The 72,089-nt window shown below is 32.3% G+C and overlaps 5 protein-coding genes and 1 non-coding gene across 6 annotated transcripts; 2 read left to right on the top strand and 4 right to left on the bottom strand.

The window, feature by feature from the left end:
- The first annotated feature begins 19,791 nt into the window (after positions 1-19,791).
- Positions 19,792-24,610, top strand: LOC131610351 (probable galactinol--sucrose galactosyltransferase 2). Its single transcript, XM_058882269.1, has 14 exons — positions 19,792-19,949; positions 20,071-20,282; positions 20,372-20,622; positions 20,905-20,995; positions 21,625-21,673; positions 21,776-21,867; positions 21,950-22,057; positions 22,190-22,318; positions 22,457-23,009; positions 23,111-23,178; positions 23,283-23,417; positions 23,500-23,717; positions 23,801-23,889; positions 23,992-24,610. The coding sequence occupies exons 2-14, from the start codon at positions 20,089-20,091 to the stop codon at positions 24,352-24,354; spliced, it is 2,340 nt and encodes a 779-aa protein (XP_058738252.1). The 5' UTR covers positions 19,792-19,949; positions 20,071-20,088; the 3' UTR covers positions 24,355-24,610.
- Positions 24,611-25,319: 709 nt separating this feature from the next.
- On the bottom strand, positions 25,320-25,391 carry TRNAT-CGU (transfer RNA threonine (anticodon CGU)). Its single transcript has one exon. It is a non-coding gene; the product is annotated as a tRNA-Thr (tRNA).
- Positions 25,392-33,215: 7,824 nt separating this feature from the next.
- LOC131614904 (uncharacterized) lies at positions 33,216-33,611 on the bottom strand. Its single transcript, XM_058886440.1, has one exon. It carries the CDS (start codon positions 33,609-33,611, stop codon positions 33,216-33,218), a length of 396 nt encoding a protein of 131 aa, XP_058742423.1.
- Positions 33,612-33,623: 12 nt separating this feature from the next.
- Positions 33,624-34,400, bottom strand: LOC131614903 (uncharacterized). The gene has a single exon (XM_058886439.1). It carries the CDS (start codon positions 34,398-34,400, stop codon positions 33,624-33,626), a length of 777 nt encoding a protein of 258 aa, XP_058742422.1.
- A 17,517-nt stretch (positions 34,401-51,917) lies between these two features.
- LOC131612644 (polygalacturonase-like) lies at positions 51,918-54,564 on the top strand. Its single transcript, XM_058884404.1, has 9 exons — positions 51,918-52,385; positions 52,519-52,647; positions 52,767-52,934; positions 53,031-53,051; positions 53,246-53,453; positions 53,551-53,632; positions 53,726-53,834; positions 53,946-54,065; positions 54,139-54,564. Exons 1-9 carry the CDS (start codon positions 52,095-52,097, stop codon positions 54,364-54,366), a joined length of 1,356 nt encoding a protein of 451 aa, XP_058740387.1. The 5' UTR covers positions 51,918-52,094; the 3' UTR covers positions 54,367-54,564.
- Positions 54,565-59,553: 4,989 nt separating this feature from the next.
- Positions 59,554-60,370, bottom strand: LOC131612643 (uncharacterized). The gene has a single exon (XM_058884403.1). It carries the CDS (start codon positions 60,187-60,189, stop codon positions 59,827-59,829), a length of 363 nt encoding a protein of 120 aa, XP_058740386.1. The 5' UTR covers positions 60,190-60,370; the 3' UTR covers positions 59,554-59,826.
- Positions 60,371-72,089: the final 11,719 nt, after the last annotated feature.

The raw sequence follows: 72,089 nt of genomic DNA, 5'->3' as shown, positions 1-72,089 counted from the left end.
AATTACCTATCAACATTGGAGTTAGTTTTTTTTAAGTCTGTCATCATGACAACCTTAGAGTTAGAAATCATAAGTGGAAGAAGGAAATTAAACAAAAGTAATAATCTAATTGGTATGGTAGTATATGTATTATAGTTCTATAAATTTGACTTTATAAATTATTACAAAACTCGTATATTTCAATAAATTTTGTGATAATCAATGTATTTAGTCTATAAATCAACAAAATATATTGACTATTCAACAAATCAAAAAAATGAATTATCTTTTACATAAAAGATCGGATATTGTAACATCCCTATTTACCTAAGTATGTTTATGAAGTACTAAGAGAGAATTATGGATTAATTATGCATTAGGAAGGAAAGTTAGCACACGCTTCGATCATAATTCTCTAAAGAAGCTGCAACTTGATCTTCTGAAACTTTGCTTCTGAGTTCTTCTTGATCTGAGTTAGAGATTTCTATATCTCCAAAATTCTCAAACTGCTTTGGCTTTTCAAGACCAAGCTTATCATCAAATCTGATATTGATTGATTCTTCAACTACCAGAGTTTCAGTATTGTATACTCTGTAGCCTTTTGAGCGTTCAGAATATCCAAGTAGAAAACACTTCTGAGCCTTAGAATCAAACTTATGCAGATGATCTTTAGTGTTCAGAATATAACATACGCATCCAAATGGATGGAAATATGAAATGGTGGGCTTTCTGTTCTTCCACAAACTAGCATGACCTAATCTTATGTGCCAGAACCATTTCTCCTCACTAACAGACAGAAGGCAAGTAACCTTTTGATTCTTAAGATCTGTAAGATCAATCTTACAAATGTTGTTCTTTCTCTTGCCTGTAAATAGGATTGAGCCATCCTTCTGACTAATAGCTTTACAAGACTTTTGGTTAAAGATTATGTCATAACCATTGTCACTTAATTGACTTATGGACAATAAGTTATGAGCTAATCCATCTACTAGCAGAACATTAGTTATAGAGGGAGAATTACCAATGCATATGGTTCCAGAGCCAATGATCTTGCCCTTATGGTTCCCTCCAAACTTTACTTCTCCAGCAAATTTCAGTTCCAAGTCTTGAAACATAGACCTTTTTCCCGTCATGTGTCGTGAGCACTCAGAATCCAGGTACCATGAAATGTTTTCCTTTGTCTTTTGAGCCTTGAAGGAGATCTGCAACATGAATTATCTTTTCCTTAGGTACCCACATTCTTTTGGGTCCTTTTGGTTTAGTCCTTCTCAAGTTCTGATTGAACTGGGATTTAACATGAGGTTTAACATAAGATTTTCTAAATTGTGTAGCAACCTGTTTTCTGGTGTGTGTTATGTGGAAACTCTTAGCATGAGATGTGTGCCTAATATCATGAGAGTGACCATACTTGAACTGATCATACAAAGGTTTTTATGTGATTTTCATCTCATCAACTGGTTCAAGTTTATATGGGGTTTCACCCTTATAGCCTATGCCAACTCTCTTGTTTCCACTAACTACATATATCATAGAGGCTAGCTGACTTCTGCCAATACCTCTAAATAGAAACTTTCCGAAACTCAAGTCATATTCCTTCAGAATGTTGTTCATACTTGGAATAGACTTTTCTGAACTAGAAGATGCTTCAACATCGTTAGATAGTTTTAAAACTTTTTCCTTAAGTTCAGAATTTTCTATTTCAAGTTTCTTAGTTTCAGATGCAAAGAGCTTTTTCAGCTTTTTGTATTTGATACTAAGTTGAGCCTTGATTTCCAGAAGTTCAGTTAGACTAGAAACTAACTCATCTCTAGAAAGTTCAGAAAATACCTCTTTAGAATCTGAGTCTAATGTAGATTCTAACTCTTCATCAACAGCAGCCACCAAATCTATGTTAGCCTGCTCATCTTCAGAGTCTGACTCTTGATCAAAAGAATCTGAGTCATCCCAAGTAGCCATCAGGCCTTTCTTCTTTTCAAATCTTTTCTTGGGCTTTTCCCTCTGAAGCTTTGGACATTCATTCTTGTAATGTCCAGGTTCCTTGCATTCATAGCACGTCACCTTCTTCTTGTCAGATCTTCTGTGACCAGAAGATTCTTCTTTTTCAGGCTTTTTGAAGTTCTTGAACTTTCTCTACTTGTGTTTCCAGAGTTGATTTACTCTTCCGAATATTAGAGACAGTTCATCATCTTCTTCTTCTTCTTCTGATTCTGACTCTTCAGAATCTTCTTCTTCAGCCTGAAAAGCGTTAGTGCATTTTTTATTATTAGATTTTAATGCAATAGATTTACCTTTATTTTGAGGCTCGTTTGCATCCAGCTCAATCTCATGACTCCTCAGGGAGCTGATGAGCTCTTCAAGAGACACTTCATTCAAGTTCTTAGCAATCTTGAATGCAGTCACCATGGGTCCCCATCTTCTGGGTAAGCTTCTGATGATCTTCTTCACATGATCAGCTTTGGTGTAGCCTTTGTCAAGCACTCTTAATCCTGCAGTCAAAGTCTGGAATCTTGAAAACATTACTTCAATGTTTTCATCTTCCTCCATCTTGAAAGCTTCATACTTCTGGATTAAATCAAGAGCCTTTGTCTCCTTGACTTGGGCATTACCTTCATGAGTCATCTTTAAGGATTCAAAGATATCATGAGCAATCTCTCTGTTTGTTATCTTCTCATACTCAGCATGAGAGATAGCATTTAGCAATATGGTTCTAGACTTTTGATGATTCTTGAAGTCTTTCTTTTTAGCATCACTCATGGCTTGCCTAGAAACCTTGACACCTTGAGCATTTACAGGATGTGTGTAACCATCTAGCACTAGATCCCATAAGTCACCATCTTGACAAAGAAAGTAAATTTCAAGTCTATCTTTCCAATACTCAAAGTTTTCACCATCAAAAACTGGTGGTCTATTATAGCCATTGAAACTATTGCTTCCATTACCAGTGTTATTTTGTTCAGGAGTAGGAGTAGATGAAGTTGTTTCAACCATTTTTACTGTGTTTTTCTCCCTGAATCTTTTGTCTAACACGATGTTAGCTGGAGATTTCGACTGAAAGATATGTTTCTCGAAGGGTTAAAGTTCGAAGAGACAAAAATGGCTTTCAATGGCCATTTCCGAGAATGTTATTTATGGTGAAGATACTTGAAATTGAAGCTGAATCGAGATAAGTTATCTTCAAGACTTAAGCATTTTTAAAAATACAAGAGTACTGAAGCTTGTAGTATTTCGTTGCATTCTCACTAAAGATCACGTTGCCAAATATTGAAAGAGGATTCAAGCGGGAGGATTTGAAATTCGAAATATTATGTATAACCCAACGAGGATAGATGGCGCCCCAAGGATTCGAAACGCATGCATGTGCGCAATGTGGCATTTCGTTAGCGTAGGACCGTTAAGGTCGAATTAGTATAAATAAGGGTCTTAGTATCAAGATCCGGTGTGTTCATTTTGTACAAATCACTCACAAATTACTCAAGTATCAAGTGTTAAGAGAAAGAGTTCGCTGAGAAATGTACGTATGACACCAACACATTAAATGCATTTGTATTTCTATTTCAGAATCAAAATATCTTTAAGTTTCTTTTACTTTTTCGCCAAGTTTCTCTTTTGATTTAAGTTTCTTTATTCTTTTCGCTAAGTTGTTACATTCTTGCACTTTACATTTCTGAAATTTACATTTCTTTACATTCTTGTTAAAGTTTTACTTACATTTATAACCAGTTTATGTTTCAGTTGTGTACTTTCTTTGTTAGTTTATTTCGCAAGTTATTTACACGTTCATACCATAACCAAGTTTCGAAGCAAAAGACCAACAAATATGAACCAAATTATCTTGAAAGACAACTTTTTGACTATCTCCTAGGATTAATCTAGTCTATCCTGCGAGTAACCAAAGTATATTTATAGTTTGGAAGACTATCGGTTATTTACCGGAAATCACCGTAAACACACGGTTAAGTGCTTGCACCTAGACCCGGCGCTCTGATGCCAATTGAAGGAGTGAAAAGCACTTAGAAAAGGGGGGGATTGAATAAGTGTGACTTCAAAAACTTGGAAGATAAAAACAATGAACACAATTATTTTTATCCTGGTTCGTTGTTAACGAAACTACTCCAGTCCACCCCTGACAAGGTGATTTACCTCTACTGAGGATTTAATCCACTAATCCAACTGATTACAATGGTTTTCCACTTAGATGCCCTCTAAGTCTTCTAGAGTCTACAGATCACAGCTTGATCACTCTAGGAATCCTTTTACAATCAATGTAAAATAAAGTTTACAAGAGTTTGAATGCTTCTAATAAAGTTGTAATCATAACTGTGATATTTCTCTTAAGTTCTAAACTTAACACTCACTAAATATTACAAGAGTTTGTGAGGTTGAAGATGAAGTTCGTAAGCTTTTGAGTTTGACATCGTTTCTGTATATTTTGCGCAAGTGTTGTATTCAGCTTCTGATCAGAACTTCTATTTACAGGCGCTGAGAGGAAATGACCGTTGGGAGCATTTAATGCTTTACGTGAATAGTACAACGCTACATTTAATGTTTCACACTTTTGTCAACTACCTCGAGCCTTGCTTTTGCTGCTTTTACTGACTTTGCCTTTTGTAGCTTCTAACGTTCCTTTTGTCAGTCATAGATTTGACGTTTAGCCTTTCATCTTGTACTTTCTTCTTGACTCAGATTTGTAGATAAAAAACGTTTGAATAATCAGAGTCAAACAGCTTTGGTGCAGAGCATCTTCTGTCTTCTGACTTTGAAGAGCTTTGAGCGTGATACCATCAGAGCCTCAGAGCTTGTACTTCTGACTTCTATTCTTCTTATGCTTTACAGTTCATGTTCTGATTCTGCATGACCATCTTCTGATGTCTTGCCAGAGCATGTTCTGACAAAGCCATCCAGAACCTTCTGATTCAGTGCTTCTGAGCGCTGATTTGTGCATACTCTTTATATACTTCCTGAAATGGAATATGTAAAGGATAAGAATACCACATTGTCTTATACAAAATTCATACTTAATATTATCATCAAAACAAAGAATATTGATCAGAACATTTCTTGTTCTAACATGGACGTTGTCATTGTGCTGAACCGGTGTTTCCTTTTGGCTTTGGCTTGAACTTGAACTGCGACTGATGCATTCTTGTCTCTATTTTTCTGTTTTGATGCAGGTTTGATGTGTTTGTTGATACACGAGGATCTTGATAATGTTTGGATGCATTTTATGGACTGAAGCGAAAACATGGTTTGAACGTGATTTAGCATATGTGCAGGGAATTTGCTTGAAGTGCAACTGGACTATTTGTTGTGTAGGATTCGATTTGCGAATACGTCAATGACCAATGTATGTATGAGCTGAAACCTGTGTATGAGGTACGAAATGCATGAATGCATTTATTTTGAACTGAGTTTTTAAATAATATGAATATGGATGTTATAGGGAGCTTGATCTTGAATTTGAATTGATGTGAATTGTATGTTTTTATGTGTATGCAGTAGGGTCTGAAGGTGGTTTTATGCAGGTAGTGATGGCTGCCAGTTCGGCTCGAAGTTGTGTCGGTTTGTGGTTCTTTGCAGCTGAAGCTTATGGTTTTTGTGGGACTGATGCCATTTCTGTCTTACCATTAGTTTAGGCTATATGTGTTAATATGAATGGTAGTAGCTAGTTAATGGAAATGGTTTGGTTTGTATGCTGTTGGCTGAACTTGGTTATTGCTTGCAAGGTCAGTGATTTGTTAGGGAACGTCCGAGCTCCGATTTTAGTAAGTGGCCAAGAATGAACCGAACAGACTTATTTCTTTCCCCTCTTTTTTTGTCAGGCTGCAGAGTGAGTTTTATTGTGCAGCAGATAAATCATTTGGATAATAGTTTGGTTAGGTTTATAAATTTGTGGTTGAATGTTTGATTGATGAGTATATGTATGAGAACATGGTTCTTATTTGAATTGCGATATTTTGGCATGGTTAATATGTGAAGCATGTCTGTTTTGGTAAAATTGGTATATGATAATGAGTGGCAGCCTGTTTTTATGCAGGTAGCAGCAGGTTAATGGTTGGAGTAAAGAGAAGAAGTCATGAAGAACAAAATGGGGTAAGATGACTTTTGAGAATTGACCAAGGATATCATTAGGATTATTAACTGAACTTTACTTTTGAAATGGTGTAATGTGGATCTTGGAATATATGAACCTTTGTTTGGATTTTTGTAATGAATGGATTTTGTGGAATTCGATATTTGAATTTTGAGTGAATAGCATTTGGAAGAATTTTGATGATGTATAGAACTTGGTTTTAAAATATGGTGTAATGGACCTGAATAAAGGATTGAATCTTTAATGAGTATGACTTTAAATTGTGATGACAAAATGTGAATTCTTTTCTCTCTAATTCACTTGATTTTGAAGTCCAACTATATATTTCCCTTTTTCAGCACTTGAAACAATGGAACGGTTAGGCCTCAAAAGCTCAAGTATGATTTTGGTCAAAAGTCAATTTTTCACTGTTGACTTTGACCAAATTCACATGATCTCATCCATATGGCTTAAGCCCAATCAATGATCATGCTTTCACCCTTTATAACACCTTGTAGCTTAAGTTATCATGTATGCCCTCTCTTGCACAAATGTTGCAACTAATGTCCTGCACTTTAAGTAAGTATGATGACCCTAAACAATGTGTGCATCACCTTATCATTCAAGCAACCAGATAAACCCCTTTTGTAGATGAAAGAGAGTTCTAATGAAACCTTAATGGAGATGATTCATTAATAGAAATCCCCTTTTGACCATTTATCAGAACTAGGGAACTAAACCCTAATTGTCAGCTCAAGGAATAATGCTTCTCACATCATGTCCCACTATAGAAACTCCACGTATGGTGCACAACTCGTGAGTGAAATCCAGTTGACTAACTTGTATGACAATTCACAAACATCTCATAAGAAATTTCAACCAAACTGTCGAGGAAAAGAGCCCATGCTAATAGTGGAATCAACTTTTACACAAATCAACCTCATTTGGGGTAGTCCTGCCAAACTCAAGCATAAAGGAGTGAAAGCCCTAATTCAGACTCTTTAATCCCATATTAGACTGATGATTAATGATGCATGATGCGTTAAATGACCTAATGGAGGTATGCAAATGAAACGCGAAGCTAAAGCCAGTTCGAAATTAAAGGGTGGGACAAATTTGGGGTACGACAACTGCCCCTATTTAATCGTCTTAAACCTAAAGGTGAGATTGGCGTTAGCTTTTCGAACATTCGAGGTAGAAGGAGATTAAATACTAAGACCATAAATTTTTCCTGAAAGTACGGTGAAGCGTTATTCTTATTTTTTTTGTTTTGATATTTGTTGGGGAAAGAGAAATTTTTGCCTTTTTTCGGTGGAACGGTTTATGGAGAATAATGGTTGATGATGATAACTTGTAACGTGGTTTTGAAAGGGTTTTCCAGGGCGAGAACTGGACTTTGAAATGGTTTTCCAGGGCGAGAACTGGACTTGAAAGGTTACCAGGGCGAGAACTGGTTTTTGACTTGGTTACCAGAGCGAGAACTGGCTTTGACTTGGTTACCAGGGCGAGAACTGGTTTTTGATTTGGTTACCAGGGCGAGAACTGGTTTTGAAAGGGTTACCAGGGCGAGAACTGGGCTTTGAAAGGATTACCAGGGCGAGAATTGGGTTTTGGAAGGATTACTAGGGCGAGAAATGGGTTTTGAGAGGATTACCAGGGCAAGAATTGGGTTTGAAAGGTTAGGCTTTATGAGGAATTCATCGGGAATGATAATTGGGAAACTTGTGGGGAAAACATTCTTTGTAGGGATGTATTGTTGTCTGGCTGAGTATTGATTCGGATTATCTGGCCTATACTTCGTATGCATGTTTGAGTTTTTTGTATGGCGTAATGATCCACTTTGATGGACATGCTACGCTTTTGAGGATGCAATGTTATATGCGATGAAAACTATATGCAAAGTGCCAAATAAAGGCATTAGTAATAGAGAAGCATGATCATTGGGGTCCGTTGCTTGTTGTCTTAAGATTCCAATACGAATCAGTGTTGGAACCCTACAGTACCAATTTGGAAATTGCGCTGAAGGTTGAAATGTAGCTTTGTTGGGGAGGAAGTGACTTCGTCTGACCTTCCCTACACCTTGAATTACTTGAGGATGGTGAGCTTGAGGAGATTCCCTTGATTCACCATGTTGAGGATGAGAAATCCAGATAAGGAGACCAGGTTGGGGAAGTGGAACAACCCACAGGAGAAATAAACTTCGGTGCTTGGGGAGAGACCAAATTTCCAAGAGAATAAACTCCTATGATCGGGGAGAGAGAATACAACTCAGAAGATTGTGCCCCAAGCTTCGTGAACTACGAAGGAATTTTCCCCAAAGGATCCTTGGAGAGATTTGTCGAATCTCGACGTAACTTCCCCAAATTGATCAAAGCTTAAAGAGATTTATCGACATGATTGCCCCAGATTGATTAAAACTTGAAGAGATTTATCGACGTGATTGCCCCAGGTTGATTAAAACTTGAAGAGATTTATCGACGTGATTGCCCCAGGTTGTGGGAGCTTGAATGGATTTCTCGGTTGATAGAGTCTTCACATAACTTGCCCCTTGGAGTAATCAGCCTTTGAAGTGAATGGCTCATGGAATCGATTAACTTTTTCTGCAGTTGTTCATTGTTTGATCTTCCTTGATGTCAAGTGTTTGTTCACAAGTAAAAGATATTTATTTCAATGCATTATTAATGACTTTTGCCTAATATACCATCTTCTATTTATTTATCTTTCTTCTTTCAATTCTTTTAATTTCACTTTCCAATATAATTATTGAAGGACATTTTTGTAAAGTCGTATAATTTTTTTAACTTTCTCATAAAATAATAATTACTCACTTCGTCTCACAATAAGTGACCTATCATATCATTTCACACATATTAAAAAAAGTAGGGTTAATAGTAGTTTACCCTTTGTAATATGAGCGTGTTTCGGTTTACCCCCCACCGTTGCCAAAAGGTAGGGAGGAAGAAAAGCAAAATTCGCTAACATTACAGGGGTGAATTACTATTAACCCAAAAAATATAAAAAAAAGTAAGAGATAATCAACTCTTTTTGTTTGTTAAAACCTTTAACTACTAAACAACTTTTATATCTTTAAATGGTGCCATTGTCCATGAATTTAACTTTGGAAAATTCATTTACATCTAATGGGCTATTTGTTAGGAGGGAGGGGGCTAATTCCCATGTGTTATTATCATTTAAATATTGAAGTTCATGTCTAATGGCTTATAGCCAAATTGGGTAAAAAATAGTCTTAGTATAATTAGGGGTGTTCAAAACTAAATCAACCCAATAGAGAATCGTAAATTAATCAAACCAAACCGAAACCGCAAAAAATCGCATTTGGTTCAGATTAGTTTGGGTTATCTTTTAACAAAATCGCACGATTCAGTTTGGTTTGCGGTTTGTATTTTGTAAACCGAACCAAACCGCATTATGATACAACCTAACTTTTACTTAACTCAATTTCAACCCAAACTTAAATCTATTATACCTTAGCATTATGATTACGAACAATTTTCTCATCCTTACACATACAATCTCAGTCCCGATCTTCTCAAATCTTTAATAACATTATCACTAGAGGAGTAAAAAAAGCCCAAAATTGTAAAGCCCTAACAATTAGGCCATATATAGCCCATTATTTTAGGCCTTTTACTAAATGAATATTTTTTTGGACCCATATTTCAAAGCTCCTTAATATTTTTGTTTTTTACGGGGCCTAAGTTAAGGCCCCAAAATATAATTTGTTTGAAAATTAAATGATTTTTTTCAAATAAATACAAAGTCGACTTTTTTAAAAAAATCGATTTTTTGTCGAAAAAAATAAAAATTCGACCTTTTCGAAAATTAAACCGATTTTATGTCGAAAACAAAAGTCGATTTTTTATGGTAAAAAAAGTTTTTTTTTGAAAATATAAAAAATCAATTTTTCCGAAAAATATAAAAAGTCGACTTTTAAAGAAAATTGATTTTTTGGCGAAAATACAAAAAGTTGACTTTTTCGACAATAATTTGTTTTTTATCGAAAATATAAAACATCAGCTTTTCTGAAAAATAACCGATTTTTTGTCGGAAAAATAAAAAGTCGATTTTTCCGAAAAAAAACTTTATTTTTGTCAAAAATATAAAACATCGACTTTTTTGAAAAAAAACCCGATTTTTTGTCGAAAATCTAAAAAGTCGGGTTTTTCGAGAAAAAAATCGTTTTTTTTGTCGAAAATATAAAAAAGTCAACTTTTTCGAGAAAAAAATTGATTTTTTGTCGAAAATATAAAAAGTCGACATTTCCGAAAAAATTTGATTTTTTTGTCGAAAATATGTAAAGTTGACTATTTCGAAAAAATAATTTTTGTCGAAAATATAAAAGTTGACTTTTCCGATAAAAAACCAATTTTTATCGAAAAAACCAATTTTTTCCCGAAAGTATAAAAAATTCGAAGCTTCCAAAATAAAAAAATCGATTTTTTTCAAAAATAAAAAAAATTATTTTTTTTTATTAAAAATTACATAAAAAACTAAAAAAGTTAATTTCTTATGGAAAAATATTTTGTTGTAAAGTGTGGGCCTTGAAGACTTATTTAAAATTTAGGGCCCTTTGTTTTAAGGCCCAATTTATTTTGGGGCTCATTTACTTTTAAAAATTTAAACCTCTTATATTGTAAGGGCCTTAAATATTAAGTCCTAGTCCTTTAAATTGAGAGCTCTAATTATCGCACCTTCTTTGCTACATACATCTTCTCTCTTCTTTTATAATCTCTACTATCTTATACTCTTTCTTTTTCGCCTTCTCACTTTTATGTAAATATTCTGTATTTCAGTTTCGTTTTTATCGCAAATCTTCTTCTCTAATCTCTCAACTTTTATTTCACCTTCACTGATCTCTCGTCTCTTCTACTTTTTTGTTTCATTATAATAATTTTTATATTGTTTATGCTATTATTTTATGTTTAATATTTCACTTTTGTCTAATTTAACTTTTACTTATTGAATAGAAAATTGTTGTCAAAATTTGACAAGTTTTGTTGTTATTTAACAGTGTATGAATGTCTAAATAAAAAATTATGTTATCATCTATATGTGTATGTATGGTTCAATAAAATATTTGTAAAAAAATGAATCAACTGAACCACATTAGTTTGATTTAGTTTGGTTTGGATTTTTTTAAAAGTCAATCGAACCAAACCAAACCGCACGATTTTTTCTCTTGCGGTTCGGATGATTTTTTTCGTCAAAACCGCCCAAATCGTACCGCAAACACTCTAAGTATAACTAGTAGGTTGAACAATAGAAAGATAATTTAAGGTTAAAACATTTTTGATTAGTTATTTGGGATTAGTTGATAAATTATTGTAAGAAAATGTATTTTTAATAGGATAAAGAATATTACATATAGTAGTTTCATTTGTTGAATGGGTATTCTATTACCTTTGATGAGGTACAATTATAATCTTATATGTAAGTAGGAGGTTTTGTCATTATACTAGATTAAAATTTTTGAATTAGGGGGAGAATGGTTAGTGTTGGTGTTTAGATTCAGGTACTTGGACTTGTTAGAGAGATAGTGTGATAGGGTTAGGAATATGTTTATTTTTGTGGGGTGAGTAGGTGAGGCAACCTTTTTCCTTTTTTTTTATTAAATAAAATATTCATTTATTCTAATCGATAGAGTATATTATTGCAATACAAATTAAAAATTGGCAAAAACAAAAAGGATGAATCTGCAAACAAACTCACAGCATCCATGTTAATAGCACAAAACGGTAAATTGCATATGCCTACGAATATAACTATGACTATATTGAAATGTCTGAAATATTTATGCCTCCAGATTTATAGCGTCAATGGCACCAAAGTCATAGATAGGATCTGCACTAGATCGAAACTCATCTTTCAACCTGAAACAAATGAACACTGCGCACAAAGACAGAAAAACCAAAATACACTACACAAAGACGGGAAATCAAAACAAACAACAACACACTAAAATGACGAAATCACAAAAAATACTAAATATATGTGAAAATCACTTATTTAACTAATAGAGAAACAAGAACGATTTGGAGGAGTGATTTTGGATCAAAATCGATCCTAAATCACCCCTCTCAGGATACAGAAGAAGAAGAAAAGTGACGACGGTTAGGGTTGGCTAATTTTAATAATTTAATTATTTGTAAAATTATCGTGTAGTAATGGAAATGAAAAGTACTCTGTATTTTTTCATTCATCAATTTCTTATCTTACACAGTACACATGTCTAATATATATAGGCTTTCATTTACAAGCCTATCTCTCCTGATTAGTATCAGTTACAAACTTTGTATAATATATGCTATACTGTTACACTACTCTATTACTCCCCCACAAACTCAAGGTGGGAGGAAGGAGACAACTTTGAGTTTGCCACGAAGAGATTGAAACGCCGCAGTGCCAAGCGGTTTTGTCAAGGTATCAGCAATTTGGGCATGGGCAGGAATATGTTTGATCACCAATTGTCGCGCAACAACCCTTTCTCTGACAAAATGGATATCCAGTTCAACATGTTTAGTGCGTGCGTGCAAGACTGGATTGTGTGATAAAAGTACGGCACTCATGTTGTCACATAGAAGAGTGGGGGGCAGAAATGACACCTGCAACTCAGTGAGTAAAGACTCGATCCATAAGAGTTCAGTCGTAGCATTTGCAAGGCCACGATATTCTGCCTCTGTGCTGGAACGTGACACTAAGGGCTGCTTTTTCGAACTCCATGTAACGAGATTTGGGCCAAAGTAAACACAGGAACCTGAGGTAAATCGACGATCGTCGGGATCACTAGCCCAATCGGAATCGCTGTAAGCACGAAGAGTGAACTTATGATCAATCGGAGCAGGATTAAGCAGTAATCCAAAGGAAATGGTACCACTTAGATACCGTAAGATTCGCTTAACAGCCTGCCAGTGAGTCTCAAGGGGAACAGCCATAAATTGGCACGCTTTATTAACAGAAAAGGCGATATCTGGCCTAGTGAGGGTCACATATTGCAACGCGCCTACAATAGAACGATACATTCCAGTGTCAGAGAGAACATCCGTTCCATGCTTGCTTAGCTTGGTCTGACTCAACATAGGAGTGGGGACTCCATTGGCTTTAGGCATGTGAGCTTTGGAGTAAGTCATGAATATATTTTGACTGAGTAAGAAGCAAAGAGCCATTTGAGTTGTACATGATTTCAATACCAAGAAAATAAGCAGGTCGACCTAGATGTTTCAGGGCAAATTTTTGGTGGAGCTTCTGAATAAGGTCATGTACCAGCTTAGAAGAGGAACCTGTGACCAGAATGACGCGTCTAAAGATGCTACAGCACTGATGGCTACTCATCACTCTTACGGAGCTACGCCAAAACTGAATGTACCGTCCGAGCTTGATTCTCATGCCTGGTTTGCGGACTCAGGTGCTTCGCATCATCTCACTCCTTATTCTCAGTTTTTACATAATAATAAAAAGTACACAGGGTCCAATAAAGTGTGTGTAGGTAATGGTCAATGCTTAGATATTCTTGCCATTGGTTCTTCACATAGTCAGTCCACAATCACCCCACACACCACACTTGTGTTCAAGGATATTCTACATGTGCCACACATCACTAGAAATCTTCTATCAGTATCTCAATTCTCTAAGGATAATGATGCTTATTTTGAATTTTATCCTGACCAATGCTACATTAAATCCCAGGCATCTAAAGCTATTATGTTCGAAGGTTCTCGTGATGCTCATGGGCTGTACAAGTTTTCATTCTTGCTCGCAAGGAAGTCCTCACCCTCTACATCGGGCAGCCTGCATTCCTCTTGTCCTGTTGTCAATAATGTTGTGCAAACTGGTACAAGCTCATCTCTCTCTTTGTGGCATCGCAGACTTGGGCATGCTCACTCTGAAGCAATTAAGTCTGTTTTACATACATGCAATATTTCCATACCGCAAAAGGATCGTCTGAATTTTTGTAGTTCTTGCTGTTTAGGAAAATCACACAAACACTTTGCACCTATGACTCACACCATAATGGAAATGAAAAGTACTCTGTATTTTTTCATTCATCAATTTCTTATCTTACACAGTACACATGTCTAATATATATATAGGTTTTCATTTACAAGCCTATCTCTCCTGATTAGTATCAGTTACAAACTTTGTATAATATATGCTATACTGTTACACTACTCTATTATGTAGGATGAAAAAATAGGTGAGGCAATCTTATATGGGGTAATCTTGGGGAATAAGATGATTTATAGGTGAAGGTATATTGTGAAGGAAAAAAAAAATTGCCTAAACAATACTCTCATTATATATAACATAAATGAGCATTGTTGAAAAACTTCTTAAGAAAATTGAATGTCGTTTTACCGATCATATTCGTAAAAATTGTCCAAATCTTGTTGGAACTTCTAATTAAGTAATTATATTTTTAATCTACTTTTATTAGTCAAATAATTTTTTGTGTGGCTATATGAAGTGCGAAACATATATTAAATAAAGAATACAATTATAACACAATATCACATAAAATAAACTTACATGAACATAAAATTTACATATTTTACAATGGCGGCATCTCATTAGACCAATGGTTTTTGGGAGGAGAATGTTGGAATATTGATATTAACTGACTTTTTGTGAGAGACATACTATTTATTCACATATAATTTTAAGATGATAGGTACGAATGAGTTCACTTACTTATAAAAGTCCAAATCACTACATTTTCATCTAATGTGAAATTATTTTCTATTTATTCACACTTATATTATGATTATTCTAACAATAACATGCTTAACATGCATAGCGAAACTTGACTAATTATAAAAATGTTGTTCGTTTTCTAGCATAAAATAAGATATTTTTAAAAATTAAAATAATTTGAAAATAAATAAAAAAAAACAGTTATTTGAGTATTTATAAAGATGCGAGTTTTAATCCATCTGTAGAGGAAGTATTATTTTGGTAATTTATAGAGATTTTATTGAATATTTTGAAGATATAAATTTGGTTTGGTAATTGAATAAGTGGAGTAAAGTGATAAAGAAATCTATTTTTCAATCACCGCCCCTCTACCAAATATTTCTGTAAATGTTGTTTGGACCTTGATATTTAATATTTATTATAATATTATAGAAATAAAGAAGATTGGGTGTTCAATAAAAGGCGATGTAACACTAGTGGTGCAACTGATGTTGGTGCATTGTTTTTCTCACTCATCTTCACGTACTAGTACATTGTATTTGCAACCAAATCTTGAAAAGTATATCATCATCAAAGATTATTTATTTCTATTAGTTTTGCAACTGTATATACTACTGTTCTTTTTCTTTTTGGGTTAAGTGGACTACACCATATCCTTGGTATATTTAGAGGTGTTTGCAGTATGATTTAGGCGATTTTGACGCTAAAAATCATCTGAATCACAATAGAAAAAATACATGTAGTTCGGTTTAGTTAAGTTGGTTCAGTTTTGAGTTGGTTCGATTTTTTACTATTGAGCCATAAACACATATAAAAGAAAATATAATTGTGTTTAATCATTCGTGCATCACTATAAAAAAATTGTAATTGTTAAAATAAATTTATGATTTGATAATGTATCTTACAATTTCATCTTAGGTCTAAAGAATGATATACATGAAATTGTATTCATAGATAAATATTATACAAAAAATACGATAAAATATATTTTGTTAAAATAGTATTTATAAATGAGTAATATTTTATGAGAAAAAGGAATATGCATTGATAGTGTAAAACATTTTACATTGTCAACCAATCACAACCATGTATCTAATTAAAACATAATTTTAATTTAGAAAAACTAATATGACATGGCAAGTGTAAGAATTTTGATTGGTTGTATGTGTAAAGTTGGTTTACATTGTCAGTGCACTACCTTTAAACTCATATTTTATTTTTTGATGATATATAAATTAATATATATATATATATATATATATATATATATATATATATATATATATATATATATATATATATATATATATATATATATATATATATAATATGATAAAATGTACACATAATATTAATTGATTTCTCAAAAAAAATTAAAAAAATTATATATTAAGGTTTTGTAACATAATACGGTTTAATTTTGTTTGATTCGATTTGAAAAATACAAACAACAAATTAAACCGAACCGCGCGGTTATATTATAAATGATCAAAACACATCTGAAGCAAATGCGGTTTTTTATAGTTTCAATTTGATTCAATTCAATTTTATGAATTTTTATTTGACCGGTTTAGTTTTGAACACCTGATGCATCTGTTATTGCCATGGGCGGAGCTACAGCCCAGTGAGCCTGTACACGCGCTCGGGCTCAATTCGTCATTTCGTTATATACTCTCCACTTAATAGTCGATTTTTAGACAACACCAGAGACAAATTAATAATTTTTAGATAAAATTAAGGACAAAATTAATAAAAACAGAGTGTCAAATTTTTGGACAAAATCAAGGACAAAAACCGTTCTCAGAGCTCCACTGTTGCCACCTCCCAACATGCTGCATGTTCTATCTAGCATATAATATGAGCAGCTTTAGTTTAGTGGCGAGCTTATCCAATAGTTTCGCGTGCCATTTCCTTTGCCCATGCCTAAACCAAAATAATACGAGTATTATTGTTTTGTGTTCTCGATAACAAATCTTAAGAGCACTCTTTAATATATTTAAATAAAGTATTTTTTTAAGAAATGTATAACATAATTTTGTATAAAGATTTCTCATTAATTTGTATCATAAAAACATATGTTAATGAATACAAAATTAAGTGAAAGTGGAGGATTTTAGTTGGTACATGCTGCAGATTGGCACGCTTCCGACATTTATCATATTTTCTAATGAATGTCGTATTATCCTACATTAAAGTTGGCGAGTAAGTAATAACTCGCTCTTAGCAATTTTTGGACTAGAGTTCAATCACCAATGTGACTGCCTCAAGGCCAGCCTCTATTCTCTAAGATATAGATTCCAATTCATATATCCACTATCTATTATATAATTCTTCTATATTTTATCAATTCTTTATTATCTTTTTTAAATATTTGTCTAGTATTTTTTTTTTCTTTTTGATGTATACTCCTTTGTTATTTGTATTTATTTTAAATATAATTGAGAGAAACATGAAGTAAAGAAACGCATAAGAGAGATAAAAGAATGAAGTAAGGAGATATACAATATAATAGAGAGAACGAAGAAAGAGAGGAGATAAAAGACATGATAGTTGAAAAATAAGGGATATATACACTAAAAATATGTTAGAGAGTGGTAAGTTCAACAAGTTGATTCTTGATTTTGAAAATATTGATGTGAAGGTCGATGATGAAGATCAAACGCTGTTATTGTTGTGCGATTTGCCTCGAACACATGCTCACTTAAAAGAAACTCTCTTGTATAGAAGAGAGTCTCTGACATTTGAAGAAGTTCAACCAGCCTTGTACTCTAAGGACTTGAATGAACAAAAGTAGCATAAAATTTTGACTGTTGGTGAAGGTTTGGCCGTTAAGGGAAAATTCTTGCAAAAGGAGGGTAAGTTCGACAAGAAGAAGGACAAAAGTCAGCAGAAGTTTTACTTCAACGATATCATTGTAAGAAGGGGGGTCACACAAGAAAGGTGTGTCATGAACGCCTGAAAGATCATGGAGGTAAGGATAATGTCAACACAACCATTGGTCAAGATGATTTCGAATCATATGATGTTCTTGTGGTTTCAAGCAGTGACTCGAGTAAGAAGTGGATTATGGATCCAGGTTGCACTTGGCAAATGACTCCAAACAAAGACTTGTTCGAGGAATTATGACTTCAAGATGGTGGATCTATATTGTTAGGAAGCAACAAAGCTTGCAAGATTGCAAGTGTTGGATCTATGAGATTCAAGCTCCATAACGAGTCACTAAGGTTGTTGACTGAAGTCAGGCATGTTACTGATTTAAAGAGAAATTTGATTTCTCTTGGTGGATTCGACAAGAAATGATACGTTTTCCAAGGAGAGAAAAGTATCCTAAGAGTCATGAAGGGGTCGAAAAAAGTCTTGAGAGACATAAAGATACAAGACTTGTATACCCTTGACGCTGAAGTTGTAAGTGGTTCGACAAATGTTGCATCCACAAAATCTTTGTCGAAGACAGAAATTTGGAATATGAGATTTGGCCATGTCAATGAAAGGGGTCAGGTCGAATTGGGAAAAAAAATCTGCTTGGTGGAGACAAAATCAAAAAGCTGAAGGTTTATGAATCATGTGTACTTGGAAAATCTTGCAAAATGAAGTTCAACAAAGGAAAACAAAAAACACATAGATCCCTTGATTGCATCCATGCTGATATTTGGGGGCCTGCAAGGTGTCCATCGCATTCAGAAGCAAGGTATTTTCTATCTATAGTATATGATTATTCCAAAAAATTATGGGTATTCTTCCAGAAAACTAAGGATGAAAATTTTGAGGATTTCAAAAGTTGGAAGAGTCTGGTCGAAAATCAAACTGGCAGAAAGGTCAAGAGGTTGAGAACCGATAATGGCCTTGAATTTTTCAGTGAGGTGATCGATATGTTTTTGAATTGCATCTGGTATTGCAAGGCACAAAACTACTGCAGGTACTCCACATCAAAATGGTTTTGCTGAAAGGTTTAATCAAACGATTTTGGAGAGAGTCAGATGCATGTTGAATAGTGGTGGGTTAAATAAGGTGTTTTGAGATGAGGTTGTTTTGAGAGTAACATATCTGATAACGAGATGTCCTTCGTCTGTGTTAGATATGAAGACATCTGAAGAAGTTTGGTCGTGACATCCACCAGTTCTTGATAAACCGAGAGTATTTGGCTGTATAGTCTATCCTTACATTAGGCAAGACAAGGTCGAACCTAGAGCTCTGAAATGCACGGTCATGGGATGTCTTGAAGGAGTCAAATATTATAGGCTATGGTGCCTAGAGCCATATCACAAGAGGAGTATCACCAGTCGAGATGTAGTTTTGAATGAAGTTGTAATGTCTTTTAAGAAAACTGATGATGTTGGTCGAAGTGCAGAAATATATGACGAAGAGATGGAAGAGGTAGAGATTTATATTGAGGCGGAGCATGTTGATACTGAATTACATATCCCATATGAAGTCAAAGAATAAGCAAAAGATGTTGAGGGAGTTGAGGAAACAGTCAATGACTACCTATTATCAAGAGATAGGTCGAGAAGAGTCATCATGCCACCTCAGAGACTAAAGTATGCAAATTTTATACCTATTCATCTTTCTAATGTAAGTAATAATTTTGTAAAACACTTCATAATTTTTTTTCATAACAATAATTATTATATTTATTTTTTTAATAGGTGATTAAATTAAAAACGACTTGTAATAAAAAAAAAAAAGGAAGAAGTATATTAGACAATTTGACTAGTACTATTATTACACATAAAATAATGCAGAATAATTTAGGTTTATCATTCCAACTTGGCAATTCCATGACATCATCATAATCACACGTCTCCCCAAAATTACCAATTTTTTGGACCGCTGCTGTGAAAGATAGCTGTCAGAAAATATAATACTACTACTAATTTACTCATTGATTGCTAATTTAGATGGATGGGGGTAGTACCCATCATTATAGACGCCGCCTTCCACGTGTAAGAATCATAAAACACATGAGTCCCACAAGTTGCTCGATATTTACCATGAAAACTGCTATAAATACCCATTTCTCAGCTTTCTCCACAATTCCACAATTCAAATTAGAAACAAAGTCTTAACATCATTGAAATCAAGCTCTGAGTTCGTAGTTTCGTGCTCGTGTTTCATAGAAGCAGCATTCCCTCTTGGAGTGCACTTCTCGTAACCGATCAATTTCTTCATCACATTCTCTAAGTTTTTCTCTGTAAGTTTGGCACTTTCTTTTTAAGTCGGTTTTATCTTTTTTATGGACGAAATTACCCTTGTGCTTTTTGAGTACTTTTGATTATGCTTTTTGATTGTTGTTTGCTGTAATAACAATGCAGTGATCAAGTTTTTGAAAGATGACGGTGACACCTAAAATTTCTGTTAACGACGGAAACTTGGTTGTTCATGGCAAGACCATACTTAAAGGAGTTCCAGAAAATGTTGTGCTTACTCCAGGTTCCGGCAACGGTCTTGTTACCGGAGGTGCTTTCATCGGCGCAACTGCTTCTAATACGAAAAGCCTCCATGTTTTTCCCATCGGAGTTTTAGAGTAAGTTGTTTACTTGTTCTTGTTTTCAAAAACCTCAGGTTAATTGTTGTAGAGTAAAATTTAATGAAACTATTGCACTTTACTTGCAGGGGGCTTCGATTTGTGTGTTGCTTCCGGTTCAAGTTATGGTGGATGACACAGAGAATGGGAAATTGTGGGAGGGATATTCCTCTGGAGACTCAGTTTATGCTTATAGAGAGCAAAGACAGTGAAGGGGAAGCGGATGAAGCAGAAAATTCTCCCATTATTTACACTGTTTTGCTTCCTCTATTGGAAGGTCCATTTCGATCTGTTCTACAAGGGAATGAGAAAAGCGAGATCGAGGTTTGCTTTGAGAGTGGTGAGTAACTAAGTAACTCTTTATCATGTGAAAAACGGTTTGGTTTGGTTTGGATTGGTGTAGAAGCATGAAATTTATAATTTAGTCGTGTTTAATGTTAATTCAGTTTCTTCCCGGTCTGCCAAAAATTGTGGGGTGGAGCGGTCGTTAGTGCAATTAGAATTGGGGCTGGATAATCCTCAATCAATTGAATCAAACAAATGGAGTTTATAGCTTTGGAGAAAATATATATAAGGTGGTATCCCAAACAAACTCCTTTTGGTATGTGATTTGGTTTTGCAGGTGATCATGCTGTTGAGACAAATCAAGGCCTTCACATGGTTTACATGCATGCTGGCACCAACCCTTTTGAAGTCATCAACCAAGCTGTCAAGTAAGACATTTCCTCCATTTCTTTTGACTTGTTAGTTAGGATATAGGATTGAGTTATTGATTTTATCTATTGGTATAAATATTTGTAGACTGTTTTGTAAGAGGTTATAACAACAACTTATGACATGTTTCATTAGCTGTTTTTAACATATTTTGATTAGCTCTTCGAGGTAGTTTACGAAAACAACTTATAGCTTACTTGAAAACTATTGAACTTTATTTTATTTTGTTATAGAGATAATGTAATGGTCTTGGATAGATCATTATGACCGAGGTTATCTATGTAGCCGATTCCACTTAGTAGGATAAAGTTTGGTTGTTGTGTTGTACGATATGGGTTAGGGCCCAGTCAACTAGCCCAAGAACAGAGCACTTGCACCAATAATAAGCGTTTATGTATAAGTGATTAACTTAATTGTTTACCCAAACATGGCTTTGTCTTGTGTTTTCCCCCTAAATTCCTGTACTATGGTCCCCTCAGTCGTTGGAACTGACAGAACATCGTGTTACATGGACTTGTTTGCGTTATAATAGTTAGAACATGTTCTTTATTTGGTGAATATTAGAATTAGAATTTGTATCTTGACGATTGTGGTTTAACTGATTCCTTTTTCTGTTTTATTTATTAAGGGCTGTGGAAAAGCACATGCAAACATTTCATCATCGTGAGAAGAAAAGAGTAAGACCCTCTTCCTTGAAGCATTACTAATGAATGTACAAGTTCGCAGAGTTAGTATCTTATGGATCTTTTAACCTTGTTCTGTTTGTTTTATTTATGCAGCTGCCATCTTTTCTTGACATGTTTGGTTGGTGCACATGGGATGCTTTCTATACTGATGTAACAGCAGAGGGTGTTGAACAAGGCCTGAAAAGGTAATTTTTGAGAGAATTGTATATTATGTTTGTAAATTTAACGATGAACTAATGGATGAAATTCGTTTTCTTGTAACTGCAGTCTATCAGAGGGAGGTACACCTCCGCGGTTTCTCATCATAGATGATGGCTGGCAACAGATTGAAAGTAAAGCAAAGGATCCTGGCTGTGTTGTGCAAGAAGGAGCACAGTAAGAATCTTGTGTTCTGTTATTCTCTTTTCTTATTTATTACTATACGGTTTCAAAATAGTTATTCTTTTGAAACTAATCTGAGTAAAGTACTTGCAATTGATATGTTGGAAATTGTTATTATTATTGCAGATTTGCTACTATGTTGACTGGTATTAAAGAGAATGCAAAATTTCAAAAGAATAAAAATGGAGAGCACAGCGAACCGACATCGGGTCTTAAACATCTTGTTGACGGAGTGAAGAAACATCACAATGTCAAGTATGGTCCTAGTTCCTTAAAATTTGTCGATATTTTATGCAGGGCATTCTCTTTTCTGTATTAGAGAAGTATTGTTCGATAAGTAGCTCAACGAGTTAACTATCCGAATTCTTAATTCGTTACTCTTTTGATGGACAGAAATGTTTATGTATGGCATGCACTAGCTGGTTATTGGGGTGGAGTGAAGCCAGCAGCAACTGGCATGGAACATTACGACACGGCTTTGGCATACCCGGTGCAATCGCCTGGAGTATTAGGAAACCAACCAGACATTGTCATGGACAGCTTGTCTGTACACGGCCTCGGTCTAGTACATCCAAAGAAGGTTTTCAATTTCTATAATGAGCTCCATGCCTATTTAGCTTCATGTGGAGTAGATGGAGTGAAGGTAGATGTGCAAAACATTATTGAAACCCTTGGTGCTGGACATGGTGGCCGAGTCTCACTTACCCGCAGCTATCATCATGCACTTGAGGCTTCCATTGCTCGTAACTTTTCCGACAATGGATGCATCGCGTGTATGTGTCACAACACTGATGGACTTTATAGTGCTAAGCAGACTGCTGTTGTGAGAGCCTCCGATGATTTTTACCCACGTGATCCTGCTTCCCACACAATCCATATTTCGTCTGTTGCATACAATTCACTTTTCCTTGGAGAGTTTATGCAACCAGATTGGGACATGTTCCATGTAAGTGAAACTGAATTGATCTTTAATTGTAATTCAGTTAGTACCTTCTTTTTTAGGTGTTAATTTTCTTCATTTTAACAAAAATATCTTTGTGATTTCAGAGTTTACATCCAGCAGCTGAGTATCACGCTGCAGCTCGTGCAATCGGTGGATGTCCGATTTATGTCAGGTGCAGAGTTATTGTCCAATTGCAAATCTCTTATTTATACTTATACATAAAATCAACATAGATTTAGCTGAGATATTTTTTCTCTCTTTATAATGATTTTACAGTGATAAGCCTGGCAACCACAATTTTGATCTTCTTAAGAAGCTGGTTCTCTCTGATGGTTCAGTTCTCCGTGCTCAATTACCAGGAAGGCCTACGCGCGACTCTCTATTTGTTGATCCGGCAAGAGATAGGACTAGGTTTGTTTTTACTTAACTTCGAATCTATGTTTCTTAGATGTAAATTGAGGACTTGTTTATTAACTTGAGTTGTAATTTTCAGTCTGCTCAAAATATGGAACATGAACAAATGTACTGGAGTTGTTGGTGTATTTAACTGCCAAGGTGCTGGGTGGTGCAAGGTAGAGAAGAAAACTCGCATCCACGATATATCTCCCGGCACACTTACTAGCTCTGTTTGTGCCTCTGATGTTGATCTTATCAATCAAGTAGCTGGTGCTGAATGGCACGGGGAGACTATTGTATATGCTTACAGATCAGGTACTATTAATTATTCACAATTAATTTAACATATGAATTCAAATAAGTCACAATCATGATTAAATACTCCTCTCCATTTTCAGGCGACGTGATTCGGCTACCGAAAGGTGTTTCAATTCCAGTGACACTAAAGGTTCTGGAGTTTGAACTTTTCCATTTCTGTCCAATCCAAGTAAGATTTCACCATCAACTTATACAATATTTCATTGGTTTCTGGATTTTATTTCTGCTTTTGATTTTGTTAAACTAACCAATGTAATGTTTCATTTGACAGGAAATTGCGCTCGGTATATCGTTTGCAGCAATAGGCCTAATGGATATGTTCAACACCGGAGGAGCTGTGGAAGAGGTCGAAATTCATAGAGAGACTGACAACAAACAAGAGCTATTTGCCAGAGAGGCTGTATCGGAACTGACAACTTCTCTAAGTCCTAACCGAAGGACAACAGCAACTATTACTTTGAAAGTTAGAGGAAGTGGAAAGTTTGGAGTTTACTCCTCGCAGCGTCCACTAAAGTGCGCCGTGGATGGGACTGAAACTGACTTCAACTATGACTCAGAAACTGGATTAACAATCTTCTTCATCCCAGTTCCTCAAGAGGAGCTGTATAAATGGTCAATTGAGATTCAAGTTTAAGTCATCAGCATTTGGTATTAAGTGAAATTTGTGTAGGGAGAAGGGTTTTGTCATAATAATAACTACACATTTGGTATCATGTAGCTATAGCTGAGAGATGGGGAGAATGGAGTTGAGGGTTGTTGTTGTAACTTGTAACTTATGTGGCTGAGAGAGTTTCACATCATGTCATTAGCAGGGGAGAGGAATGATGTCCTATTCCCATGGATGTAATATGTTTCGTTTCTATCAAATAAAATGTTTTCATGTTTGAAAAGTTTGAGTGTGTTGTTCCTATTTTATCATAAAATCGTAGTATAGTGCTAAGATTCCGAGGCTTGATTGAAATGGGGTTTGAATTGGAAAAAACATTTGACAAATAATTTGTATAGCTAATACACATTGCCTTTTCTTTTTGGACTGCTATGTGTTTATAAAAGATTGATAAGAGAGAAAATAAAAATATCCACAACACTTGGAGCCACAGAAGTGTAGATAGAGCCTATGCAGGGTCACATATAGCTGGAAATCTTTCAATAGAAAGAGAAATTTGAATATTATATACTTCATTTGTGACTACCCCATCCTTGTAATTGAGAGTTGCGTAGAACATTTTTACTAGATTCAAAAGCATCTCTCCTATCTTGCAGACAATAATCCTTAGATTCTCTTAAATGAAGGAGTTGAAGAATTCAAACTTATCAAAATAACTATCATCCTAATGAAATGGGATGAGTTTGGCAGTTGGCAAAGTGCTTATTGAAGATGTTTTCTTGATCTTGAGATGAGAATTCTTTGAAAATATAAACTTGAGCAAAAGAGCTACTGATAGTAAGAGTCTTATTGGGGTGCCATTTTTGGTGATAATGATAATGATAAACTCACACATGAAAAAAAAATTACAAATAAACAAGGAAAAAAAAAGAATGTTGCAAATAAAATTTATTGAAGTTTCAATGAAAAATATTAAAAAGAAAAAGACATTTAGCTCCCAGTGAGGATTGAACTCACGACCTTTCCCTTACGAAGGGAACGCACTACCACTATGCTATGGAAGCTCAATGATTTTTCTTTAATTTTTATATAATTTGTCCATTGGATTAATTTATAGGGTTAAATATAGGTCACTCCTATGATATAGCGAGTTTCAATTTTGCCCCCTTATAATGTCTAGATTATGTGTGTTTGCCCCTTGGTTTACTATTTTGGGGGTGTTCGTGGGTCGGTTTGATTCGATTTTAAGAGAATTTGATACCCAAACTGATTACAATTAAATGGATTGGTTTTGATTGGATTTGTAAATTTTTACAACAAAATCTGAACCGAACCCAGAAATAACGGGTTGATTTGGGTTGGATTGATCGGGTAGATAAAAAATGCAAAAATATTTTAAAAAAATAACTTATTTATAGAAATTAGTTTTTCCATAATAATATAAAAAATATAGTATTAACAGTGTTCAAATGTAAATATTAAAAAATATATAACATAAAAACTTTTGAATCTATAACTAGTCATTTGAGTTAGTACGGTGATGAATGTGTTTCATAGCTCTTTGCTCAATTACCACATTACACTAACAATTTTCTAATAACAAATTAAAATAGCATAACTTGTCAACATACGACATTTTACTTTTTTCTTATCAAAGTTGAATGCTTGATAGTAATTTTCATGATAATTAATAAAGGTTGGTTTGGGTTGGGCTTGCAGGTAGAAAATAAAAAATCTGATACCCGAACCAATTGTCATTGGATTTCATTGGTTTGGTTCAGTTCTTAGCCGAACTGAAAAAATGTCCAACCCAAACACTATGGTTTGATTCAAATTCTGGTTTGGTTCGGATTTACCTGAGCCAATGAACACCCCTAAACTGTTTCAACTAATAATGTTTTTTTAAGCCTACGTGAGTGTCTATACATAGCTTTTTTTTAAGGCTTAAATGCAGTTTTGACCCCCCAAAATTTTCAATTGCTTGATTTTTGTCCCCCATATTTCAATTACTTGATTTTGGTCCTCAAATTTTTTTAATGGCTTGATTTTGGCCCCCTAAGTTTTAGTTGATTGATTTTGGCCCCTCAAATTTGTCCACATTTACATTTGATAGTCCTCTAATGACATGTAAACTAAAATTTTCATTTTTTATTGTTTTTTTTTATAATTTTCTTCTTTATATTTCTATTTTTCTTCTTTTTAGAATAGTTAAGTTTTGAATGTAATATATTGAAAATCTTAAATATTTCATTCAACTTAGAATATACAGACAAGCATGCAATATCCCTTATAAAAAATTGAAATTTTATATGACTAATAAAATTGCTAGACTTTGGGACTTTATGCTTAACTATGAGGAAGTTATTGGCAAAAAAATTTGTCATTTTAATTAGGTAGTGGTCTATTTATTTTGTTAAAATAATTTACTATTAGGCATAAATTGAATGAAATATTTAAGATTTTTTAAATATTAAATTCAAAGTTTAACTATTAACAAGAGAAGAAAAATAGAATTGTAGAGAAAGAAAATTTAAAAAAAGAAAAGGAAAGAGAAAAAGCAAAAAAATAACATAAAAATCTAGTCTACATGTCATTAGAGGACTATCAAATGCAAAAGGGACAGATTTGAGGGGTCAAAATCAAGTAACTGGAACTTGGGGGGGGGGGGGGGGGGGGGGGGCAAAATCAGGCAATTACAAACCTTGGGGGACTAAAATCAAGCAATTGAAACATGACGGACCAAAATCAAGCAATTAAGAAATGAAAATTATACCTCGTACCCCTACCATTATCCCACTACCCTTACATTTTTTAAAATATTTCAATTCTATCCTTTTAATAATAAAATAATTTTATTATTTAATATTTACCATTTCACACCCCTATCAAAGTGCATCGGATAGCTTGCAATCAAGTTTCCCGATTTGTAATTTTTTTTCACCGGATAACTTGCAGTCAAGTTATCCGGTTTGTAATTTTTCGTCACCAGATAACTTGCAGTCAAGTTATCCGGTTTGCAATTTTTCTTCACCTGATAACTTGCAGTCAAGTTATCCGATTTGTCATTTTTCTTCACCGGATAACTTGCAGTCAAGTTATCCGGTTTGTAATATTGTAGATAACGATTTTATTTACTTTTGGCCACGGTTTTACCTTGTTGCCTAAACTTTTTTATTTTTTATTTTATTTACTTTTGGCCACGGTTGTTTCTTGTTGCCTAAACTTTTTATTTATTTTTTAATTTTCGGATTAGTTAAAAACTATGCACCATCATCATTTTCAAATGATTTTAGATTTTTTCCTAACAACCCTGTCATTTTTCCATCATATTTTGACTTCATCAAGATTAAATGTACTTTCTGTAACGTCCCAAACTACTTTCAAGATTACTGACTGACCCTGCAACGTGTGAGGAAAACGTGTGATGAAAAGACTCGTGTTGGTTTGTGGAGCACATCTCTAAGATTTGCTCGACCGTTCTTTGTACCGTTGCTACGAACTCGAGTGGGATTTTCTGTTTGAAACCTTCATATGTTCGCCACATCACCAAAACATCCTCGGTTCTTGAGCTCAAAGTTGATGTAAATGACGTTTCCTCCGTCGTCAATTGAAGGTGACTGATACTCGAGCTTCACAACCTTCCGTTTATCACAGTAAGGTAGGCGGTATTGGATTTCTTCGATGATATCTTCGAGCGAGGATTATTCTTGCACTTTGATCGTCCTCCCGGGTCTTCTACTTTCGGAGTAGGAGACATGTGCGACATACCAACGAATGTTGTACTCATATCGAGACATTTTTGTGTTTATTTGAAATACTCCCTCCGGACTTATTTATAAGCAACTATTCTTTTTTTAGGTTCATTGAATAATGAGTGTATCTGGTCTTTTATGTAGACTAGATACATTCATTATTCAATGAATCTAAAAAGAGAATCTTTGCTTATAAATCAGGCCGGAGTAGTACAACATTAGAAACCTCAAATTTATAGAAGACCTAAATGTATATGGACCACACATTCTCTGTAACAGAATGTTTTGTAGGTATATCCACAGAAGTTTCCCTGTTAAATTTCCAATTAAGAGCCTTCCGTAGATACATCTACAGAAGTTTCCCTGTTAGTTTTTTAACATAACAGAGTTAAATAGCAGTAGCAGTAGCAGTAGGAAAATAAAATACAAAATAAAGAGTACAATGTTATAATTGACAAAAATTGATTATATCGCAATGTTATAGAGTGCATATATTGCAATTTGAAACTATAAAATACATCAAAAGAACTGTCGCCGGCTAAATCTATTGGTGGTTCCAATTTTGACTTTTTCTTATTCGATTCTTTTTTCGATGTTCTTCAATCTTTCGAATTTGAGCATCCTATAAACAAAAATATCCGGCCACGTCTCGATATCTACGATATGATGAAGCATCCATTCCGGTGATGTAGGTGGTATGGGGCATCCCGATTTCAAGTAAAATTTCACAAAGTGACTTGCTTTTGAAAGCCATCCAATACACATGATGCGATCATTTGAATTTGGAGGCGGTGCAGTGCAGAGTGGGAAAAGGGTTTCAGAAAAACCATAATGTGCTTAGTCGATGCACACCATATCATATGTGCATGCAATAAGATGTTCCATAACTCGTGAAAAATATAATTCAACCCGGCCCGAGACATATTGTCGATCAATTGAGAATAAAGAATGTTGCCCCTAAATTGATGTTCCAACACCATAATTCTCCGAACAAATGTGGTTTATATCTCATTATGTTGGTTTTTAATCATCAGATTTATGGTGTCCCAATATCGACACAAGTCACCGTTGCTATTAGCCAACCAATTTTTCAAACTAGCATGGGTTTACTCAACTCTGTTTGTGGTCGTATTCTCAAGGTGTCAGACATTATCAGTCCATGCACACAAAACCTTCTCATTCACCTTATCAAGAATGGTGCTTTAAATATATTTCAATAAATCCGAATACTTTTCACACACTTTACGAAATTGAATGATGGAATCGACGTATAATTATTTTGTCGAAGAATTTATAATACGAGTCCATGCATCCATTATATGTTCAACAATCACACCGAGCTTCACCAATTTTCCACCTTCGGTCTCTACTTGTTTCGTCCCCACCGCGGGTTTAACCTTACTTCTCACATTACATGTTATGTGATATCGACAAAGTAATGCATTGGAAGAAGGAAATACCTTTGCCATCACATTCATTAAAGAGGTATCATGGTCTGTAACAATTGCTTTAGGCATCTCGACTTATTCCTTCAAAAGTGACCGACACACCTCTAATGCCCAAAAAAAAAATCCTATTTTTCACACTCCAAAAAAGCAAAACCAACGGATTATGTCTTCTCAATGGATGTAACACATACCATCTTAAATAACGAAAGTCGATACTTGTTGTTCTTGTAGGTAGAATCAAGAAGAAGCATTGTCGGGAAAGTGTTGAACAACTTTATCGAATCCGGATGAGTCCAAAAAATATCTCGGACCATAACCCCATCGTTGTAAGTTCTGTACCGCGACACGTATTTGTTATCATCCAACATCTTCAACAATTGTTTCATCTCACTTCTATCTCCCCTAATCTCTTTATTATTGTGGTACCAGATGTTATACACTTGCCTTATATTTGAAACGTTGTCGGGTTCCTTCTGTTTTAATGTGGCAAGTATATTTTTCGGTTGGACAAGATTTAAGGACATGTCATTCATACATGTCTTCTCTTATGGATTGAGCCGACAAACACTAGAATGACCTTGTAATTTTCCGCACATATCATGGTTATGCAAGCCACAAAAATCTCCATTTCTTGCTAGCCACCATGTAACCACTGATTTTTAATGGACACTCGCATTTTCTAGTACCCTTCATCTCTTTTAAACTTCCTTAGAGGAGGATGGTATTTCCTGCTTCTTTCACACAACATTGTTACGAAAGCGCTTCTTCTTATCGTACCATTATATGATCTTCCTATTACCGCACCATAACCAAGGTTATTTTCATTCCTACGAATCCATGTGAGCATGCTTTCTCGATCATCAAACTCTTGCTTGTATTTAAAGTCACCGCCGACATCTACCGCCTTGACGACTACCCCTTCAACATTTGGAGAAACATCGACTAAAGGAACTAATCTCTTGAGATATTATCGGGGTGCACCATACCTATTCGTAACCAATAACACAAATAACACAAAATTACAAGACTGCTAGAAAAACAACATAGACACATTCCGTAGATGCACCTCTGAAACGTGTTCATCTTCAACATGTTCCGTAGATGTACCTACGGAAGCAACATAACTTTTTTTTTTGCAAAAAAATGATACATAATGTGAGCAATACAATGGATAAAGATGAATATTTACCTGAAATTCAATCTTCTCTTGCTCCTTTTGATTTGTTGCACTAAAAAGTTGTATCTTTGGAGTGGAAAATGATATTGATGAAGTAGGGTTTTTTAGGGTGGTGAGAGTGAGTTTTGAAGAAGAAATGTAACAATGGAGAAGTGATCATGCTGGTTCAAACTATATCAGATGCTTCTGTAGGTACATCTACGAAATATTATGGCGCTAAGTCATTCTGTAGATGCATGTACCTACGAAACAATCTCTGAATTTATGTGTCCAATGTGTAAATTTATTCTCAAATTCCTTTGATAACTCCGGAAGGATGTCAAACCCCAAGAATATAATCCTGAAAACGTCTACCATTATTTTCTAATTAGAATTGCTACATTATGCACCTTTTACAACTTATTTCAACAATAATTGAGAGAAAACAATATTTATAACTTCCAAAACCTTAATGACTCCTATATATGACCCATTAAAGAGCATACCTATGAAGATAACTGAAAAAAACTACTCTCTTCGTCTCACAATAGGTGTCTTCTTTCCTATTTTTATTTGTCTCAAATTATTTGTCCATTTAGAATATCAATGTCATATTTATTATTTTTTTCCACTAACTTACCCTTTATTTATTGTATTTTAATTGATTTAAGTACTCCACTACATATTATTAATAAAGTTATTTTACTAAATCAAACTCATTTTATCATTGAAATCAACATAATTAATCATTTTCTTAAAAAACGTAAAAATCTCAAAGAAAACACGACGGATGGAGTAATAGTTTTAAAATATTTTTCCTCTCTTTTCTCACTTGATGTTTTAAGACATATTACAACATCTTTGAAATTTGAAACCATAAGTTTTTCTTTTATAGAATTTTCTATTTTGAATATTCCAGTAAAAACTTTTCCCATTTATATAGAAATCGGTGCAATCTCGAAAATAGAAGAATCAAATGCATGTATTTATATAAAGGTTGGTGCAAATTCGAAAATACAAAAAATATTGGTTCAATCACGACCATACTAAATCTCTTTAAAAATTATACAAAAACATCATTAAACTGAGTTTTTATAGTGTATCCTATATTTTATAAACTCCTTTATTTCTCTATAGATTGAAACCTCACACCATTACACTTTTAAGAACCCATCACTTCTTAAACCACTTCCTTAAATAATCGATCATACAAATTTGAGTGAAAACTAATCTCATTATTCAACAAATGTCGAACAATATCGATCAAGACTCTTCTATTATCTTAAGTGATGTTGAATGGTATGAAACTCACAAAGAGAAACCCAAAAGACTATTGTAACTGGACAAACATCTTGTTTGAATACTCAAACTACAATATTTATTTTTAAAACTTTCAATTTGAATTTCCCAATAATTTTTTTTCCATTTACACTCGTTTAGGAAATTTTGTATACTAGATTGGAGGTTTTATTGAAGTGAAGTAATCTAATCAAATTACAAATTTCATTGAAGTGAAGCTTTGGAAAAAAATTACTGAAATTTTGGAACTAGGATGAAGGTAAAACTAATGAAAAAAAGTATTTTGATATTAATTTTGTAGGTTGGAGAAATATTGATCCAACAAAAAGGGAATAAAAATTAATTTTCTCTTGCCATGTATGATATGTTAACTCATACTTGCGTCCAGCCCCGTTCCTGTTATTTTATGGGTCCGAGACCAAAATTAAAATAAAAAAAAATCAATTTCATTTAAAGCAATACTCTTTAATACATAATAATAATTTTACCAAATATTAAAAAACTTCTCTTTACTTAAAAATTCATAAGTGATTTCTTTGAACAAATTGAGATGTAAAATCATTTATAATCACATCAAAATCAATGTTCTCCAACATATCCTTCTCAATTGATAAAGTTTCCAAACCGTTCAATCTCTCAAGTAGGTTTTAATTAGCTTTAGTTTTGAAAAACTTCTAATATCGATGCTACAATCACGGACGTCATTAAAATTCTTTTAGTAATTGATATATTTCGATAGCAATCTAGAAGTTTGATAAATGTAATAATATCAATGGCCAACATTGTTTCATTTGGAAAAGATCATCTACATCACCAATATATTGCCATGAGAAAAAGTAGAGTGAAATTTAACACAAAATTATTTCAACTCATTATCATCCATCCAAAGACTTTAACTTTTGTGAATCATATCAAAATCAAATGATACTTTCAAATTTCTTCAATTACTTAAATCTATTTTTCAAAAAAATAATTGTCATATCAATAACGATAAGAAAATAGTCGATTTTAAATGATTCTTCTGGCGACTGATTTTCATGTTCTTCATGGTTCTCTCCAAAATGTATTTTTTTTCCCTTCAAATTACACAATATTTTGTTGGAAAGATGGGTTCTTTTTTTTTTTTTTAATCAAAAAGGGGGACTAAGCCCACCAGAAAATATATTAAAAAAGAAGAGAGATGTTACAGAGCAAAAGAAAATAGGGGGGGGGGGGGGACCGAACCAAAACCCCTTAATGAGTAACTCTATAAATAGGAAGATCGATGAAGTTTTTAGCAAACTCCATAAGAATCTCCCTATGAACAACATCCCACGAGGTAAAATCTTGAACATGTAATCCTATGTTAGCAAGCCTATCCGCACAATAATTTCCTGCCCGATAAATATGAGTGACCAAAAAATTAATGGATCTAGTATGTTGGATAACATTCTCCCATCTGATTCTGAGAGCCCAAGGAACAATATGGGGTTTGGAGAAAGCGAGAACAACTAGCGTGGAATCAGTTTCGAGCCAAAAGTTATTCCAATTTTTCTGCTTAGCAATTTCAATAGCCAAAATGGCTCCATATAACTCTGCTAGAAATGCATTACCTGGACCGAGAAATTTGGAAAATCTTCCCTGATGCATTCCCGTATGATCTCAGTAGATACCACCACAAGCCGCTCGTTGTGGCACTCCTGAAGACGCTCCATCCGTGTTACATTTAATCCAATGAAGAAATGGAGGATGCCATAGGCATTCCTTAACCAAGAAAGCTTTAGGAGGATTAACAGTAATATTGAAACTTTTCAGGAAATGAAAATCCAATATTGAGTTTGAACCATGTTTCGGAGTAGCATTTCCGGCGAAAATAACATCTCTCTTGACCTCATTAAGTAAAGAGTTCCAATTGCTTCTTTTATCCCCGAACTGACATAAGTTGTGGGCTTTCCAAATCATAGAGACCACACTGGAAACTGCAGCCATCCACACCACCTTGCTTTGATCAGAATTTAGTTTGCTGTAAGCAGACCAAATGTCTTCAACAGAATTGCAAAAGAGAGACAAAGACGCAGATAGGAAATGCCAAAATCTGGCAGCAAATGAGCAATTAAAGAACAAATTCTCCACCGTTTCTCCCGTAATACCATAGAGATTGCAAAGAGAAGGGAGATGGAAAGCCCTAACAGCCCTGTTATCGTCCGTTGGCACTCTATTGTGAAGCAGCCTCCAGAACAGTAAGGAGTACGAGGCTGGAATAAGCTTGTTCCAAATGCGTTTCCCCCAATCTAAAACACTGTTATTGCTGGATTTGAAGTCATAAGCTATCTTCAATGTAAGGCTGTCGTCCGTTGCGGGCTTCCAAACTAGGACGTCCTCTTTTTGAACCACAGACAGATGAACATTAGCAAGGAGGTTAACAAGATTAGGAAACATGACCTGAATATCCCTAGGAAGACTCCACTTTCTATCTTGAATATAAACAGCAACTTTGTCTTTGTAGAAAGGATTTGGAACTCCGGTAGAGCTTAAGGAATCGAGCACCACCGAACCATTCCAATTATCCGACTAGAAATTAATCTTCTCCCCATTTCCTATCAACCAGCAAGAATTATCTTTAACATCCTCCAAAGAAGCTTTAAAGCTGCTCCATAAAGATGAAAAAATATGATACGAGATCGTTCGGCCTTCCCGCAAAACTCTAGCTCTAAGCAATATTGCCCACTGCTCCTTCGAATTAAAAAGGTCCCAACACTGTTTCAAATTGGCAGCGTCGCTTAATGTTACCAGAGATCGAATTCTCAAACCTCCCTCCTCATACGGCCGACAACACTTGTCCCAGGCTACCGTGACAGTTTTGCGAGTGTCTATCTCCCCACTCCAGATAAAATTCCTAGCCCATCTAGTAATGCATTTCAGAACCGAAATAGGCCAAGAGTATATCAGTAAGGTGTGGATCATCATGCTTTGAATTACTGATTTAACTAGAACCAATCTGCCCGCAATAGATAAAAGGCTAGCTTTCCATGCCGGAAGCTTGTTGCGAATTCTATCCGCAATGCTTTGAAAGTGAATCGGTTTAGGCCTTCCTCGGAAAATTGGAGCACCCAAGTAAGTGAAAGGAACCTGTCCCGTGTTGAATCCCAAACAAGAAGCAATTTGAAGATGTCTTTGATTAGAAATAGATCCTGCATAGATTAAAGATTTAGAAGGATTCACATGTTGACCTGATGCATAAGCATACCTTTGGAAAAGATTTGTCAAAGCCTCAATGGAACCTTTATCTCCTTTACAAAACACCATAATGTCGTCCGCGTATAAGACATGAGAAGGCACATAGGAATCCCTAGAAGCTTTAATAAGCTTCACCTTTTTGTTCTCCACAAGTTTAGTTATCCCTCTGCTTAGAACGTCTTCTGCTAAGAAAAATAGAAGCGGCGATAACGGATCTCCCTGACGCACTCCACTCTTGCAAGTAAAAAAACCAGCCTGCGTACCGTTAACCGAGACAGAAATAACAGCCGATTGAAGAATAGCAAAAATCCAGCTGCAGAATTTTTCATCAAACCCAAACCCTTTGAGGACTTTGAGTAAGAAATCCCAATTAAGTGTATCGAATGCCTTGGATATGTCAACTTTAATGGCCAGATTTCCGTTCTTGCACCAGTTTGGAAGGAGATTGATAGCTTCGGAGGTGACGCAAATACAGTCTTTGATAGTCCTTCCCTTGATGAAAGCTCTTTGTTCCGTAGAAATGAGAGAAGGCATGAACGATGCTAATCTGTCCGCCAGGATTTTGGTTATGATTTTGTGTTTGAAATTCGCCAGAGCAATAGGCCTGAACTGTTCGATAGAAACCGCATTGGGAACTTTAGGAATCAACACCAAGGTGTTGGTGTTATAATTTGGTGTGATCCATCCTTCTTTAAAAAATGCAGAACAGCCCCAAAAACATCTTCTTTAATTATGCTCCAGTATTTTTGATAAAAGAAACCGCTGAAACCATCCGGGCCCAGGACGCTATCATTGTTCAAGCTCATTACGGCAGCATATACCTCCTCCATAGAAGGCAGTCTGGTGAGATCAATGTTGTGCTCGTCGGTCATCAGGTTAGGAATTACTTCATTAATAAGTGCAACACTTTCAAGTGCAACACTTTGTTGCAAGATTCATATTTTTTGTAACACCTTCCCTTTCAATATTTTTCAAAATATGATAACACATCTTCCATTTGTTTTATGGTAGCGTCGATGCACATATACTTAAATTGCAACTTTTTGTTGACCATTTTAATAGAAAATAAAATATCATACCTAATAGTCATACCAATAAATAAATCAAAACTTTATAGTGCATTAACACTCTTAACTCGACTTTCTCAACGAGTATTAGAGAAATATTTCATAGTTAAACCATTAACATTATCATTAATTTCTTTACATCTATTTATAGATTCCGAAAATAATAAATATAAGTGTTGAATAACTCCAAAGAATAAAATAACATTAACCTAAGAATGTGACATATCACCGAGAATGGGATTAAGACTATGACAAGCACATAGCATGTATAATGCTCTAGGATTAATCTCAAGAAATCTCTTTTAAATACTTTGATATTTTTCTTTTTCATATTGGAACAATTATTGTAATCTTTCTTCCCTCACTTCATCAACATTAAGATCAAGAGCCTTTTAAACATTTATTAATTTATTAAAAATTCTTAACTTGAATGTATCACCAACTTTTAAAAAATCTAAAAATAACTCCTCGGTCTTTATTTTATTATTTGACATATTCACACAATGAATTAAAAGAGTCATTTGTTTTTGATGACTCACACCAATGGTAGAATCAAGAATTATGAGAAAATTTTATTTTGAATTTTTTTGGTTTTCACCACCAGTATCCGGTCCACTGGACCACCTAATATTTTATTTTGAATTTTATGTCCAAGATGATAGTAATGAATTTCATGATCATGAAAGTGTTTTACCAATTTTCTCATTTTCGTCTAATCTTATTCTCAGTTCATTCCAAGTGTTTATATTAGTCATATATTCGACACTATTTTCATGTTGGTTGAGTCTTTAACTAATATGCTTCCAAATCACTTAAGTCCCCATTCGATAGCAAACTCGCGTTAATAGAAGATTTAAACAATTTACAACAAAAATAATATACTTTGTCAACATATTTGCAATAAACTAGTCATTCTCAATCACTAATCTCACAAATATTGCTTAATTTTCTTGAATAACATGCATCGAAGAAATGTCTAAAATATTTGTCATTTTAAAAATTAAGATTCATTAGGCCTCTTTTTCAACTAGAATATCCTTTTATTTGTTATCAAGATTCTCCTAGTTTCTCGAATCATAAATATCAAAATGAGGAACTTCTTGCTCATAACCACCACCAAGATTATCAATATTAGATGCATTTGGTACTTTATTAAGAATACTTAAGGCTATGTTTGGGAGTTTGGAGGGGAGGTGATAACACTAAATCGCACTGCATAATTAACTCGAGGCTATGTTTTTCATTGTTTTTAGCATTATTTTCTTGTGCTATGTTTCTTCTTGACTCATTTGCAAGTGTTGTGCCCTTTTAGAGCTCCCTTTGAAGAAACCAAGCGAAAAGGCCAAGAAAACAGGATTTTTCAGTCATTTTGTGCACTTGGTGTTAAGCTCAGCAGCCGCTATAGGAGGCGCCGTGGCGTGTCCCACTTCACCCAGTGGATAACTACAACGATCTCCATGACTTCCCCTCTTGCACACTTGGCGCCCGCGGACCCCCCCTCTCCGCGGCCGCAGCCTTCACAAATCAGATCCCGCCCAAAAGGAGTTGGGGGCATTCCTGTCAAAGCACAACTTCAAGAACTTCTATAAATAGTCGTTTTCGTTTCATTTAGTAATCATCCAAGCTTAGTTACATACTTAAGCCATATACTGACGAATTTTGTAAGTGATAATCCCTTCACATCGAAGAGTTATCACATCACTGGTAGAGTCTGTAATCGAGTTTGGAGCACTTTGGTAGAAGTTAATCATGCTGACATTTTCATTTCCAGTCGCAATTTACTTTCCATTTTACCAGATTTAAAGACTCCGATTTGGAGCAGGTTCCTTATTTACATGCTTTATTTTATTTAATCACTTTGTCTTACATTGCTTTAATTACTTTATTTCCTGCCTTGCTTTTATTATCATGTTCAACCGCTTTTATATGTTTATCTTTATTTTCATGTCTGGCTAAACTTTTAAAGGTTAGAATATAAGGATCCTTGTCATGATAGTGTTTCAAATGTTGTATTAATAGAAACACTGTTGGAGATGTTTTAACTTTTAACTCAAGTTTTTTGTACTTAGCTATTTTATGGATAAGATCCAAAGCCGTCCATTCTTAAGATTAAACTTGATTAGTTTTTAACCGAACAAAAAGGATGAAAGCGTTTTGTTTGGTTAATTAGGGATCTTTGGCATATTTAGAAAACGATTTTGGAACTGTTTACGGATGCGTTCATAGGTTTGAAATCTAATTCTTAGCCTAAAGCCAAGAATCTCTTTAAGTTAATCTTTTCAAGTTTAAATCACTTTTTTACTAAGTTAAAGTAAATAATTTCTTAAAAATAGGTTTGCATCTTTAAGGCGGTAAGCACCTTTTATAAATGACAATAAAAGGATTTGATTAAAGAGTATATTCGGTTCTTAGTACGTGAAAGCGACAAGTTCCTATCAAATTGTTTCTTTCAATAAGTAGAAAATATTGCCCCATAAGTATATCTAGATGCAACTGGAATATTGTTTGATTAATGTGAATTACATTCGAGCCTGTCTTTTTATCTGAATTTTTTATCTCTTTATTTTCCTGCACTGCACACATCTCAACTAAATCGACTCGTCTTAGATAAGCACCTTACCAATACAGTTGATAGATTGACGATTGTCTTTGTGGGATCGTTAATCTTTTGTATTACTCTAACGTGATTCGTATACCTGCGAATATCGCGCATCAGGATGGGAGAGGAAGACTTCCGAAAACGAAGTTTTAAAAAAATATAGAAAAATATTTAACATTTTTTGGAAAAATGATTTTGTATAGAATAATAAAATAGTGTATATCACTACAAGCTAAATATTTTTTAGACAATATTTTAAAATAAATCAAATACTCAAATAAAAATAAAATAAAAAACACTCAAGTGAAAAATAATATATTCTAAGAAGTAGAATCGTTGACTTCAAATTGAATTCATTATTAACATGCTAATTGTAAAAAATTAATAGAAAATAACGTGTTGATAAAAAAATTTAGAATAAAATTAAAGTGAATTGAAGATTTAGAATGAATGAACGAAAAAAAAAACCTGTTAAATGATTCAATTGGATTGAAGTTGTATTGAAATTGAAAATTAAAAAATCAAAATAATAGTCAATATTTGAATTAGAGATTATAAGGTTTCTATTAATGGATGCAAAAGAATTTGTATAATTTCTTTACCCACCTCTCTATGGGGTCACCCCAGCGAAAACCCCACTTTACCCCTGCTTCGGAAATGCGTTTCCGAAATTTTTTTTTTTTAAATTTTTCCAGACTTCGGAAGTTCATTTCCAAAAAAATCCCAAAAATTAGGATTTTGATTAATTCGGAGATGCATCTCCGAACAAACAAAAAAAAAAGTCTAAAAAGCCCAAAAATTAATTTTAGGATATTAATTAATTCATATATCATAAATTTGATATAATTTATGAGTAATGAATAATAATAATTATATATTTTGATATAATTTATGAGTTATGAATAATAATTATTATATATTTCTATTCTGATTCATATTTTAAAATTTAAAATAATTTTAATAAAAAAAACTAAAATAATTTCACTTACAAAATGAGTTATAATTTTTTATTTATATATTTATATATTTATAATAATTATTATGTATTTACAAAAAAAATTAAAAAAATGAGTGTTTTAATTTATATATTTATATAATAATTATTATATATTTATAAAAATTATTATTTATTTATATATTTATATATTTATATAATAATTATTATATATTAATTATAAATATATTTATATATTTATATAATAATTATAAAATCAAAAAAATGAGTGTTTTAATTTATAATAATTATTATATATTTATATATTATATATTTATATATCTCACTTACAAAATTAATTATTATTATTATATATTTATATATTTCTATTCTGATTCATAATTAAAAATGAGTTATAATTTTTTATCTAGTTTAAAAAAATATTTTGCCTTAATTTAATTTAATGAATAAATTTTATATTTAATTCTATATAATTCAAAATTTACTTATGGAATTGAAATGTTTTTGATTTATATAAGTTAGTAAAATAATTTTTAACTTTAAAATTGTTTAGAAAATTTTGATTCACCTTGATTTTATTGATTCACCTTGATTTTATACTTATTAATTGTATTGATTCACCTTGATTTTATACCTATTAATTGTATTGATTCACCTTGATTTTAATTTTTTAATAATTATTGAATTCTTTCGGAAGTGTATATCCGAAACATTCCAAGATCAATTTGGTCTTGGAATATTTCGGATATGCATCTCCGAAGACACCCAAAAAAAATGTTTTCGGAAATGCATTTCCGAAAATCCAAAAAAGGGGTGTTTTCGGAAATGCATCTCCGAAAACACCTTTTTTTTCGTGTTTTCGGAAGTGCATTTCCGAAATAAGACAAATTTTGAAAAAAAAAAACGTTTCGGAAATGCATTTCCGAAGTGAGGGTATTTTGGGTTTTTCACAAAAGGTGACCAAGGGAGGGTATATATATATATATATATATATATATATATATATATATATATATATATATATATATATATATATATATATATATATATATATATATATATATATATATATATATATATATATATATATATATATATATATATATATATATATATGAGTATTAAAAAAAAGTAGATTCTAAAATCTTAGGTCTTAGGCCATTGAATAAGTACAAACTCTAAACACAAATAATTGAAGATGCATTTGTCTTAAGAAAAATGGTAGCTCTAAGTTATAATGTTTTGTTGTTATCAAACGGTATTTAATTAACGTGTAAAGTTGGACTGTCAAGAAGCATATCCATGCAGCATGTTGTAATCTTAATTATTCAACAACAATATGATGCAACCCAAGAATATTTGTTAGCTTCGAGAGGGTGGTTTGTAGGTATGGTTATGGAGTACAAGTTTGTCATTTGAAACTTATCATTTATTAGCTTTTTATGTCAAAAAGTTTCCTAAACTCATGTCATAATATTATTAATGTTATGATGAAATGTTTTGACCTTAAAGCAATATCTCTCAAAATTTAGAAGAATGATATTACAAAAAAAAAAAAAAAAACATCATTATTCATTAGAGGGTGATATGATATACATCTTGAATAATAATGGTTTTTAATCACGCATTTCCTTTCTTAAACTCTATTTTCTAAATTTGATTAAGGTTATATACTCACAACATGATAAGGCTAGTCTTTTGGAGTTGCATCTCAAAATGTATAGCTCAATCTTTTTTGTTAAAAAACTTTAACAAGTTTGAATACGTATGCGTGAGATTCCTTTGAATACGTGTGCGTGAGAATCGTATATTTATCAATTTTGAATACAACTACGGTAGCTAGCTATAGGTCTATACTCTAACAATTTGGAATTTTTCATGGATAGAATGGATGTATTTTCAGTTTCTATAAACTATCCATTTTTTAATTTAAAAAACATAAAAAATAAAATATCAAATTCTTTATTTCAATGCTTATCATTTTTTAAAATAAATTTTTAGGTCTAAAGATGGATTAAAGTCTTTAGAACAGAACTAAAAACGTTCAATTTTATAGGGGCTAAAAATTGTTAAAATTGTTATAGAATGTATTGATATGACATCATTAGTTGTGAGTTTCTAAGTTTTTTCGGTTTAATAATCATTGATTTTTTATCTCCGATTCTCTAAGGTGGTGTTTAGTAGTTGGTCTAATTCACAGTTCTTTGATTGGAAAGCTTTTGTTTTGAAAGAGAAGCTCAAAGCACTCAAAAGTACTTTGAAATTTTCGAACAATCAAGTTTTCGATACCCTTGATTTCCATATTGCTTCTTTAAGGGGTGATGTGAGCTATCTAAATGTAAGGGTTGAGCAGGGCGAGCTTTCAATAGAGGGGAGTGACTCTAGGAAGAAGATTGTCTCGGGTCTCTAGTCCTTAAGATTAAAGATGCCTAGCTTTTCCAGAGATCTAAAGTCAAGTGGAATAAGGAAGCTGATGCCAAAACTAGGTTCTTCCATGCTTGTATTAAGAGCAGGTCTTGAAGGAATGCAATTTTATCTCTTAAGTATTGTGATGCTTAAGTGAAGGGGATGTTTGAGATTCTTCAAGAGGTGGTTAATTATTTTTTTAATCATTTTAGATAACCTCTCCTTGATCAACCTAGGTTGGACGAGGTCTTTTTCCCTTCTATCTAGGAGGAGGTCTGTATTAGTCTTACGCATTTATCGGGTTGCTACTTTGTGTGATAGGAATAAAAACCCTGGTCCTGGTGAGTTCAATTTCTCCCTTTTTAGGAGGTTTTGGCTCCATTTTTATGGATGATATTGGGACTATGTTTGAGATATTCCATAAGTTTGCGTATCTTCCTCATGGTTTTTCCTCTTTCTTTGTGACATTGATTCCTAAGGTTGACCCCCTTCTCAAATAGGAGACTTTTAACTTATTTCTTTGGTTGGGTTGCTTTATACCCTCCTAGCTAAAATGTTGGTGGGTAGACTTTCTAGTGTTATGGATAAGCGTGTTTCTTTTAACCAGACATCTTTTCTTAAGGCTAGGCTTCTAGTTGATGGAGTAGTTGTTGTGAATGAGTTAACAAACCTAGATAAGAAGAGTAAAAAGTCTTGTTTCATTTTAAAATGGATTTTGGAACCGTCCTTCTCACTAAGGTTTGGAGACACCCTTGGTTTCGCGATATTCTTCTTAGAACTAGGTTGCCTCGGCTTTTCTTTATCTCAAATAAGAAGGATTGTTCAGGGGGGATGTTGGTAAATGGAAGGGCCAGACCCAGGGCTTGGGATCTTAAGTGGATGAGAGCTTGTATTTTTTTTAGCATGAGCAGGTATTGATCTCTGATTTTCTATTAGTAGTAATGGATTTTATCCCTTCTTCATAGACAGATAAGTTATGGTGGAGTCTATCTAAAGATGGTTCTTATTTTATGGTTTCCACGTAGTTTTTTATTCTCTCTCATGAGTATCCTTGTGATCAGCAGGTATAGCCAATGGAGTTCGTTCTTTATAGTATCTAGAGTAGCCTGGTCCCTTCTAAAAATTTTGTATTATCCTGAAAACTCCTGCAAGATAGGATTCCTACTAGAGAAAGTTTACTCAATAGGGGGATATGTAACACCCCAAAATCTAGACTACTAATTAAAGCATACATTTGCGAAATTCAGAGTAAATAAGCATGCATCACATGAGGGTATTACACACACTATTTCCAAAGCAATACTTTAACATGCAATGGTCACATACGAGTAACACAGAATTAAAATTTAAACAAAACATGCAAAGCTACAGCAGAATAATTATCTCATCAATTAAAATGGTAAACTCGAATGATTCCCATACATCATCCACCGTGTCACAATATCTTGGCTCAAAGCCGCACATCAAAATATAACATATCCAAAATAGGAAATACATATGAGTAAAACAATATCTCTTATCATCAATTCAAAGATAATAAACCCAAAATCCCAAGTGTTACATTGACTAAAGCACAATATGACTACCTATAAAGACACACTACAAGAGATCTAAACCTCCAAGCTAGACCTCCTCCGAAGTACCACTATCCTCGGTACCTAAGCAATGTCACAATAGAACATCATTCCAACAGAAGGGTGAGAATTCAAATAATTATAGATAAACATAATAATAGGAAATGTATCAATACAACAACAATACATTCCAAGAATTCATCACTCTTCACATAAATATACCTTATATTTATTTTATCAAGAACCGTATGTTCATCTCATACAACATAGCTCCTCAAATCAAGTAATCACATTCAATTATCAAGATCATCAAATGTATACTCAAAATGTTATTACCAAAATCCACATATATGAATATTCACCAAGTCATATCTACACAATCATACCATATAAATCATATAACATTAACAATTCACACCGACACGTGCGACTCAAGTGTGACTCAATGCAATATGCATGTGGATCCCTCCGTTACCATTTCTAGCAAACCGATTGTCCATCTATCGGACTAGATAAACACCTCTAAAGCTCCATTAGGCATTAAGCTTTCAAACCCCATTCGGCATTAGGTTTGGGACAAGTAAAAAATCTTCACACAATTACCCGACATTGCCTCTTTCAAAGACTCATGCTAGTGTAAGTGTGCAACAAACAAGACTCATGCAAATAAGACGATCTCAACCTCTTAAAATACACAATCACATATTTTCCAACATTACACAACATGACCTCAATCTCAAACAATGCATTAATTAGCACACAACACTCAATCACATGTATTCAAACATAGTATAACATGTATTGCATCATTATTCATCAATTCACATCATAATATATACATATTTCAAGAATCAAGTTCTCATGTAAATCTAATCATAAACCACTCACTACACGCCAAACAATTAATCAAAACTCATGATAATTATTCATAAATCAATGGCAAGCAATTCCACAAGTCAATTCAAGAAAATAAAATATTTATTTTTCAGCTACAGGCCGCACTACGGGCCGCGCTACGCGCCCTAGTTCCCCACGACGCGCGCTACCTTTTGCCAAGAGGGTTGCCAGATTTTCAACAGCACGCTACGCGCCTAAAACTTGCGTGACGCGCCCTCTACGTTTTCTGCAGAATTCCTGCTGCGTTGACAACAATCCCTTTTTCCCCCATTTTCACCCAAAATCAGTTCCAATTCAGATTTTACCTCGAATTTCATTCTTATATCACATATACAACACATATAATCAATGATAAACATCAAAACATAACTCATAAATCAAATTCATAGATTCTATCATAATCTCCAAATTTAGGGTTTCACAAAATCAACATACATACACCAAATCATATGTTATTTTCATACCCATTTATATAATCATCATACATAGAATTATTATAACAAGTTAGATTTCACATAGTTCATGGATTAACATACCAATTCCATAACAAAACTCATGAAATAGTAATCTCTCAACCTAAAATCATGCATTTTCTAACCCCACATACATTACCCAATTATATCTACCTATAATCACTTGGATTCACACCCTTACCTTGGCTTAGATGGAATCTCTAGTCCTTCTTCTTCAAGAATCTCCTCTTTTTCTCTTCTCTTGTCTTCTAGCCTCTCTTCTTTATATTTTCTCTAACTTATGGTTTTCTAACATAACACCTTTACTAACTCTATTTTGTTATTTGGGCTTAACCCGCCTAACTCCACATTCTAATTAATTAGGCCCAATACTAAGTAATTACTAATCTTAACACATCAACTCAATTACTCAAATATCACACATATTTAAATAATCACAAAACACACCAAATAACTAATTATCACCTAAATAATAATTAATAAAAATAAACACTTAATAAATAAATATGAAAAATAAAAATCTGGCTGTTACAGGATACCCATTGGTGTGAAAGGTATGTGATGAATGTTTGCGAAGGACGTGGAAGACATGATCATTTTGTTGGCTTGGAAATAGCATCTGGTAGGTATGTAGTAAACTCTAGTGCTTTCTCAGCCTAGCTCCAAAATCCTATACTACATCTAAGCCAATAATAACTTGAGTATCTTTGGCCTTCTTTTGGCGTATTGTAGCTCGCTAGAGATTGGTGTTGCTTCGCATGTCATTGGTTGGGGAGACATATCATTGTTATAGATAATCACATGAATTATTTTGGTGTAATGCACATCTTTGATAATAGGAAGCTAAAGGTGTCACCCCAAATGATATAAAAACATGTTTATTGTTAGAACATAATTTTTCATATTCAGGTATTTTACTTGAACTTGAAATAGCTTTCAGGACTGTCTTTCCCACATAAAACCCTCGAACATCAATCTACAAGTAACCTCAATAAAATATGCACATGCATGGTTCCCTTATCTATCAACTCGTACGCCAAAAGTCTGCGAGCATAAGTATCAATCTTCCATTCTATGGATTGGTAAAAAGTTGGGAGAAATTCATGTTCACCTAAATATATCAAAAAGGATATTCATAATAAAGTCATGTCGACATGTTAAAATTAAAATATCTCTATAATAAATTGTGTGTTCTCAAAATGTATCAAGACACATTTTACAACAAACAAGACAAATATTTTTGAACAGCAAAAATTTAGATGAGTTGGACTTAAGGGACTCGCCAGAGTCAAAACATGTTAGGCTTTAGGGAGGACATATACATTACTAGTAAAATCATTGTTGAAGTATGCCTTAAAACCTTTGTTGATAAAGTGAAAGAAAACATATTTCTAGATTGCCAAAAATCAAGAAGCCAAAAAGCAGCAAGAATGTCCGATTTAGGCGGTTTAGGACTTTCAGGTTTGACTGGTTCGATTTGCAGATCTGTTATTTAATGCTACCGGTTCAGTTTGCAGATCTGTTATTTAATGCTAGAATATTGGATATATATTAATTTAGAAATTGTCTAAATTAATATAAAATATATTATAAGATATTTATAATATTTTATTCTAATAGTGAATGGATTGTGTTTTGGGCTTGGTATGTTGGGTTTTAGTAATTATAAATATGTATCTCTTCAAATATTACAGTGTGACAATCTTAGAGTTAATATAAAAAGGTAGAGTAAAAGGTTAAGGATCTTCTCAAGGGAAAACTAAGAAAGGCAAGGTTTTTGGGAAACCTTTAAGGTTATATAAGAGGATTGAGAAACACTTGTTTACACTTTAGGTTTGTGTGTTTTCATTATTAAGATTTGGAGAGGTTGGGAAACACTTAATTAGAGGGAACGGCTACAGAGGCCTCTGATTATCATTTGACTCGTGATAAGGTAAGGAGGGAGATTGTAACATCTCAAAGGGAAGAGTATGCTAGCCTTGGGTGTTATGCTTTGAATATGGCTGAAGGGTTGCAAAATTCAGAAAGAATGACCTTCAGGGAGGCATTCAAAAGTAGGTGGAGTCAATGACGGTTGAAAAACCATGCATGTGAGCTTGTTAGATTAACTAGCCAAAAAAAGGTGATTGGATACAAGTGGATGTAACTGGAGAGATAAGATTCAAAGATGCCTTGAATTTGATCAAGATTATTGATTAGAGTTTCAACTTGGTAGATAACAACAAGGTGGTTGATGGTTAAATTGACATCACCACGAATTAAAGTCAATGTTGAGATTGTTGAAGTATGCCTTAAAACCTTTGTTGATGAAGAGAAAGAAAATACATTTCAAGATTGTCAAAAATCAAAAAGCCGAAAAGCAGTAAGAGTGTCGGGTTTGTGCAGTTTGCTGATTTCAAGTTTTACCGATTCAATTTGCGGATCTGATATTTAATATAAGAATAAATATTGGATATATATTAATTTAGAAATAGTCTAAATTAATATAAAAATATATTATAAGATATTTATAATATTTTATTTTAATACCTAATGGATTGTGTTGTGGCTTTTGTATGTTGGGTTTTAGTAATTATATATATGTATCTTTTCAGTGTTTTACAATGTGACAATCTTACAGTTTATAGCAAAAAGGTAGAGAAAAGTGTTTAGTGTCTTCTCAAGGAGAAACTTAAAAAGGTTAGGATTTTAGGAAACCTTTGAAGTTATCTAAGGTGATTGGAAAACATTTGCTTACACCTTGGATTTGCATCCTTACATTATTGAGGGGTTTAGAGGTTGGGAAACAATTGATAGAAAATATGATTTTATTCCTGGGCGCCTTTAGGGTATTTTCTTGGGAACTTAGAAGGTGAATGCTATTTTCTTGTAATTGTGATATCTTGTAATAACTTTTTTGAATACAGTAAATTGGAGAGCAGCTCTATCCTGTAACAACTTTTCCGAATACAGTAAATTGGAGAGCTACTCTCTTCTCTAGAGTAGAACTTTTGTTCGAATTGGGTACAAATTTTTTTGGTCTTATTCTAATATATTTTATGCTTATTGATTATTATTGTTGAAGGACATTTATTTTACTTGCTAATATTTTATCTCACATATCAAAATGTTAATTAAAACTGAACCTTGTTTTTATCCGAACAATCATTAAGGTCAAAAGTCAAATATATACAAAATAACATGTCAAAAGTAATGCTCATACCATATTATTCTAACTATAATTGGAGTAATATTTAGGGTGTGATTGTTTCAAGGTTAGAAAAATTATTCCTTAGAATAATATTTCAACTTATCTGTTTGGTAAGAATTTAGTTTCTTAGGAATAATTATAAAATTTGTTTAATTTAAAATTGTAAAAAAAATAACACTCCCACCGTCCCAAAATAAGTGTCATAGTTGACACTTTCACACAGATTAAGAAAATATAATAAATGAAAGAGATAGAATGATAATTTTACCAAATTATCCTTATTTGTTATTGGTGTATTTTTATCATCATTAATGTAATGAGAGAGAAATAGTAAATGAAGAGTATTAATTAGAGGGTACAATTGGAAGATAAAAATTAAAATTACATTGGAAACTAAAACTAAAAGTGACACTTATTTTGAGACAAATAATTTTACAAATGTGACATTTATTTTGTGACAGAGGAAGTAGTAAATATAAGTGATAGTGGAAAATTAGAGTTGGTTGAATTTATTTTCATGGAAATATTATATTTTCACCTTTTAAACCTTGAAATAAGAATAGAAAAATAATGTGTAAATAAGAATTTTGAGAATAAAAAATGTCCTGGAATAATTTTTTAAAACTTGAATCAAACATGGAAATATTAATTGCATCCCCATGACCATATTCCACCAAATATTTTTTACAACCTTGAAACAAACGCACCCTTAGATTTGAATATGAGAAGTCACAGAAGCTTATAAGAGTATCTTGAATTTCACTTAAAATAGTTGTAATATTATAAAAAATATATATTCAACATTCTTTTTAAAATGAATACATTTTTAAATATTTTGATGATAAAAAACTCCCTATTTTAAAATTCAAATTTATTTATTATATTAGTTACTCAACTATATTTTTTTATGTAAAAAGATGATTAAAAAATATTACAAATTTACACAATAAAGAAAGTTAAAAATTAAATTTGATAATGATAACCATACAGAAATATTGAATTCGTTAATATTGACATTATGAAGATCATTGAGTTAGGCGATACGATCTCATTCTTACTCTTCTAACCACTTATTTTAAAACCCAAAATGATTAAGATGAGGAAAACAAAGATGGAATATTTGAATATTTTGTTGCAGCACTCATTATATTTTTGTGTATAATAAATACGCAATATATGATGTCGGCTAGAGTGCACATACTATTTACAAGTCAGTACAATTTTTCCATAATTTTTGAGGAATTATCAAATTAGAGATTAGATTGAATAATTGGTATCACCAATCTTTATATATATATATATATATATATATATATATATATATATATATATATATATATATATATATATATATATATATATATATATATATATATATATATATATATATATATATATATATATATATATATATATATATATATATATATATATATATATATATATATATATATATATATATATATATATATATATATATATATATATATATATATATATATATATATATATATGAGGAGGGATCAAATTACACCCGAAGAGTTACACCACGAGTTACACTCGTTCAATAACTACATCTCGAAATAATATTTTTTAAATTCAACCGTTGGATTGAAACATAATATCATATAGATCATACCTATAAAGTTTGAGCTTAATCTATATATAGTCATAGTGCTTCGAGAGTATTCTTGAGTCTAAGTAAGGATATTTGTTTTGGGTGAGGGAAATATTGTAATTTACCAAGAGTGAATTATCAGTTAAGTAAATGATTCTTTCATAGGAAGTCGTTGTTTGGTTGCGAGTTAAACTAATTAAAAACTCTCTTTTTGGTTCATGAGTTTCGCCCTGAAGAAAAAGCTCTCTTTTGATTCGTGAAGACCAACAAATGAAAATATCCACAGTGGTTCTAGAGCTCTACCTGGTTAAAATCTCTATCAATTCGAGATTATCCTAGTTAAAATCTCTAGGTTCTAGAGTTTAGCTTGGTATAAATATTTAATAGGTTAAAAAACAACCCAATACAAATATCAGTTAGATTTATGGTCATCATGTGTAAAACCTTGGTTTAGTTCAGAGAATAGCCAATTCTAAACTCTGTCTTAGTTCAAGATCAGCCAGTGCAAAATCTCTATCTGGTTTGGAGACTAACCACTCTAAACCTTGTTCCCTATTTAGTTAAAAGTTAGCATGAAAAGTTTATTTCCTTATATAAGGAAGATATAAGTTACTCTTGCCTCCAAGAATTATTCTTGAGAGTATCCACTAAACTTGAGAGCTTTTAAAAGAATATACCCTTGAACCTCGTTATACAAAGTTTTCAAGCTAACTTATAGCCAAACACGAAAAAGGCTTAGAATGGTTATTCTCAAAACGAAACAAGTATTTTTCACGGACTAATGTCGAACCAAGACAGAGTTTTAAGTTGACTATCCTTTGAAATGAATCGGAGTTTTACACATAGTGACCATGAACAAAAATTAGATTTTTAGCAGGGAGATCTCGAACCTACTAAGCTTTTAAACCAGGTTAAACTCAAGAACCAAGAGAGATTTTTACCGAGCTAATCTCGGATTGATATAACTTTTAACGAGGCTGAGCTTAAGAACCATTGTGGACATTTACACTGCCTGATCTTTACAAATCAAAAGAGATATTTTTCTTCAACTATGAAACTAACAAATAAAAGAAAGACTTCCTATGATAACTCCCAATACAAACAAGAGATTTTAATTGGTTTATTAGCTGACAACCAAAATAACAACTTTCTATGGAAGAATTATTTACATAAGAGAAAAATTCACTCTTGGTAAATTTATAACTTTTCCCTCACGCATAACAAATATCCTCAAAGCATTGTCGCTAAACATGTGAGAAAAATGAGAGTTTTAGATAGATGGTGATTCAATTCTGCAACATTTTTTCTTCGGATATGACGAAGACTTGTCTGAGCAATAGTCATTAGCCAATAATGATTGAACAACTCTCAACTTTGTTCTACGACAACTCTTATTTGTTTTCACCAAAATCTTCAATGGAGTATAAAGAAACTCTTCTCTCTTTTCGGATAACACACCCAATATACATGCCTAAGAAAGAATTCTCCCACCTACTAACGCAAACATCAAAACTTCAAAGAAAAATCTTAGATTCCATAATGTACCTTTTTTATTAAAATTTTTTATAACAAAATTTAATTTAATTTCTATTTTAGGCCTCATAATTTGTTAAGTCGGCCTTGCAATTAAGGAATAAAATTTCTATTTCAACATGATTACTAGAAGAAAAATATATTCAAAATTAAGAACAATCAATCACTTCTCGACTAAATATTCACACTTGGACAAAAACCATACTATTGAGATTAACCCTATATTATCATTATTTCCAATAGCTAACCTAAAAAGTTTGGTGCACATAAAAAACCACGTTGTATGGAGCAAGAGTGTGTCATAGAATATAGATTAGCCATTTCGTCTTAATCTCTTACACCTATATACCATACCGTTATATATCCATAAGTATATGAAAATCCAACATGACTATACTTCAAATTTCCTTGTATATAAATACACAATCTCCCCCTTCTTTACTTCCATACCTTCCCACATAGCTTTTGCTATATATACACACACACTTTCTCATCAAACAATATTCCAAATCTTTCAAAGTTCATCCATATACTAAAATTTCCTCCATATAATAAAAAAACACAAAGGGAGAAAAATAACTATAATGCCCCTTCTAAGACATAGTTTCTTCTTCTCATTCACTATCATCATCTTTTCATTTGTTGCTTGTAATAGCAACTTGCAAAAGGACCCACATATTGCTACATACGTTGATAATTCACCTTCCAATGATGATGATGATGGTGGCACGTTTTTATTCAACAACTTAATCAAACAAAACACAAATAATGTTTTGAGCTTAAACATGTTTGGTGGAACTTCATCACATAAGTTACAAATTGTTAATGTCAATGATTATGGAGCTAAAGGTGATGGCTATACAGATGATACAAAGGTACATAAATATAGATAAAAAATTATTTTTCTAAATTTTTTGTCACTGATTTAAATATTTATATGCATGTATTAATTTGGTTTTCTCATGATTAAAAAAATAATATCAATATTTTCTATAAATAAATATTCAGGCATTTAAGAAGGCTTGGGAAGTGGTATGTTCTTCAAGGGAATCAGTTTTTGTGGCACCTCAAGATAATAATTATCTACTCAAACCAATTAGATTCTCTGGTCCTTGCAAATCTAACATAACAGTTCAAGTAAGTAAAATGATTATAAATTAAGCTAGTGATTATTTAATTAGTTTTTCAGTTTTTTGGTAAATTATAATTAATTAATATCTTAGAGTGTGATTTTTACAATTAATTATTTTTTTCAGATAATTGGAAATCTTGAAGCATCAGATAAACTATCAGATTACAAAGAAGATAAAAGACATTGGCTTATATTTGATAGTGTTCAAAAGCTATTAGTTAATGGTGGTGGAACCATTAATGGAAAAGGAAACATATGGTGGGAAAACTCATGCAAAAGGAACAAAAAGAAAGTAAGAATAAAATATCATATATAAATAACTCAATATTTTAATCAATTTTAATTCAAACTATGACCATTTTTTAATGTTTTTTCTCTATTTATGTAGCCTTGCAAGGATGCTCCAACGGTATGTATATATAGCTCTTACTAGATATTTTCCACAGCTCAACTCGATCAGCCGAATTCTCGATCGTTAAATTTATTATATTAAATTACATTGATTTAACGATTGAGAATTAGGGTTATAGTTTTGTGTATCTTCAAAAATATTAATTCGATTGAAGTACTTATTAACTAATTACTACCTTTTTATTTTTGTAGGCTCTAACATTTTATAATTGCGAAGACTTAATAGTTCAAAATTTGAAGATAGAAAATGCACAACAAATTCATGTTTCATTCCAAGATTCGAATAATGTTACCGTTTATGGTCTGAACGTGTCATCACCTGAAGATAGTCCTAACACCGATGGAATTCATGTCACCAACACGCAAAATATCAAAATCTCAAGCTCTGTCATAGGAACAGGTTGGTATATATTCATGAAAATTAATAGTTGAAATTTGTTAATGTATATTTATCTCCTAATTAATTAATTAATTTGATTTTCCAATAATTTGTTAAGGTGATGATTGTATATCAATTGTTCATGGATCTAGGAACGTAGAAGCCACAAATATAACTTGTGGTCCTGGCCATGGCATCAGGTAATTAACTTTACGCAAACAATTAAGTTTATTTTTTTGTAGTTTTATTGTATATGAATTTTATTTATCTTCAATTATTTATATAAATTTCAGTATTGGAAGCTTAGGGGCTGAAAAATCCAAAGAATTTGTTTCTGGTGTAATAGTAAATGGATCTAAGATTTCTGGAACTCAAAATGGAGTTAGAATTAAGACATGGCCGGTAATTTTAAATTTAATCTTCTGATTTTATATATATTTAATAATATCATAATTCATGTCAGTGATTTTATTATTTTTATTTTATTACAAAATTCAATTTTTTCAAATGCAGGGAGGTTCAGGAAATGCTAGCAATATAAAATTTCAGAACATTGAAATGGACAATGTGACAAACCCTATAATAATAGACCAAAATTATTGTGACAAGAAAAAAAAGCCATGCAAAAAATCGGTAAATTAATTTTCACAACTCTTTTTATATATTCGCTATGAATTTAGTACTTATTTTTTCGATTATTTTGCAGAACTCTGCGGTCCAAATTGGGGATGTGTTGTACGAGAATATAATCGGTACGAGTGCTTCTGATGTGGCGGTAAAGTTTGATTGCAGCAAGAAATTTCCATGCAAGGATATAGTAATGAAGAACATAGACTTGCAGTATGAAGAAGAAGACGGAGAAGGTGCTAAGGCTTTATGCAACAATGTTGATTTGTCTTACACAGGACATGTTAGCCCTCGATGCTACTCATAAAAATATACAAATAATTGAAACCTATGTACATTAAAATCAATCATGAAAATATTCAATGTACATATAATATGATCTTTATGTGTTGATACAATGTAAATTGATACCAATAGGACTATAATTTGTAGTGAATAATATTATTCTTTAATCATGATTGTAATAAATTGATGGTGCCACTAGTTGCATCCATAAGATTAATCATTGTATTATTTAAGCATGTAAAATGTTGGTATAGGAAAACTGTAACAGAATGTAAAGAAGATTTTCTTCATTGATGAGTAATTTCTGTTCTCTCTTCTATGAAGAATGAAGTAGAGAAATATATATATATATATATATATATATATATATATATATATATATATATATATATATATATATATATATATATATATATATATATATATATATATATATATATATATATATAGGTGACGACTCAAGTGAGAACACTTGGTTATTATGAGAAATGAGAACAATAAATCACAACCATTAAATTTTGATTTTGTTGATTTTAATGGACTTGATTGGTTTCTCTTTCTATGATCCTTAATATTTATTTTAAATCAACATGGAAAGAGAAACCAATTCAGTCCATTAAAATCAACAAAATTAAAATTTAATGGTTGTGATTCATTGTTCTCATTTCTCATAATAACCAAGTGTTCTCACTTGAGTCGTCCCCATATATATATATATATATATATATATATATATATATATATATATATATATATATATATATATATATATATATATATATATATATATATATATATATATATAGGTTTTGTACGAGAGGTAATTAATAAAGATCTAACTAATTATATAGCTAATCCCATAACCTCTACACTAACAAACTAACTAATAGCAAACTATATTAGTTAAGTTGATACTTCCCCACAAGTTGGGATGGGTATGTTACATAATCCTAACTTGGACAATAGGCATTTAAACAAAGGAGCGTGTAGAGGCTTAGTCAAAATATCAGCTAGCTGTGAACTAGAAGGGACAGGCAGTAAGGGAATAAACTTCGACTGCAGCTTCTTCCCGATATTCTTAAGTGAATAAACACTTTTCCGCGATATTCACTCTCGTACTGAAATACTATGACAAATGCCATAGCTACCAAGTGCAATTAAGGATAGAGCAATTCTCAAATGATTCAACTCCCCCTCCTTGAAATTTTTATAGGAAACTTGAACCTCAGCCTAGAGATCAGACATTCATAGAAGAGTATGGAATATCCATCAAATGAGCTACATATCCTCTTGTCGGAGACGGTCCCACATCTCTATAAGCACCCTCCCAACTCTTAGTGTTGTTGAAGAAGGAAGTTTTATCTACTAACTTCATCTCCACCCAATGATGTTGAGAAACATTAACAAGCACTAAAAAACCATGATGATCCCTTTGAACCATGTCATCCCAAGTGTCATGAAAAAGATAATGCATGTCATCAATTAGGGAATGGTTTCGAAAGTTGAGGTGATCCCTAACCTCTTTATGACTAGGTTTTGGGCCATTTACAAATCTTAAGGGGTTAATAAAGAGACGAATTCTTGATTTATTTGAGTAAGCCTCAACAGGTCATGATCCACCAAATGTTTGGCGGGAGAAGAATGACCAAAATAACTATCCATAGTAATAATGATCATATTTCTTCCCTCTAATTCCTTCAAAAGAATCATTTGTATTTTTGGTAGAATAGGAACTCTAAGGATCAATGTCATATTCGTTAGAACCCCCACCATAACTAGAACTATCATTGAGGATAATGAGTCATAATGGACCGATTAACAACTAAGAAAATGACGTTTCATGTTTCTGGGTCTACTATTTTGGTGCTAGATGAAGTATCACTCACATCGTTGTCACCAGGTATGTCTAGAATATTCACAGAGTCATCTTCCATATTGGCCATGACAAAAACGAGGAAGGGAAAACAAAAAAATTGTAAATAAGGCGATATATTATACCTGTAAGAGCTAAAATTGAGGAAGTGATTAAGACAAAGAGTAGTTCTAAAGGTGCGATGGATTGAGAAAATCCAAAGAAGGAAAAGACATGTAGAACGGGAATCACTAGGCCTCATGAAGAAGTAGCCAGAGTTCGTAGAAGAAGAAAAATATTACAATTTGCGCAAAGAGTGAAAATGTTGTTAGGAAGGTGAAATAACCTTTAAATATGGAGGTGAAGCAGGTAAAACAATGGTCAAACAATTGTCCTAAATAAAAGGAAATGGGCAGATAAAAAACAACCGTTGGATTTTCCTTAAGATTGTAACAACACACGAGCATACTAAAAGATAACTCCAAACCCTAGTCCAACAATTTAGGGTAACCTGTAAAAAACAATTTTGCGAAACGTTTCAATGACGAGACTATCATTTAATATGCTTGTTTCCAAGATCACTCACACCAGCTTCCAAGTCTTTCCCACTTCTGAACCCGACACAAAAATGTCTGACCTAGTTTCTTTTTATAGATTTTTCACTGTTATGCCATGTCAAGCCTTGGGGGCAACTGTTCTGAGCCGATCATTGTAACACCCTTCTAAACCCCGCGATAATTAAATTAATAATCAGATTAACATGAAACAAGGGTGCCACAATTCGATTTAAAACACAAATAAAGTACTTTATTGTCATGCATTAACTAAGGAACATTCATCAATAGTTCACAACATCTCATGTCAACACAGCGAAAAATTAATCAAACGGATAGGCACAACATCTTTGATACCATATCCCATAAAATAACCTAAAAACAAACAATTAAAGTTATAATCTCAAAACTAGCGTTCCCTAGTGTTACAATATCAGAGCATGACACTTGACGCTACACTAAACACACTGACTTATGAGCTAATCCTCACCAAGTCGAAAGCCGCTATCCTCAATCTAAAAAATGACCACATGTAAGGGTGAGTCTCATTCACAGTTAATAAATATTATGCATTCATAAGCAACATAACATCATAGCATACCATTCACCCAAATTGCATTATATTCAGATTTTCATACAATTATCAAGTAAACATATCAGCAATTACATCGCCAAAATATAACACTGAAACTCATTCCATCATGTTATATCAATATGTATATGGACCAACTGACACTATGCATGTGGTACCAATAATCCGTGGACTTAATCCATCTGACCGATCTAAACATCACTGAGATACGGCCCAACCAATACAATTTCCGCACAATGGGAAATATGTCCACCATTTGATCCAAACATCACCGGGATCCATCACCGAATGCATATGAATGAATGCATACATATAACATACTTAAAAACATCACCGATCTGATGCACCACATCGTCTCACCATAACTCACCATTTTCATCACCGACAAAGTATGTACATGTTTGCACAATCATTCAATTATTTACACATTCATCATAATAACCATAACAATAACCACCATTCATTTGTCATCACACCGAAACATTGTCATATTCGTACGGTCACACATATGCACAATATTTCGTTTCACAAAGCAATTAAGTCAATTTAAAAAAAAGTCGGCCACTGCCCATACTTCTATTTTATATTATAAAACATTTAATTAGCTTTGCAACGCCCAAAACGACACATAAAAGAGTACACAGGTCAAACGATACGCAATTTCGAAGTTTAGAAAAATTTTTGCACAGCAGGGTCCGCTCAGCGGACCACTAGCGACTTGAGGCAGAAGCGAACTTCCTTCAGACCTCCGCTCAGCGGACAACTAGCGACCCTTGACAGAAGCTAACCAGGTCAGGTCCTCCGCTTAGCGAACCCCCCTCCGCTTAGCGGACCTGCGATTTTGCAGATTCGCAAGTCTGTGAGAGACCCTGCGATTTCACACATTCTAGGTCTAAAATCGATTCTAAACATCATATACAGCCAAATAATCATCAATTGCATCATCATACATCATTATACATCAAAACAACACTTATCAACCAATAATCTATGCAATTTCATCAATTATAACCTCCCTAAACCTAATAATCCAAATCCTAGTACAACCAATTGAATCAAACAATATCCTAATCAGTCCTATCACATATAATCACATAATAGATACTAAAAGGAAGAGTCCCCCTTTACCTTCGCTCAGAGTTCTTTAAGGTTCCCTTTTTCCTCTTCTTCTTCTCTCCTTTTCTCTTTCACGTGTTCTTCTTTTTCTCCCAAATGGCTCTTTTCTTATTTTATGAAAAATAAAATAAAATGAACACAACTTAGTAAAAGGCCTAATCAAATAGCACCCCTCTTTTACTAACATTACACCATAAGCCCAATAGCTTTTATTCCATAATTTTCCAGTTAAATCCAAATTAAAATGCCAAAATTCCAATTAATTAATTTAAATCTAAATTAAATTAATAAACGGAATATGGGGTGTTACAGGCCCAAAAAAGGGGAAGACTCATTCATTACTTCAAAGTCACTCCACTAAAATATTGAAGGTATAGTGTAACCTAACTCTAAAGTCCACACTAAATTCATACCATGAATTGCTGCTTATCGTTAGATCTCATCAAACGGTCTCCCGCATTCCATGCCAAAAAGTAATTCACGCCTATCATTTTATCAAACATTTGTGTTTCCTATCAGAATAGGTTCCAACTCAAATCATTGACATACTCACATTTTACTAACGTATTAAAGTTAAGTTTTATTCCTTTAAAGTCGGTTTCATGACTGATGAAGTAGATAGCAACGGTAAGACTCCAATAATGCAATAAAAGAAAGCTCGGAAACTTTGTTTGGCTTTTTCATAACATTAGCCAACGGCTTAGAGAGCTTTTGCTTTGTAGTATTAAATTGGAATTTCATGCCATTATAATAATGTTGGTATCATCTTTAAACTTACATTTCAGATCTCAAGCAAAAAGTTAATCCTAGGATTCAAATTCGGATTTTAAAGTAATCGCTGTAAAAAAAAATAGCCACAAATTAAGGCTTTTCATGATAAGTGGCTCCACTTACAAAACCAAAAAATGATAGCCTATACATTTTTTGGTTTTTGATAATTTACTATTGAATTCCAAAGTCCATACACATTTTTTGGTTTTTAATTTATGTGAATCTCAAATTTCAAGTAGCTTGAGTATGATAACTATGTTTTCTTTCAATAAACTAAGACAAAATTAAGACAATAAACTAGAACAAATTACAATAACAGCCACTAGGTGAATGTGAATCCAAATCAAAGTAACATCAATAGCTTAGATTCTTCAACCAAAGACATTTCTTATGTATACATTACTTTAAAAGCTATGTAAAGACAATGCATTAATCAAGTTCTATACTTACTAACTTGCAATTAATATTTGTGTTACAATGAAATTTCATCGATGCGTGATTAAGTCGGATATCGCAGATTCAAACTCGCATTCTTGCGTCTGATGTTTTTACACAGCTACCAATTGAATTGATTTAGCGGGACCTCTTAACTCTTTTTCATTTACCTCCATCTCCTCCTTCTGCTGCAGCTTCTGGCTTTATTTCTGCTTTTGGTTCTTCAACTTTTGGTGCCGGTGCCGGTGCCGGTGGTGGTGGCGGCGGTGGTGGTGGAAGTCCTGCATCAATGCAACTTCTACACTTGTTTTCAACCCAGCCTTCTATATCATTCTCACCATTGCCTCCAAAGTGTCTTCCACCACACAACCTCGCAATCATTCCAGCAATGACACCTACGATAGTGATCACTGCTATCACCACTATAAGTGTCTCAATTGATTTATGTGAATAACGATTCTGTTCTGCCACTTTTGGTGGTGCTTCAACAAAGGGTTGCATTCCACTCCCTTGTCTTCCATCCATGATGATATATAGGATGATTCTGTTGCTCAAACTTGAAGATGAATCAGAAGTTCTGAACTCTTGATTTGGACTTTGTGTTTTGCTAAGTGTAGTTGTGAAGAAAACTTAAATTAAAGATAATAGATGAAAAAGGTGAAGTAGTATGGTGTGTGATTTATTGCAGGACAGAGAAGTTGGCAAATAATTGGAAATGGGGAAATGAGACAGCACAGAGTTAGATTGTGAATTATATAGAGCACAGCTTTAGTGTGAAGTGAGTTTGGTATATTAATTAAGATTCCGGCTAACGTGTGTCTTCAGGACACTCTTTAAGCATATTAAATAAAAAAATATTTTATTTCTTTATACACTTTATTATTTGATTGTTTTCTTACTGTTTTTTTATGTAAATTAAAAAATACAGGTTTAAACTTTGAGGTGAAAAAATCATAGATGAATGCCAAAAGCTTCTGACTATTTATTAGTTCAATTAACAATACATGGTATTATTACAAGTGTTACTCTTGGTAATTCATTAGTTTAGAACTAAGTTCAATCAGCGGAGTGTATTTAAAATTTTGGTTAGTTTGTTATGACACTTCTTAGAAGTTGGTTGTAGTTAGTTAGAGCTCAAGCAACTTCTAAACTCATTTATATTGGAATGTTAAAGCAATTGTAAGGCTGAGCTTTTGAATGAATGAAAACATTAATCAAAGATTCACATTAAGAATTTTTAAGCTTCCATATGTATCAATCGTCATAAATTCTCTCGTAGAAGAAGTTAAGGAAGATATTGATTATGTAACCCAAGAACTTGACCTACATAAATTCTCTCGTGGAAGAAGTTAAGGAAGATATTGATTATGTAATCCAAGAACCTGACCTAAAAAATCAAGATGTCAATCAAGATGAGCCAGACAACTAATCTAACATGTTGGAGACCTGATCTCCAACTCAAAAAGAGGACGAGCAAGCAACTCCTCCTGTTAATCACGAGGAGAATGATGTTGTGAACAATGTGAGTAACAACATTCGTTATAATGTTGGTGACTCTACTAATATCGATGAAGCCCCTATCCTTGAGAACTAAGAAGTTCATGTTGATTTTGCACCTATTAATGATGTTATTGTGAGTAAAAAGATTGCCAAGAAGTCCAAAAAAAAAAGGCAGAAAAGAAGAAAGTGTGCTGAAAGCAAAGAGGACTCCTTCCAAGAATACTCCTACTTCTGCTAAAATAAAGAAGACGCCCAACAAGAATGAAGATAGTGGTAAAAAGAATAAATTTGTAGCCATCAACGAGAAGTCAAGAGGAAAAAAGATGGTAACCCATAAAAGGAAAATAACCCCCCTTGTGGAAGATGTTGGTGATGTTGTTTAGTACAATATGGATGACATTATCGTACCCCACTCAAGAAAAATAAGAAAATAGTTGGTGGAAAGATAAATTCCTACAAATGTTCATATTTCTCCCCTTAACAGCAAGTCGTTTCACTCTGAGCAAAATGTTCTTAAATGGAAGTTCGTGTATCACAAGAAGATAAGCCTCTGAAAGGGAGATTCCTGAGGAAGCATTAAAATATGAAGAAATTGTTGAGCTTTTGTGGATGCTCAGATTATGAATATTGTGTCAAACCTTGGACCTTATTATCTAATGCTTGTCAAAGAGTTTATCGTCAACATTCCCAAAGACTTCAACAATGCTGGAAGCAAAGACTTCTGAAAGGTTCATGTACGAGGTTGTTGTTTTGGATTTTTCCTTCCATAATTAATGAGTATCTTGGAAGAGGCAAGATGATAAGTGTTGATAGTATTCTTCCTCTAAAAGTCATTTCCTAGGAAATCACTGGAAGTGTATATGAAGATTGACCAAGAAAAAGTCTGCTCCTTAATGCTAGCCTAAGTGTGAAGTATGTGATACTAAACAAAATTGGAGTCTCCAACAAGGTTCCCACTAATAATATTTAAGGTATCATCCTTTCTCTTGCTAGATTGTTATACCAAATAGGCACTAGGGAAACTTTCGACTTCTGTGAGTATGTTTTTGATTAAATATTGAAGCAAGCCAAATCTTTTGCTATGAAGTTACCTATATATTTGCCATCCCTTGTTTATGGGTTTCTAATTAAACAAAAGTCTGACATTTTAAGTAGTGACAATGTTGCTGGTGTTAATTCTAGTATCGCGAACTTTAGCTACTGCCTATTTTCTAGGAATCATGTCCTAGACATTGTGCTGCCCAAGATTCAACATTTTAATATCAATGATCTGACTGCATAAGGAAACCTTCTTGAGGTCCCGTATATGCCTGGTACAGCTAGAAGTCATGTTTTGAACAAGTTAATGCAGGTTTCCAAGTCTCTACGTGATGTAATTCTTACCTCCACTAAAAGGAAGAACAAGATGGATGACCTCATTAAAATGATGAGTCCAAAAGTGGTTGAGGCATCTACTTCCCATGTCGTAGAACAAGATTCTTGGAATGGTGCAACTCAACATGTGGAGAAGGATGACAATGAAGTAGAGGAAAAAGTTAGTGGAAGCGAAGAATGGTATGAATCAGTCTCCTCGAGTAAATTAGAAAATTGAAGTTGTGATTTCACGGTTTTTATTTGTGTTTCTTATTGTTGGTGATTTGTGCCCATGCATGGTATTTTCTAATATTTTGACTATTATCCTATAGGTTGGATAATGGATCCTATTACCTCTTTACTGCACATCTTGCATGTTATATTTTTCTAAAAATTGACCAAATATGGATATTATTGTTACATCTAATTTGCGCCATTTTAATAGGCAACATGTGGAGAAAGATGTCATGACATTGTGTGAGGTATTCAATCTTTATGAACTGAAACAATTAGGCACCATGTGGATCAAGATGTTTCATAGTTTGTGAGACATTTTGCCTCATATAGAAATAAGTCTATGCTAAGCAAATTTCGCGCCAGTTGAATATTTGTTTCCATTCTTGTTCAATCTCGTTTAATTGATTTATACACTTTTGGGAATATGGAACTTTTTCTAGAAGATGATTCTTCAAGAATTAAAAAGAACAAATCTAATATGTTAGAAATTTGTTAAATCAAAGATTATAAATCAACTTAATGAAAAATTAATACTTGTGCTTATGGAGTTGCTTCGACCGCACGAAAACATTCAAACTCTAATGGGCCTTGCAGTTGGATTATGTTACAAGTTAAGGAGGAACTCTTCCATGTAAAAACTCATACTTGGAGAAAGAAACAAGACATGTTTAGTTGTTGAGTCTTTTATTCTGTTTTGGTTGTGTATTGTTAAAACTCTATTCACTAGACATATTCCTATATTGAGGAATATAGTTTGTTTGAAGTTGTAATTCATTATGTCTTCATAAATTATTGTAAATTTCCTAACACTTAAGAGAGTGTTAGAGAGAAAGTGAGATGTGTCTCATATTTAGGGGGATTCTTGATAGGAATTCATGGGTAGTACTAGGAAAAAAGGCATTAAACATGGAGAGTTCATCTAAGACGAATTTGTACATTTGACTAGTAAGAGTGGTTCTCCTTTCTTGAGATAATGTCCTCCAAACATAGGTAACATTGCACCAAACTAAGTTACCCATTTCTTGTCTTTAGTTTTCTTTCGGGATATTAATTTTACCATACACATTGTTACAATATTGTGTCTAACATCCTGCCATTCATACATCAAAATTTCATTATATATACTTGATGAGTGCTAAATTGTTGTGAATTTTAGTATGAATAATTAGCACTCATCGACTTAATTCATTTGCTATTTGTCAATAAACATCGACTTTAGTGTATATTTGGTATAATTTACATTATAGTGTATATATTGTGTTATTGTGTAAATATCATTGAGTTTAATTGTTTTTATCTCATATTTTTAGGTATTCAAACATTGTTAGATAGGAAATTGAATAAGCTTTACAGCGCTTCAAACCGGGCACAAATCGGAGTTACGGTTCTCAAGTTATGGCAAAAATACAAAATAGATTTTCTGTTGAGCGGGCTAAGCGGGGTAGGCGCGCTAAGTGCGGTCTACGGTTTTTGAAAGTGCATAAATAAAAATTTTAACATAATTTTTGGGTTATGCTTTGGGGTATTTAATTCCAAAGTCATCACCTTCATTTTTCTTAGGTTAAAGCTTAGAAAACAACTATAGAGCTTGCATACGGATGATCTGGGGTGGATTGATCATCGATCGGTGCTGACAAATCGGGAGATTTTTGGTTCATTTCTCTCCTTCTTTGTGTATTCTCTCTTAGTTGGGAGATTTTTGGTTTATTTTTGGTTCATTTTTTTGTTCATTTTTTGTTCATTTCTCTTTCTCATAACAAGTTTTCTCCTAGAGCTACAATGAAAGAGTATTTTACTTGTTAAGTCGGATATCTTTTTAACCGACTTAAAAAATATTATACAATTTTCAAGTGTTCGTCCAAGGGTTTGCCGAATTCCAACTGAATAAATTTTTCTTCATAGAATCGGCCAAGGGTTGGATGAACCCCAACTGCAAAGAGGACATTTTGGAGTTTTTTTTTTTTCAATTTATGACATATTGATATTTTGTTTTCAGTTTTGTGGTATATTGATAAAAAAATTCTTGGATTGGAATCCAAACAAAATATATTTTGATTTACTCTCCCAAGGTTGTCCTTTTTGATGTCACATGTTAATGTTTCAATATGTGACATTGGTGGCCCCTAAGAATATTGGTGATTTTGTTTGTTTTTGGTCTTCAAATATTTTATACTACATTTGCTGCAGCATATGTTTTTGAGAGTTATGATATGAGCAGCTCTGGCTTCCTCAATGTCCCAAACTTGATGGTTTGTCAACTTGTGTAAACTTTAATGGATGTACGAATAACCTAAAGCACTGAAGAAAAGTTAAGACTCAGGGAGTACACTTCAATGTGACTCTTCAGACACTGCACAGCCTCTTCCAGAACTTGGACCATGGACTATCATAATTTGCTTTGTCAGGAAATATTTTTGAAGTTATCTATATTAAATGTTTGATGAACGTATTCATCTTTCTTTAAGGAGTATTTCTTTCGTCCCTGCATATAAGATTACGGGCGACAAAACGGACCCGGTCCGTTAAGCATGTTCGTTTTGCCCGCACTTTTGTGTGGGGCGGATCAAAATTTTAGAGTCTCACTCTATAGTGTGACCGTCTCGTCCCGTTCTATTTTTTATGCGGGCTTTTGCAGACACAAAAATTAATATAAATTTTACATTTTTAGGTTTAAAAAGTGCGGTGCCTACGGGTTTAACCCGCCCTCAATTTTTCGGGACGGGCCAAAGTTTTAGGACCGCACCCTCCGCCTCGCCCCATTTTCTTACAGACTTTTGTGGAGCGGGCCAAAACGAGGCGGGCATGTCAGTTTGCCACCTCTATATAAGACCATAACACATTTTATAGTTTATAATTATATGATGTGTTCCGTAAATTTTATGTGCTATTAATACTAAATTACAAATAAAAATATATTTAAAGAATGAACAATTAATATCATGTAAAAATATATAAATAATTTTATATTAAGGGACAATTAAAAATTGTAAAAAGTTCTTAGTATAATTTGGAGAGAGGGAATAATATATGTATAATTTGGAGAGAAGGAATAATAGATTTTAGAAGAGAGACAAAATTTGTCTGGTTGGTTTAGGATATGAGTCATGTTAATATATATTCTTAAGATACATGTTAAAATTATTATAATTGAAAAAAATATAATTGTAATAAAATCATATTTAAAATTTTAAAAAAAATTGAATACATGTGTTTCAAAATAAATATTTTTAAAAAAAGTATTTTTACAAATAATTTATTATTCCCTCCGTCTCACAATATATGTCCTCTTTTATATTTTTATTTGTCTCAAATTATTTGTCTCTTTAAAATATCAATGCTATATTTCATATTTTTTCCATTAACTTACTCATATTTATTGTATTTTAATTAATTTAATTATTCTATGGGTCATGCTAACATGTGCCCTTAGGGCACATGTTAAGGATATTATAATTAGAAAAAGTCAAATATAATTAAATGTAAAAAAGTCATATTTAAAGTTTCGAGACATTAAATGCACATGTTTCAATAAAATATTTCTATAAGTAGCTTATTAAATTGTGCCCTTGGGGCACATGTTAGCTTTTTCTCTTATTCTATTATCTATTATTAATTAATAAGATTATTTTAGTAAATAATATTTGTTTTATCATTAAAATCAAAATTATTTAATTATTTTCTTAAAAATTATTTATTTTATTATTAAAATCAACCTAATTAAATATTATTTAAAAAATATGAAAATCTCAGAGAAAACAATAGATGGAAGGAGTGACCTTCGGAATAATTGGCACTATGTGTGCTTAAACATAGAGAGAGACTTTTTGTGGGTATAATTTTTGTGCAAAGAGGCAGACTTTGAAAATAAAGAGACATTGGTACTTGAAATTTGGTTGGGTGTTTCAATACTTCCTGTGAAATTGTAATCACTTTTTAAGTACCAAATCAGCTTTTTTTATTATATAATATTTATGAAAAAAATTATGTTTAACTATTAATTATGTTATAATTTTAAGAAAACTTTAATGCACTTTTTTTATTTATCTTTAAGCGGTGCTACATAGCACGAATAAAACAATTCTCAAATATCACGAAGTAGTATTTTTTTCTTAAAAATATTAAAGTAATGGAATTGTCATAAGAATTTTATAATAACTAAATTTTTTCATTTAAATGATTAGCTACAATCCATTGTCATCGCTTAATAATAGAAAAATGTATATATCATCCATCCATCTAGGTTTTTTTTAGATTTAGTTCACTTTTCATGTGTATATGTATTCCATGCTCGGATTAAATAGCAAACTTTATTGAAAATTTTGTATAAACTAGCGTGATACCCGTGCGTCCGCACGGATATCCGTTGTGGTCGTGTTATTTTGTTCAATATAGATATTATTCTAGGGGTAAATGTCATAAAGAATTTCTTTTTAATAGGTTGGGGGCAAAGTTTGGGATATTTTCATGAATAAAAATTATTTTCGTTAATATTCAATATTTCGATCATTAACTTCATGTTCCCGTAAATATTTAATATGTTTATCAGTAATTCATGTTCTCGTTAATATTTAATATTTTATTCAGTAACTTCTTGTTCCCGTTAATATTCAATATTTTGATCAGTATCTTCATATTCCCGCTAATATTCATTATTTTGATCAGTAACTTCGTATTCCCGTTAATGTTCCAAACTTGTTCCCGTTAATATTCAATATTTTTATCAGTAACTTCATGTTCTCTTTAATATTCTTTATTTTGATCAGTAACTTCGTGTTCTCGTTAATATTCATTATTTTGATCAATAACTTCGTGTTCCCGTTAATATTCCAAATTTGTTGTCGTTAATATTGAAAAAATTTATCAGTAACTTCATATTCCGTTTATATTTAAAACAATTATCACTAACTTCGTGTTCTCGTTAATATTCAATATTTTGTCAATAACTCCTTGTTCCCGTTAATATTAATTATTTTGATCAATAACTTTGTGTTCCCGTTAATATTCAAAATTTGGATCAGTAACTTAATGTTTCCGATTATATTAAAAATTTTGATAAGTAACTTTGTCTTCCGTTAATATTCAATATTTTAATCAATAACTCCGTGCTCCCATTAATATTCAATATTTTAAATATTAACGGGATATTCGTGCATTTGCACGGGGACCAGTGTGATACGCTCATTTGTTTTAATATTCAATATTTTGATCAGTAACTTTATGTTCCCGTTAATGTTCAATATTTCTATCAGTAACTTCATGTTCCCGTTAATATTCAATATTTTGATCAGTAATTCATGTTCTCGTTAATATTCAATATTTTATTCAGTAACTTCATGTTCCCGTTAATATTCAATATTTTGATTAATAACTTCATGTTCTTGCTTATTTTGTTCAATATTATATTTTTTTTAAAAGAAATTGATGTAATTATTATTATGATACAATTCGTTCAGCAAAGATACATAAGAAAATTAAAAATGAAATTGATAAAGAATAGAATAATAAAGTGTTATTTTATTAATATGCAATAAAAATTGAAAAGATCAATAAAGAATATACAATATCGATTGTCCAATGCAATATAAACTTAGTCACATTTACTTTAACGTATTAACATTGCTTCTCGTTAATATTTAATATTTTAATTGATAACTCCATGTTCCCGTTAATGTTCAATAGTTTGATCAATAACTTCATGTTTCCGTTAATATACAATATTTTTACCGATAACTTCATGTTTCCGCTAATATTAATATTTTGATCACTAACTTCATATTCCTGTTAATATTCAATATTTGTTAATATTCAATATTTTTATCAGTAACTTCATGTTCCCGTTATTAGTAAATTCATGTTTCCGTTATTATTCAATATTTTGATCAGTAACTTCATGTTTCCGTTATTATTCTCAGTATTTTTATAAGCAACGTTATGTTGTCCTTAATATTCAATGATTAATGATAATAAAATAATTAAAAAATATTTCATATTATCATATAATTTTGATATTATTTAATTCATACATTATTTATGTATTTATTATAGATCACAATAATATACTTTATAATCATATCAAAAACTAAACGAAACAAAACAATACTATACTTTATACTCGTCACTAAACAGCACTAATAAAAAACATAAGGTAAGTTGTGTATGAGTTGAATATTATTGTAGAGAAATAACTATTTACTAAAAATAAATATTTACTATAATTGTTTAAAATTAATTGAGTAATTTAATATTTTTGAAAATTGAATATAATATTAATTCAATTTGTATATTTAGAAGATTAAAAGTATATTTAATTCTATAATTTAATGTTATTAATTGATAAATGTTTTCTTAAAAAATTATGCCAATTATCTAATATGATTGATTAGAATTAATTATGTAAAACAACAATTGATTAAAATTAATATGATTGACTTTTCCTTTCCTCAAAATGAAATATTTATTAAAAAATATGAGGTATAACTTGATGACTTTTAAACTTGATTTTCATTGCCAAAAAATTAAGTGGGGATAAAAAGTCGGTGTTATGTCTAAAAAAAGGGCGGGGAGAATTAAATAAATAAATATTTATGACTCTTAATCTATCATATTTATATAGTTTAAATAATATAATATAAATACATATTAAGAAATATAAAATAAAAATTAGAGTAATATTTATGATAATTAATTTAAATAATTGTAACTAATTTTTTTATAACTAATATGTTAATTTTTTAATTTATAACTAATATGGTTATTTTAAAAAAAAATTAGAGTATATATAAATAAGCATTATATAGAAGTTGAAATGTTAGCTAAATAACAAAACATGTGCCTATAAGTTTTTTTTTTTCATATAAATAATATCTGGATCACTATTTTTATAAAAATATTTGTTTCCCGTTTATAAAAATAACATTGTCTATATTTAGTTTTTTATATAAAATCATTTTTATATAATGTTTTATAATTTATTTTTAATTGAATGTAACATTTAATATTTTTAAAATAGAAAAATGAAATATATCGTAGATATTAGAAAATATTAAAAAATAAAAAATTTATTATCATTTAAAAATAAAAAGAATAAAAAAGGAAACAAATCAAATGCATATTATATTATTGTTTCGTCGATTTTGTTGTCTAATAACACTATTACATTAACAAAATGCTAAATATAGACAAATTAATACACCTATATGGATAATTATATTTAAAATAAATTTTTTTAGTATAAAAAATAAATCTTATAACTATTAAATAATACGCATAAAAATTAAAATTTTATAATTAGTTGTTCATCAAAATATAACACATCATAGCAAGTTATTTGCAATCTTATCTCCCTCCAATCATAAAAATATGTTGTGTCTCCCCTTCATTGGTCCGTCCAAGATTTCATTGTATCTTTGCTCTATCGGATATCCTCACCATGACAATTTTAATATTTTTCTCGTATTTAGATAATTAGTACATATTTATTAAATCATTATTTCAATGACATAGATTTCAATAGTAACATTTTTTTCATATTTAGATCAATAATAAACATTACATTCTATTTTTCTCTTATTTTAATCATTATTATATTTTTTTATTATATTTTTTCCTTAATTTATTGTAATATATTTACTTAATTTATTTTAAATATTTTTGAAAAATCAAATTTATAAATATTTATCCATTTTAGACTTTAATATGTAGCAATAATAATTATTTTACAAATAGAATTCTCAACTCAACAGAAACAAAAAATTATATTTTATGTCTATCTTCTTTATAATTTAAATGACTTGAATAATAACATAAAAGCAATACCTCTTTTTCCGTTTATTTTTCTTATTTTCACTTTTCTTATTTTTGATTTGGATTTTGTAGAGAATATTTTTTATTTTATTTATTTAAAGTCCAATATAATTTATTTAGGTTAAAATTTTTATAAATAAATATTTTGAAATTAATTAAATATATAGTTTATTAATTATCAAATCATGATTATGCTCTCTTTTTGATCTTTAACATATATAGAAATAATAAAACAAATAAAAAAACAAATCAAAATTCATTAGATATAATGGATTAAATTTTATTTATTCTTTTACTCTTAGTTTTTTTTCTTCTTCTTTAAATTCTATTAAAAAAATATATCAACAAAAACCGAGACCCAAAATCACCGCAATTCGAGAAGAACGGGAAGTACCGTTCAACAGTAAAGTTAAAAAGACAGATTTATATCAGTAAAGTTGGAAAGATGAGACTTATAATTCCAGAATAACCGGTCTGTTCAAAAGTAAAGTTGGAAAGACCAGATTTATAAAAGTGGAATTAATTCTAAGGTAGAAAGCCAGCAGAACCGATCAACAATAAGATCCAAACAACATAAAAAAATGAAAATGAAAACTCATTAAAACCAAAACAGTAACAAACAAACCACGTCAATGAAACACGTACAATCATCACATTTATCACTGTATAATTGATCTATTCTCTTTTCAACCTATTACAAAAATTAATTGCACTCTGATTACAAAAATTGTACTTACATTTGTATTAACTTCTACTTTTTACGTACTCGTACTCTACAATTGTAGTTACAAAAATGGCAGAAATTAAATAAAACTAATGATTTGAAAACATTGATGGCAGTTTTTCCCTTGTTCAGATGAGTTTTGATGAAAACCCTATCAAAGTACATAAATGTAGAAAATCAAACCAGATAAATGTAGAAAATCAAACCAATATGTCAGTTGGTTTGTTCTGATGTTGCTTGATCTCATTCCACCATCGTATCTAAATAACATAAGACCAAAATAATAGAATATAAGAAAAAAACTCATCAAATCATCTCAAAATGCTCCCTCTTGTTCGAAACAACCTTCCATTTGTGGTGCACTCGAACATAAACTTTCCAAAGTTCTTTGCTATCGTTGATGTCACAGATTTTCGCCAATAGTCTCGCCATATCTTACAGCCAGTTAGCACAAGCAACAAAGTAAAAATGGTCTGACACTACAGAAAAGTGGAAGCCACAAATGCTATAAATAACACAATCATTATGTATAATGTAGCAGTTACAAACTCTTCATTAAATAACTGATGCAGAAGGTGAATGGACAGAAGAAGATAAAGTCCTCATTATGTTAATTATGTAACACATAATTATGCAGAATGGAAGATGCATGGACAGAACCACACAAATGCTAATTATGTAACACATTCATAGTGGAAGATGGAAGAACATAACTTCATAAATGAACAGTCCACGTGGCGCATCCATAAGCAACATTTCCTACTCTCAGAATAAGCCACTTGACAGCATGAGAGGAACTCTTCAAAAA

The sequence above is a fragment of the Vicia villosa genome, linkage group LG6 (genome assembly GCF_029867415.1).
Source record: "Vicia villosa cultivar HV-30 ecotype Madison, WI linkage group LG6, Vvil1.0, whole genome shotgun sequence".
In the NCBI taxonomy this organism is placed as follows: domain Eukaryota; kingdom Viridiplantae; phylum Streptophyta; class Magnoliopsida; order Fabales; family Fabaceae; genus Vicia; species Vicia villosa.
The sequence above is the reverse complement of the archived record's forward strand: the minus strand, read 5'-3'. Positions and strand labels throughout refer to the sequence as shown.

Coding starts and splice junctions, on each gene's coding strand:
- LOC131610351 (XM_058882269.1), top strand. CDS start 20,089: ATGACGGTGACACCTAAAATTTCTGTTAACGACGGAAACTTGGTTGTT. Junction 21,674..21,775: donor ATCATCGTGAGAAGAAAAGA/GTAAGACCCTCT, acceptor TTATTTATGCAG/CTGCCATCTTTTCTTGACAT. Junction 23,718..23,800: donor TGTATATGCTTACAGATCAG/GTACTATTAATT, acceptor CTCCATTTTCAG/GCGACGTGATTCGGCTACCG.
- LOC131614904 (XM_058886440.1), bottom strand. CDS start 33,611: ATGCATCAGGGAAGATTTTCCAAATTTCTCGGTCCAGGTAATGCATTT.
- LOC131614903 (XM_058886439.1), bottom strand. CDS start 34,400: ATGTTTCCTAATCTTGTTAACCTCCTTGCTAATGTTCATCTGTCTGTG.
- LOC131612644 (XM_058884404.1), top strand. CDS start 52,095: ATGCCCCTTCTAAGACATAGTTTCTTCTTCTCATTCACTATCATCATC. Junction 52,648..52,766: donor AATCTAACATAACAGTTCAA/GTAAGTAAAATG, acceptor TATTTTTTTCAG/ATAATTGGAAATCTTGAAGC. Junction 53,454..53,550: donor AAGCTCTGTCATAGGAACAG/GTTGGTATATAT, acceptor TAATTTGTTAAG/GTGATGATTGTATATCAATT.
- LOC131612643 (XM_058884403.1), bottom strand. CDS start 60,189: ATGGATGGAAGACAAGGGAGTGGAATGCAACCCTTTGTTGAAGCACCA.